Source organism: Aptenodytes patagonicus, chromosome 6 (assembly GCF_965638725.1).
Source record: "Aptenodytes patagonicus chromosome 6, bAptPat1.pri.cur, whole genome shotgun sequence".
Lineage (NCBI taxonomy): Eukaryota > Metazoa > Chordata > Aves > Sphenisciformes > Spheniscidae > Aptenodytes > Aptenodytes patagonicus.
The window spans coordinates 9907849-9962255 of NC_134954.1; the positions used below are offsets into that span (position 1 = coordinate 9907849).

The 54407-nt window shown below is 43.7% G+C and overlaps 1 protein-coding gene across 1 annotated transcript; it reads left to right on the plus strand.

Moving 5' to 3' along the window:
- The first annotated feature begins 606 nt into the window (after nt 1–606).
- Nucleotides 607–43572, plus strand: LOC143161798 (putative cation-transporting ATPase 13A4). The gene is made up of 30 exons (XM_076341076.1): nt 607–713; nt 8610–8783; nt 11312–11449; nt 14284–14354; nt 14447–14527; nt 15406–15475; nt 16305–16439; nt 16858–16930; nt 17581–17712; nt 18931–19101; nt 19539–19696; nt 22971–23159; nt 23473–23534; nt 24371–24521; nt 25937–26023; nt 26724–26877; nt 27436–27547; nt 29407–29531; nt 30529–30692; nt 31748–31870; nt 32519–32598; nt 33951–33993; nt 34900–35009; nt 35824–35920; nt 36652–36724; nt 37975–38149; nt 38619–38833; nt 40323–40411; nt 42505–42585; nt 43045–43572. Exons 1-30 carry the CDS (start codon nt 651–653, stop codon nt 43264–43266), a joined length of 3618 nt encoding a protein of 1205 aa, XP_076197191.1. The 5' UTR covers nt 607–650; the 3' UTR covers nt 43267–43572.
- The last annotated feature ends 10835 nt before the right edge of the window (nt 43573–54407 follow it).

A 54407-nucleotide genomic window follows, 5' to 3' on the forward strand; every position in this document is an offset into this window, starting at 1 on the left:
CAGAAGACATTCTGTGATGATACTCTTAATAATGAATAAAAATACTGGTTACAGATTCTACATGGCTGGATCCTGACACACAATCAGTGCATAAATCCACCTGCACAAACTGGGGCCCCTGTTTGCAATGCCAGAGTTTGAATTTTTCTCCAAGGCATATGTGGGGATCACAGCTGGACACTTAGTTCAGGCTGGTTGCTAAGAGTGTAACAACAGCAATGCCTATTTTCCTTCTCATTGGGACACACTCCTGGTCTCCGGTGATTCCATAATCTCGAAGAAAAATATTCCCCTCTTGCCCTTCCCTGAAAGTTGCATACCAACAGCGCTTGCTTGCACCTATCAGAGTTATGACCCGGAGTCATATTGCGGCAAACACTTGTGAGATCTAACTTTTTCTTTCTTGCAGTGTCTTTGAGTGAATTTTGCATGTACCCTCGCAGTCGCAAAACTCCAACAACAGAATGAAGGGAGGAGGGATGAATGTTACCTGCTAGCCCCACAGAGAGGGAGGAGCTCCGTTCTTCAAACATCAGCAGAGTTATAAGGAAGGTGTGTACTTAGAGCACTTCCTCAATGTGGAAGTTCAAGCACACAACGCTGAAGACCTGTCCTGAGGGTGCTCTAGAAAGTCTCCAGAGGGTCATTTCATGGGGGAAAATCCTGCCAAGAACCATTATGCACAGCTTAACCAGGGAGAAGAGAATGAGATGGTGAGTCGTATCTCTGTCTAGGTCTTTCTCAACTTGAAGCAGCAGATAGCACATGTTCTGCAATAAAATGCTAGTCTGTAATTTAGTTTTGGATGGTGGGGGTGTTCCCACAGCAGAAACATACGGTTAGAAAGGGATATAATTTTTTTTAGCAGAAAGAAAATAAAGTTGTATGTGTCCACTGGATTTAATTGGTTATCTCCTCCAACAGGGGATGGCTCCACAGATTATTGATGTAGCATTATAAATCTAGGTGGAGGTGGTCTTATATGAGCTTGAGGGATGGGCCGGAGCGTTTGGTTCCTAACCATTTGACAGCTGAATCTCTAGGGTCAGATCCAGTTAGATGAGGACTGGGAACCTTGGCTTTCTCTGGAACATAAAACCACATGTGTTATATTTGCATAAATTATTCGCAAATGCAGTCTGTTGAATTGACAACACTATTCCAGCCTGAGCACCTGTATAAAGCTGGATTTCTAAATACAGAACTACCGTATGTCTTTCCAGAGTATCCCAGGGAGGAGTATGTTTACATGCATTCCGTAACATGTGGAAATAAGTCCTGTGTTTACAGGAAATATCCGATCTACTGCATGGCACTTCTCTTAAATAGTAAGCCCATTGCACAATTGTAGTAAATTCTGCGCTTCTTAGCTGCTTTGGCATTACTGCATGTTACGGATCAGCTGTTCGTCACATATGCATTCTGTCCGTCTAACAGATTCTGCTGGAGATGTCAGACCCATGATGCAGCTGTACAGCAACAATTCTCATGCATGTCTGGTAAATGCAGTGCTTCTCAAAATTCCGGTGCTGCAGAGCCACTGTAGCTCTGCTGTGAGTGCGTGTAGGATTTCTGGGCGTAGAACAGCGCCAGCAAAGCTAGTGAAACACGGTCACTTACAAGCTGACATGACTGTTCACTTTCAGAAATCCTGGAGAAATCTTCAAAATCTACTCACTGAGAATTCTATTTTAGTGAAAAAGAGACCATGTCATGGAAAAACGTGGACATTTGTTATCCCTAGATACAACCGTAGATTTTCAGTCAGCTCTCTGCCATCCAGGGAAGGGGAGATGTCATATTCTACGTAGTGCAAACCTGGGTAATTTGGGATGTGCTGGAGAATGCAGTACAGAGTCATCCGGCAGCATGAACTGAGCACCGCAGGAAGCGCAAGGCACTGGCTTTGAGGGTGGGGACTAATTAGCTCGGTGCAAGGCAGAACCCAACTGGCTCGGCTGCTGAGTTACTAAACCTGCTCGCAGCACCCCGCTCCTGGCTCTAGCCCTGGTGCTGATGTGCCACTGCTCCCCAGCTCCAAACGGCTGCTGGTTTGGTGTCTGTCCCCCACCCTTCCCCCATCCTTCTAGGACCATAAACACACTGTCGTTCTCTTCCCACTACTGGCACTGGCACTAGCATGCCAGAATTGAGCCTGAGCTAATTAGATTTAAGTGGACTGTCTGGTGCTGTGTAGAGCCACACTATTGTACCCTGCATGTCCAATTCCAGCTGTGCACTACTGGGACACCCAAGTTGTGCTTGCACAGAGTCAGCTATCGCAGTGATGTTCTTGTTTCTCACCAGTATCATACTGAGCACATGTGCCATGAGTCCAGTGCTCGGGGATCTGCACTGTGAATCTGAGGTTTCCCATGCACAGCTGGTGTGTGTTGAGTCAATCTGCACTGTGAATCCAGGGTGTCTGGCAGTTGCCATGCTCTCTATGCCTGCGATGAGCATAAGCAGTGCTGATTCACTGGGGGTTCCCAAATGAAAATCACAGAAGAAAGATTGATAAAGCAGTTGAGTAGTAGGGGCCATAGCCAGTAGTAAAACCATAGCCAAATTGTGCTAGATTTGGCAGGTATGTATGTGTCTTTGTTACATATGTATAAGGGAGAGAGAAAAAAGTTATGAGAGAGAGGAAGATATCTGTGAGGGTGTCTGCGGTACTGTAAGAGGACGAGAGAAAAAACAACGTGTATAGAAAGAGAGAATAGCTAGTGTGCATATTTGTGTGAAAGAGAAAAAGAAAGTAATATGTAGGTGAGAGAAGTTGTGAAGAAAGAGACGAAGAAGACTGTGTTTAAGCAGAGGAGAGAAGGAGAGTACGTGGTGTAAAAGAGAATTATGTGCAAACATTCTTTGTTAAAATCATATATTTTAAATTATTGGCAGCCACAGCAAGTGGCACTGGCAGATAATGGTCTCAGTGACCCTGCAACATTTTTTAAAATTCTAAGCCATGAAAAATATTTTTCAACATTATTTTTAACAGTCAGTTTAATTCACGTGAACCAAATTATTACAAGCAGTTCTTGACTCCTCAAACAAGATCATATCACTTGGTGTAATAATTTAACAGCTGACATTGTGCAGGTGCCAGTTCTTCCACAGTGAAATAGTTCAAGTAATTTTGAAAGCATGCAAGTAGTTCATTTGGACTCTGGACATCCAATGCTTTCTTGTGTTGAACTAGCAGTCCATTTTGCTGAGGAAAGTTGGGGAGCTCTAATGAGAAGAAATACTTCTAAGTTTTCTTCAGTGTTTCCATTTCTTGGTACAGCTGAGATGCTAGATGGTCCTGTATTTAAGAATAATCACTCTGACTTAAGAAATCTACCCTATATATCCTTGTGCACATCTTTGGGATTACTTTACGTGGCTGGAGCACTTTTGCTTGAACGAGAGTTCACTCTCCTGGTACCCAGCTAAAACTTAGCAATATATATTTGGAGCATGAAATAATCTCTCTCTCTCTTCATAACCATTTGTAGTACTGGAAAGATCTCAGTAGTGTGAGAGCACTCTGGACACAGCAGCTTGCCTCAGGGAGGGCTAATACATATGGTAATAGGAAGGGATTTATTTTAGGAATTAGCTTGCTTTTTTTTTTTCCTTCCCTTCAGAAAGATCTGCTTGAAGGTGTTTTTGAGAAGTAATTGTTGGTGGAATATGAAGAGGGAGGAAAAACACTTTATGCCCTTGGCCAATTTGATGCTCCTTTTTGTACAGCTTGGGACTAATCATGCCCTTTGCACAAACCCTGAAGTACAAAGCGTAAGTCCTGCAGTGCAAAAGATCGTGATAGACTTCGACAGGCTGCTGCTTCAGGAAGGATTTTCCAGAAGCCTGTCTTAAGCACGTGTTCCCCAGTTGCTCATGTCTGAAGGAATGGGACGACTGCAGTCAGTCAGCTGGTGAACCCCAGTTTGCCGCTGCATATTGGCAGCTGTCTGCCTCCTTTGGGATGCCAAAATTCTGAAGGGAACCTGATCCAGGAATTTTATGTACTTTGAGTCTGAAAAATTTAACTCTTAAAATTAAGATAGAATCTGAAAGGCATAACCTTGTTCCTAATGGAACGATAGTCAATGTTGCTACTGGCTTCAGAGGGAAGAGAAACAAACCTCTGATGAAATAGGTTCCAGTTGGTAAGAATGAGTTTCAGTTATTAAATTCCTTGTGGATCTTAACCGGTCTTTCAAGTCTGATCCTATTATCTGTTGTTATAGCAACAGGTTGTTTGTAATAGGGTACCTGGTGATTGGGTTGCCAGAAATATGATAGTTCACAGCCACTGTTTAGGCTCCTTGCTGGTAGCTACAGGCTTGTTTTCACCAAAGAAAAGGGTGCCTGAGCTTGTGTGACTTTTGCATTTAAATTCTGCTGTGCAGATGACCTGCAGTTACAGGCAATTTTTCTTTTAAACATAAGCAACAAAGACTTGCTGGACACTAGAGTGATAAGCCCTTGAGTGCTGGCTTTGTATGATTGTAAAAGCAGCTAAGAACCTTTCTTGGAATAAGCACATTTTCTGCCAACTGAGCAGGTCTGGCAGCTTTTTCTGTCCAATGATCCAGGGCCCCTCCCTAGACCCTTCACTCACAAGTTAAACACCATTTTGTTTTAGTCACTCTTCTGATTTGGGAGTCTCAAGAGAAAGGGAATGTTAACAGATGAGGAAACAAAGTTTTAAAATACACTACAATTTATTAAAAATTATTCTACAGAGGTGAGATGAGCTCTGCATACCAGCCTCTTTTGCAGACAGTGCTACCTCCTGTGAGAATACGAGAAGCCCTTTGGAGTCTTACAGATAGCTAATCTTAGCTTTGTTTTCCACCATCTCTTAGTCTGGTGCCCTCAAGAACCCAGGTTATTTGGCTGTGTAATGTTATATATGCCAAATGCACACACTGAGCCCTAAAAACCTGCTCACACAGTAGAAAAGTTGTCAAGGTGCAAATCTGTATTCATCAGACCCATCTTCAAAAGAAGCATGTCTGCATCAGCACAGCCTCTTTGTGCAGTGAAATACAACCCAGCAAAAGTTATTCTCTTTTCCTTAACAACATAGAACCAACCTGACAGACATGTTCTTACTGGTGACATCAACACCAGGATTTCTGCCAGCCCTGGAAGTATTGTTTGCCATAGTGGACATGCATTTGCTTGGAGATCTTTGTAGTGTAGGCCTAGTGAATCCTGAATAAACTTGAAGTATTTCCAAACCCTAATTACTGTAAGGCATTCACATGGCTAGATAAACCTGCTGAGAAACCTGCATCATGTGTGTGCCTGTTCCCCACTTCTTCATGCACATTGTGGCTACCTGTTTTGAGTCTAATATTCACCTTTTTTTTTGAGAAGATAATGGTTTTGAGAATTCATCTAAAGAATTCCACTGTTGACTTATTTGACAAGTGAGGAGTCTTTGTGCTAATACTGTTTCTGTTTCAACAAGGAGTTATTTACGTACTAAATGTTTTTTTATGAATGCAGCATTCATTGCTATAGTCTTTCCAGCTGAAGGCACAGGGTCAGGAAAAAACACCTCAACCTAACAGAACATTTTATTCTGAAGGTAAGTATTGAAAGGTTCTGGCCCAGGGAACTTTGGCACAAGTTAGGTTTGGAGCTTAGTCTATTTCCCTGCCTAGCTTTACTTCTGAATGATGTGGCTCAGGTAACCTGCTCCAGACATTTCCAAACCATGGGAAATGCTTTGCTTTGGCTTTAGATTCCTACATGGACATCCAGGTACAAAACATCAGTTAACATCTGATGTTTAGTCTTTCCCAGCCTACTCCTTGTAGAGCTCCTGAACACCTATATTCAGAAATGTCACATTCATCAAGACACAAACCAATGAACCTGAACCAACACCTGTGTTCATAGGGCAGAATGTGCACTGCGTCAGAACAGCTCGTGGGTATCTATCTATCTGTCTGTCTGTCTGTCTGTCTGTCTGTCTATCTATCTATCTATCTATCTATCTATCTCAGGAAAGTCCCTTGTGAGAAGCAACAAGATCCAGCAGACAGCATAGTGGATGTCTTAATAGCATGACCTTTTTTTCCCAGCTGAGCTGTTTTCCTTGTCTTCCTCTCTCCTAGTTTTCAAGATGAGGAATACTGATGCATGCTTGGTTTTGGGAAGTGTCTTGAGATCTAAGGGATCAAACCATTTTTTGAGGGGAAACTACTCTTGAAAACAAAGGCCTGGAAACATATGCAGGCATAGGGGGACTCAGATACATATTTTGATATATAGGTGCATGGTTTCCTAGGCAGAGAAAGACACAGTCTGCCCTAGCTCCATGGTTATGTTGTCATATCAGGCTTGGGGAATCATTCAGCATTTCAGTGGAGAACACTGCCAACAGAAGATGATCCCAAATGACTGCCAAGCACATGCCGAATGCCTACCCTCTCCCTTCTTAATTGCATTAACTACAGCCTTACTGACTTTTCAGACTTCGGGTGTAAGGCACAAAAGCTGGAAATTAAAGGAATGATTCACTGGCAGAAGCAAGATGCACATGGCAGCAATCTCATTCTTCCCCACCCTGATATTCATGCCCATCCCAATTTGAAAATATTATTCCAGTTATTCCAGGTCTAGCCATTTGCTGGAGGAAGTCCGAAGGCATGTTCTTTTAACAGTTCTTCCCTTAGGCGTCTCTGTCTCCTTGGGAGTTCCTTTGCCTTGCTGACAAGCTGTAACGTCTGGATCCAAGCAGCTGGATCTTGCTAGTAAGCCACTGCTGTGAACAGTAAGTTCACATCGTTCTGTGTACTATTCTGTATGCTGGTGCTGACACTAATTTTGTAACCTTTTTGTTAAGGATACAACAAGACAGAGGTGAATGGAGAGCCCTTTACCTGTTTGTAGGAGCATGTGAATATTAATAGCACATGACTGCCACACCAACTACCTTCTAGGAACCTTGCCTATCTGCTGTCCTCCGTGAGCTTCCTTCTATCTGCTGCAGGGTTGCCTTATTCTCTTGGGCTGCTCAGAGATTATAGAAGCCTTTGAAAATGCTGAGTGCGTGCATCTCAAGGTGGTATAACCAGGCCCTGTGCAATGCAGGCCACTTCCCTGTGTAGTTTACCATACTTTTTCCCCACAGTTGCCAATATCTTCCCTTTAGAAACCCCATGGAGATTACCTAGGAAGATGGAGTCTGTCTTCTGGAGAATGACATAGAGCAGGTAGGCCAAGGCAGCGTGTGGAACCACTGGGTAGGGCCTACGTTTCACATAACAAGCAAAGACACCAGCACAGAACCAGGAATTATGCATTACTCATCCTTCCAATTACATTGCCTTTTATTCTCACCTTATGAATGGATCTTGCAATATCTGTGGCTGCAGATATCTGATCTTCAGAAGCAGATTGCACAATTGCTGCAGATATACTAGGAAGAAGGAGATTGAGGAATCTTAACCCTTATGTTAGCAAATTCTTCTGATCACCTGATGTAATTGCAGCCATGCAATCTCCCATCTTGGATCAGGGCTGGGTCTCCTCTATAAATTCACTGTATATATTTCATTTCGCCTTTACCAAGTCCCTGTTAGCACTACCGAGAGGGAATCTGGCCATGGTACCAAGACCTGGCAGCTCTTAAACTGTAATTCTAACAGTCATCCCTTTGAAGTTTTGGGCAAGTCACCTTGCCTCACTGTAACAATTTCCCCAGCTTTAAAAATGCAATAATAATACCTACTTATACAGCTACAGTGAGTAGCTTCCTTTGGCCCTCTGAACACGTAAAGCATTCTGAAAGTGTTCATTAGTTGTTCTTACTAACAGTTGTTATTATTATTATTATTATTATTATTATTATTATTATTATTATTATTATTATTTTGGGATGTTAGGACAATGGCACATTGGCAAGGTCCAAAATCCTCATACTGGAGCTATCATGGAAGATGGTAACAGCCCTACAAAGGCTGTGTCTGTGCTGAGTCGTGCAAAGCAGCTCCAGCTGGTGCAGCCACACAGTGTCATTCGGCACTGTGCAGAGACACTAGCTGAGTCTCTAAAGTGTAGGTGCATTAATGCAGACTCACTGCTATGGCAGGACAGCAGGAGTGCTTCTGATTCTGAAGCAGGCACTGTCTCAGCTGCTGCAGTGGGTCTGCACCGCTCTCCATCCACTAGTGCAGATGTACTCAAGTTCTTCAGCTGTCTCACCCAGGGACCTTAAAAAAGCTGACCAGGCAAATCTATGTTCCTGACTTGGGGCCTAAAGGTTAGGGCGTCTATATTTTTATACCATTCCAACTCATGCACACACATAACAGTGTCTCTTGCTGAGTTTCACAACTACATAAAACTATTTTAGAGGTTTGGTCAGACTACAGCAATCCAGATTTTGTGAAGGTGGATGAAAACTTCCGTGGAACATGCAAAATTTTTTTCTAGTCATGTTTAGGACACCTAAAGAAGCCAAATACAAGTTCTATGACCTCTTTTTTCATAGTATCATACCAAACTACCTATGGGAGAGCAGTGGATGATAGGAAAGTGTAGTATTCCAGATGTTTCTTTAAGAGAAATAGGATTTTTTCCTTGTTTTTGCTGTACAGGAGATATTTGGCTACAAAACCCAAGGCTGGCGGAGGGTCTTGTGCATTGCTGGATACATCTTGTCCTGTGGGGCTCTGCTGCTGCTGTTTTACTGGAAGCCAGAGTGGGACGTGTGGGCAAACTGCATCCGCTGCAGCTTGGAAGAAGCGGACATTGTTCTGCTTAGAACAACAGTAGGTGGCTACTTTAGTCTTTAAATTAGTCCCTAGTATGTAGTTAATTGGAAGATTAGTTAGTTGGAAGGAATCCAGTTAGCTGAAATCTCTTACACTGCTGATTTCCTGCAATAATATCTTATGTTTACCATCATTGATCTAAAGAACTCTCAAGTATTCCACAAATTATGTGTAAGATGATGATTGGAATGGAGGGTAACAGCTGATCAGACAACAAGCTGAAAGAAATTGGTGTGAAAAAAACTGTAATATCTGTGGTTTTAAGACTGTGTTATTTGCTCTCAATCCTTCCGCCTCCCTTCCGCCATCCCTGTGCTTTCTACATTGCAGATCTGTGCTCCAGATTCTAAAGCATCTGTTTGATTGGCAGTGTCCAGCAGATCCTTTTTCCCTCACTTGGCTGTCCTGGTGAAGCTGCCCCTCTCTGCCAAAATTTAGCCAGTGGGCCAAACCAAAGATTTGTCTAGCTCTGTCCCCAGCAGTGTCCAACAGTGCGTGATGAGGGATCAGTATAAGGAAGAGGGCAAGCTTAGACTGCTTGTTTTCTTAGCTGTATGTTTACATTTTCCATCAGCCCTTCCCCGTGTCCAATAAACCTTCAATCCTGCAGTTAATGCTTTCAGGGCTGTTATGTTTTGCTAGTAGTTTCCTAATACAGATTTCTATCTGTTGAGGACTGTACTGAAGCACTGCAACGTACACAAATCCTGATTTAATTTCATGCAAGCTACTGCAACACTAAAAGAAGCAAACTGAGACTTGACTCTGAATCCCAGCTGAGCCTGAATACTCCAGGAGCTGGCAGGGTTGGTTTACTTCCAGAAGTTTGATTTGTTCTGCTTCAAAGATTCCTGAACAATGGCATTTGCAAAATGTGCAATTGCAAAATGGATCACTTGCTACCACTGTATTTGAGCTGCCTTCTTAAATGAGCAGAGCAGCGTGCAGTTAAAATCTTGGGTTTTGAAAATCACAGATCTGCCTGTTGAATATTTTATATTGAAACAATCTGCATCCTAATAGGCTGGGGGTATGTATTTTTTTTAAAAAAGAAGCATATTAGGTTTAATCTCCCTTTTTAATCTTCAGTTCAGTTTGCATTTTTAGTTACCTATTCTTGTGTGTCATTTTAAATGGATTTGCCATGCCAAGCACTTTTCAAATAAATGAGTTTTTAAATGATCCTTTATGTAATTAAACAAGAATTGAATCGTATTTTATGTTCTTGTTATCAGGAAGCTCTCTGAAAGTATTCTCTGCGCATTTGACAATTTCAGATTTCCTTCATGGTTGTTTGTATTAAAATGACAGTTTTGTTTTTTTCCCTACATTCTGATTATGTCAGTTCTCAAATGTGATGGCTACTGCTAATGAGGATACAAGTAATCCCATCAGCTTGATCCTTGGAATTCTCTTTTGCTTCACATAAAACCTTCATTCATAATTCATCACCATCTCTGCAATTGCAATATAAGAGCCTATTAACTCACTTTTGTTACTGAATTTTGACTCACTTTAGTTCAAATAATGAGCACGTGTGTTATTCACTGCTTCCCATCTCAATCTGCATCCCAATGTCTACTAATTCTGAAATTTAAATTAAAGATAAATATCAGAAAATAAACGTTATTCTACTCAAAATACCAGTTTAAGAAGAAAAGTGCACAAATAAATAAGATATATAAACATTATTAAAGTTCTTTTTTGAACCCTTAAATTGTTCAAAAGGACTCATATTTGGTACAGAATTTTTTTTTTCTGTTGTCATTTCCAAATGAAGTTTAATAACTGTGCTTTCAGAACCTGGCTGGCTGAGCTTTTTTCATCTGCCAAACTGCTCACACACTGAATATGATATATGTCAGTCTCATAGTTGGCTTTAATGCGTGTGGTTCAGTGTTCAGGACTGAAACTTAACATGAGGGTCCTTATTACAGTAGTTGCTCTAATCTCTAAGACTGTACTACCAACACTAGTTATCAGGCAGTTCCAATGTTGAACTTATTTTATAAAATATAGCAAGATCATGAACTCAGTTTGTGGCAAAAGCTTGTCTAAAGTACCGTAAGGGAGGCATGGTGCTAACACACTTGTTCCAATGAAGTGTTAACACAGGAATGACTGTGAGAAGGTATTGGCACTAGACATCCATTTTGCAGTACAGCGTTGTGTTCCTTTTGATCTTCCCTTTACAGTATGGTCACCGCATCTCAGATTGTCCTTTACTGTTTGCCTGTCCTAGATCATGACCTGGTTGTTCACATTCCATCCTTATCAGCCAAGCACCAGACCTGCGGTCAGTGAATTATGTGCAGTACTCACATTTTGACAGGACCGTGGTTCCACTCCCATTCTGCTGATTTATCTATCAGTCACAGGTGCTGGGAGGCCCCTGTTGGTTAGTTCTGTAAAAAAGCTGGAGTGGTGCTCTCGGAAGGCCTACTGTAATCATTCACTCCAAGCTGACAGTGAGTTTGGTCTGATTTTGAGGGAAATTGTGACACTTCTCTTTTATATTCATTTAGGATGAATTTCAGACTTACTCTCGTAAGACTGTGACACGGATCTCTGTGTCTGCACTTATCAAAAGTAGATCGGATTATCCAGCCACTGCTGAGGAAGACTCAATCTTCAGTAAAACCATAATGAAGCCAAGTTTGCAAGTAAGTCAAGTATTCCCTGCAGCACCTGGGAGATTATAGCAAATCTCAGCCACGCTTTATAGAGTGAAAGTGAGCTGTGAAACATATCCAGCTAAGAAACTTGCAGCTTGATGAACACAGTGAGCTGTGGAAAAACAAGCTAGAGATTTTGGAGAACTGTACTCCCCTCTGTAAAAATCCTCTCTTACTCTGAGGTTGGTTATGAAAAAAGAATTGTCGCTATTCCTGAGAGAAGACCTACATTATAAGTAGGAGAGCTTCAAGACACTGGGGTTTGTAGTGAAGAATCAGAGTTCCAAATCAAAAACTCATTCCTGGCATAGGAATCAAGGAATTTAGGGGTGGCTGTGTGGCTGAAGGGAAACTGTGAGGAACCGAACATCACAGCTCCCACAGTAACATGAAAACAGGGATGAATGCAGCTGACGGGGAATAGAATAGAAAAGTGCCTAGGCAGAGCTGCATCACTAGTTCCAGAAATGTTTCATCAAGGAGGGTCTGACACACATTTTGCTTTTCTTACCTTTGTATGCACCAATTTGTGCTTTAAATTACATTTGCTGGAGTCAGGTCTTGCACTGTTCCTGCAAAAATGTATCCAGTTCCATAGCTTTGAGATCCCAGTGAAGCACTGGGGAGAAGGTAGACGATTAATTGATCCAAGCAGATCACAAGGTCCCTCATGAGTTGAGTAAATATAATTATCCCCCTTTTAGAACAAGTACCGGACAGTTCAGTTATATGTCTTGCTTAGCATTACATGTTAAATTGGTGTAAGCAATAGGAATGCAATGGTACATTTGCTAATATCTGGCTCTTGATTAGAGATACTAGATCACTGCACTGGGCAACCCATAAAAGAGCTATATTTCCTTCCAGGAAATAGATTTCTAACTTGTTAGCATTTATTTTTATCCCTACAGCATTTTTTAGTAGATATTTCCATTATAAACCTAACTTTAGCTGAGCAAAGCTGTTGCTGTTACTGCTGTTTTGTGTGGGCATATATTAATGTACATAAGAAATTTTAGTGCCAGCTAGTTTAATCAACTGGCACAGTATGAAAGTGAAGGCTGGTTTGTAACATTTTTCAGAGGATCGAATTAATAACATAAAAAAGCCCAATATAGCCCTCAAATAATATGCCCTTTGAACAACATTTTCATATCAATCAAAACATCTAGACAGATGTCCTGGTTTCGGCAGGGATAGAGTTAATTTCCTTCCCAGCAGCTGGTACAGTGCTGTGTTTTGGATTTAGGGTGAGAACAATGTTGATTGATAATGCACCAATGTTTTAGTTATTGCTAGGTAATGCTTACACTTGTCAAGGACTTTCTAGTTTCCCATGCTCTACCAACTGAGAAGGCTGGAGGTGCACAAGAAGCTGGGAGGGGGCACAGCCAAACTGGCCCAAGGGACATTCCATACCATGGGACGTCATGCTCAGTACATAAACTGGGGAAAGCTGGCCGGGGGGGGGCCGCTGCTCGGGGACTGGCTGGGCATCGGTTGGCGGGTGGTGAGCAATTGCACTGTGCATCACTTGCTTTGTGTATTATTATTATTATTATTATTATTATTATTATTACATTATTATTATTCTTTTATTTCAATTATTAAACTGTTTTTATCTCAACCCACGAGTTTTCTCACTTCTACTCTTCCAGTTCTCTCCCCCATCCCACGGGGGGGTGGGGGTGGGAGTGAGCGAGCAGCTATGTAGTACTCAGTTGCCAACTGAGGTTAAACCATGACAATAGAAAAGAACAGATTTCAAAGCAGCAAAGAGCAAACAGTTTAATCCTTCACTAGCAATTCAAAAGCCCCTACTTATACGTCAGTTATAAAACCTGTTTGCCGTTTAAGCTACCTAAGTCCACAGAGTAATGTGTAGTGCCCAAGAGCTGTCCAAGGACCTGTTCCGGCAGCGAGTTGAGTCCCTCATTTCCCACTCCAGTTTTTAGCATTGCAAATATTGCAGCTCCTATTGCACAAAATCCTAACTACAGACCTCTTGTTAGGTTAATGACCATGGTTATAGCTCCATTTTCAGTTGGTGTATGAGTTGAGTATAGATTTCATTGGCCAATAATAATGCTTATTGCACTGGGTAGGGAGAGTCTCCTAGAGTGGATTTCTTTATTAGTTATGTGTATAGGTGTGTAGCCTTGCCTTCTTCCAGCTGATATGAAGTGCTATTATCTCTAATAGACTTTGTTATTGTTGCGCAGGACAGGACAGACTCCTTTTGCAACTTATAAATGGCAGCATGTGTTCTTAATGGGTTACTGCTCTGCAAGGGCTTAGCATTAGCAGTGATTCAGGAAGTATCCTGGGATGGCCTTTCTTGTCAGTTGGCGTATCTGTTCAGCTGAAGGACTCAGCACCATGCCTGCAAACTGCCCAAGGCCCCCTGCTTTCCTCAAAGCCGGACAGAAGATAAGGGAGTTGTTGACTGGAGACGGGCTTTGACAACTGCCTGCGTACCCGCCACTGCATCAGTGATCTCTTCCCTTTGTTCTTGGAAATGAGAGTGAGGACTGTATTCCTTGCTTCACAAAATGGGGAGAGAAGAATGCTGCTTTGTATTTCCTTGACCTAAAGATCTGTAAAGCTTACTGGAACCTGCACTGAGTTGGGGATCCCACTCTATAACATAACTAGGGAGTTAGTATATGCAATCCTGTCTTCTCTCTCTCCCTGCCCCCCATATAATTTGCTTTATTTGTGCTTGACCCCAGTGAGGATGCCTAGCTGAGGTCTGTGAGCAGACCTGGGAGTGTTTTTGTTTGCCGTATTGCATATATTGTTGTCCCTGTTTTGTTTCGCAGGTGAAAAGTATCCAAGTACAAAAAATCTGCTATGTCTGGAATATCTATGCAAAACAGTTCCAGAAAGTTGGGTGAGTTCAATGCCCTGGTTACACAGATCTCTGAGGGAGTCAAACTTCTTTGTGAGTAATGTCCTAAGGAAAACACTCCCTTTATATTTCAGAGCCCTAGAAGACCACCACACTTGCTCAGCTATACATGCCAAATTTGGTTCTGGTCTCACCTGCAATGAACAGAATGTCAGGTACACATTTTAAAACACAAGTACTCAACATATGGATTGTAAAAAAAAGAGATGTAAATTCACTGCTGTTGGTGCACATTCCTTGAGTTTCTTGTGTATCCATTAATATGCACGTAATTTTAGATGAAATGGCCATGCATGAAAAAATGAAAAGGGCTGGAGAATGTTGTGTATTCTTTGTCAAAGTTTTTGAAATGTCTCAGTATTCATCACTGTTATTGTTCTCAATCAGGAAATAACTATGTCCTGTAACTAACTCTAAGCAGTTCTTATTTGGAGTAAGAGAAAATCTCCATGAGACGGTGCAGATAGGTTGTGTGTGTGCTTCTTCAGTGGGGCTCCATGTAATTGTATTGACCTTCTAAATCGGTTAGTTCTGGTCATTGAATTTATTCTCACAAACTACTCTATCATTAGACAATTTACAGAATAGGTATTCCTGAAACTGCTGAATAAAGAAATGATCTTCAGTTGCTTGAATACTGAAAATCCAGCTCCTGACCTTAGCTCATGTTGAATTTTACATTCGAATCACCCTTAACTTTATGCAAAATTATTTGGTTTTAGATAATTTAGTTTTAGGTGCAGAATTCCTTTGTTTACAGTGCTTCAAAGGAATTTTTACGTGATGGAAACATTTGCCTAAAAGGCTGTGTTACACCTCTTGTCTGTTTAAGTAGATTTCACTGGTACAGTCATCTTTTCTGACATAAGCACTGTAGGGGCATTTAATTTTTTATCTTTTTCTTGGAGAAAGATCTTCACAGCCTTTAAACTGGGATCGATACAAGTTCTCAGGACTATTGAAAGCTATAGCTTTTGAGTGAGCTACATTGTCACTATTTTACATGTAAGTGATGTATATTTATCCCATACAGGAGAGTTATATGTGGGCCAAACACTATTGATGTTCCAGTGATCCCTGTTTGGAAACTACTCATCAAAGAGGTTAAGCATTTCTGTTGCTTTTATTCTAGGCTGCTTGGGGAGGCCTATGTGTGCATATAGAATATAATGGAGTCTATGTCTGAATTAGCTTCCCAGTACTCACTCATCAAGCATGCTCCTTTTTCAAATCCTGTTTAAAATTGTTCCATGAAATCACCATAAATTCATTTATTCTCCATTGTTCCTTATCCTCCATCCCCATGCCTGTATGGCTGCTTGGTATTTGTATGTATCTGTGCCCTGGCAGCTCATTCTGTTGGCCTTACAATGGTCAGTGAATGTTTACAAGCTGCACGGGAAATCAAACTTTTGAGGCAAAGGCTGTCTCTTAATCACCAGAGATTAAGTGAACAGCAGTAGCTGGTATATGCCTATGGCTGCAGAGAGATCCAATGGGCTCATGACTCTGGGCACAGCACCATGTAAAGCACCAGTATCTTTTTCAGACAGGAACTGGCTGTATGTGGCCTAAACAGAGTGTTTGTGGAGATGTGCCTATGGTATGTGAGCTCCATCCTCATGACACAACCTGCTCTTCTCTCAACTTTGTTACATTTCTTGTAAAGAAGCAAGCAAAACAAGGCTTGGGCTGAGCCATTCACATCCCAAATAACATCCTATAGGTCCAGATTATTTGGCCCTTCTGTCAGATGAAGATGGTCCAATCTGATTAGACTGAAGCCACTGCTAACAAAATTAGAAAGGGTGTTGGGAGACACAACACTTAATAGCTTTTATTCCAGCCCATTTCTAACAGGATGGACTGGCTGGGTATACTGGAGCCATTTAAATGTGGCCAGCTCTTGAGTATTGTTCTCTCTCCAAACAGGTCTTAAATCCATTTTACGTGTTCCAGCTGTTCAGTGTGTGTCTGTGGTTTGCTGAAGATTACATGGAGTATGCCACTGCCATCATAATCATGTCTCTCCTCTCGATTTTTTTGACTGTATATGATCTTAGACAGGTGAGACACCTCACCTTTTTCTACAAGGAGGATTTATTTCTAATGTCTGGGAAAGGCCAGGATGTTACAACATGCACATGTACAGTGCTATGAGAGTTACTCAGAAGTTTAGTCTCGTGACATTGTGTAGTAGCAGGTGCAACGGCCTGGCCTCCTAGTCATCGTAATCTCTGTGTGATTCTTTACCCACATCCTCCCCTCCCCATTCCAGTGCTTCGCTTTGTAACCTTTTGTTACACCTTCTCCATAATTAAGGTGGGGAATTTCTTTCTCTGTATGATTGTATAGTTCCTGGCAGGGCCAGACCACAGTTTATGAGGGCTGTCATAACCACAAATAACAAAAAGGAATAATTGTTAGTGGATGAATTGCATCATGTAAGATGTAACACTTTTGTGTGTTCTCCTTTAATTTATAGCAATCGGTTAAACTGCACAGACTGGTTGAGTCTCATAACAACATCATGGTCACTGTCTGCAGAAATAAGGAAGGTGACTCCTGTACACTTCTTTCTTCAATGTGTTTCATTTCTGTAGCAATTTATATCAAACCCAAGAATGTATAGTATCAAATTCCTTCTAGAGCAGTTTCCTCTTCTGTCTCTCAGCTCGATTAACTAGCTTCTGCAGATTGGGTTAATTTGACCTAGAAGTATGTTGTAGCACATCAATCATATTCATAACTGTTTCAGTGCAGCCTTAGCAAAAAATTATCAGGAAAACTATGTCATTTTTCTTAAAGCAGTGCTGACAAAGCCAACCACATAGCCATTAAATGGCTGTGAGTCCACCTAATTGCTCCAGGCAAAGTCTGTTCATTGCTATGGTGTTTAGAGCACAATCCAAAAAGACAGAGTCAAACTAAGAAATGTAGATCCAAGCTTCTTCAGTTAGGTCAGCGCATTGGAACAATAACCTTTGGTTGGGCTCCTGGGGAGATAAGAAGAAATTCTGCAGTTCAGACTAATGACTAGGCTTTTCTAAATATTGGAGGTTGTATTCTTAGGTCCTACTTGTGGTCCTTTGTTTATCAGCCATTACAAACAAGTAATAATCTATTCAGCAGGTAGTTCCTTGTATTTTTTCCTCTTACCACAGCGAAATATATGAAGCACAAAGTTTGCATTACATGTCACCTACAGGTTTCCAAGAGCTGGAATCACACCATCTTGTTCCTGGAGATACGCTGGTTTTGAAAGAGGGCAAAACCCTTTTGCCTTGTGATGCCATCCTGATCAGTGGGCAGTGCATTGTAAATGAAAGCATGCTGACAGGTACAGCTCATCCCTCCCAGGTTTACCATCAAAACATCATCATAGCCCTATGGCTTCAGTCCGGTGACACAGGACATACAGTGTTATCATGTATCACCCTTATTATGAGATAGTCCATCGCTAGCCTAGAAGGGGATTCTTTTGGCTGTTTGCTGTAATAAAGTAGTTAGCCCCAGCTTATCTAAATAGACAAGAGGGACTTTAGGAAGGGCAGTTCATCCTTTTTTTCCTTTCTGGGGTGCAGAATTTAGGAAGGGTTCCTCTGATTAGAAAGGAAAGAGTGGACAGTGAAGAGGAGTGAGCAGGACAGGAGAAGAAACAGTAGATACGGAGCAAAGCTGTTCCCACACAGGGCCCACAGTCCGCTCAGGCTGTAGGGGCTTCTCTTGGTCACTCCGAATGTCTCGTCACTGATCGCTGCAACATCTCCAACCTTCCGGAGTGTCTGTCTAGCCCTCCAGACACTTAGTCCCATGTTCATGGGACAGCAGTGGAGGACACGCCAGGTGGGAGAGTTCACTGCAAAGCAGGATTTTTGGTGCAGGAGATGTTCATTGTTCTGTTTCGTGTCTTTAAATTTGGTCTTGGTCTGAATTGAACTGAAACCCACTGTTCTGAAATTTCATGTAAATGAGAAATTCCAGAAACACCTTTCATTTAGAAAGCTTCAGCTGGCAGAAAATATTTCTTCTGCTTCACCTTAGTGTATCTACTCTGACATAAATAGGATATTTGTCAGCTGTCAAGCATTGAGCTAAAGGCTCTCCTTTTTACTAGGAAGGGGAAATGGGGAATGTCATGTTTAATCTGCCTAAGGGAATAGTGTAGTGACCTGCACATGAGGTTCAAACTAGGTAAACAACTTGGGGCCATCAAGTGGAGTCATGCAACACCAGTTCAGTTGTCTTTTCAAGTCTGTATATCTACAGCCAGGGTTCGAAGTCCTCGGAGTGCTTTCAGTTCTCAGACTTACGCGAAGCTGTTGTACTGGTGCAAAGGAGAGCTTTTCTCTGGCAGAGTCGGTTTGCTTGCTAGGCTTCAAACTCTTATTCACTCTGAAGATGTCACAATATAACAGTAACATTTCTCAATACTGGTTTCTCTAGTAAATACCTTTAACTTACCATCTAGATGTCTAGATAATGTACTTACTTGAAAGTCAGCAGGCTGGTTTTAAGGTGTACTGCAGTTTTCCTCATCTGAGCTCATCTTCCCTAGGGGAAAGTACTCCAGTAACAAAGATCCACTTACCCCAAGCTGATAACTTCAAGCCCTGGAGAATGCACTGTGCAGAGGATTACAAAAAACATGTCCTCTTCTGTGGAACAGAGGTCATACAGACCAAGGCAGATGACAGAGGATTAGTGAAAGCTGTGGTGCTGCAGACTGGTCAGTCAATACTTCAGTTTGCTTTTCCTCTCATGCTTTTTCTTACTGGAACAGTCTGACTTAATGTGCCTAGTCACATTAAGGTAAAAGCGTTAATCCAAAGTCACAACAGTCAGATGGAGGATCAATATCCTCGGCTGGGCTAAGCTATTATGCATTGTTTCCTTTTGCTTGGCATAAGTTTTACAAAAACCACTAGCATATGATTACAAAGAAGAATTTTGCTTTGCTTCTGAGACATTGAAAAAATCCGCCTCCTTAAGACAAAAATAACTTTTTTCTATATTCTGCAGAGTAGGTCACATATATGAAAATGAAAGATCTGGGCCTTCTTTCTTAAGTTACAGAAATTATGAGTCATTTTAAAGCTCTCCATTCTTTGTAGAGAACTGTTGAAAATGTTTTCCCCTTGAAATGATTTTAGTTTGTCTTTCCAGGTTTCAATACAGCCAAAGGGGATCTGGTGAGGTCCATTCTCTACCCTAAACCCATGAACTTCAAGCTGTACAGGGATGCTCTCCGGTTCCTAATGTGCCTCATAGCATTTGCAGCCATTGGAATGATCTACGCAGTGTGTGTATTTGCACTTAATGGGGTGAGTTACTAAATGTAGGAGAAATGGTCACACCCAGTTTCAAGAGAGTTGAAACTTGAGTGGCTTCATATACATTTATATATAAAAATATGGTCCTTGTCACTCTCCTTTTTGCCTTAGTATATGAGACCATTTTACAATGTAATTGAATTTGTGGCAGTGCACAAGCTCTCATACATTCAATTGCAAGGTGCCAAAACCCACTGTTTCCCAATAGTCATTTCTTCTGAGGTCTTAGCAAATCCTCTGCAAGCACTGCATGTCTTATCAGCAGCCTTCTGTACGCCGACTGCCTCTGTCTGTGTGTTGCCTGCCCTGTGCTTGCTGATACATGTAATTATCAATGCATCTAATTAGCATAATGCTTTCTAGAGCTCTGAAAACGGGAGATCCCAAGAGCTTAGCACTCTGCAAGTAGCTTTTACAGAGTTTTTGTGGCACTTTTTGTACATTCCTAGAAAAATCACAAGTGAGTCATGGGTTAAATGGGACACAGACTGATGTGTCATTGTGAAAAGGCAGCTTTCCAAAAACTTCAGTTTAGATCAAAGACCTATCCCTGTCCACTGTCTCTGAGAGTAACTGGTATCAAATGCTTATGGAAGCTGGTTAGGAAGTAGGGCAAATATAGAACAATTCTTCCCTGGTTTAGTCTTCTAACTTCTTGAAGAGAAAGGTTTAACAGTTCAGTAAGCTGTCGTTTGTGTCTAGATCATCTAGCTGTAATAGCCATTGAAAATCTCCCAGAGCGTGATTTAATATATTTCTGAATTCATTTATGCCTTGGACTTGGTAACACCTGTGGCAATGATTCCCACAGTTCCATTATGTACTGCGTAAAAATGTTTTTAAAGCTGCTAAATCACTGAAGGCACTGTAGATTTTTATTTTAGAGAAGTAGCAAATAGCTGCTTTCTATTTGATGTTTCCTGTACCATTCATGATTTAGAGATCATTGGCCACCCCTTCAGCCACCTTTCTTCCATGTTACAGAGCCCTGAACAGCACAGGTGTAAACACAGATCCCTGAAGTTTACTGATGTTGCAAAGAACTCCCTGCTTTCTTCTACCTTTTTTTTCATATCTTTGTATAGTCATTTGGGGGGGGGGCAGGTGTGGAGGGGAGAAAACCTTCACTTAGTTATCACTCAGCTTAATATCCTTGAGAGCTTTTGGAAAATAACTTTTGCAAAGCCAACTATCTTGCATCAGTTGAGTCACCCACATCTCCACTGATTTTTTCCAGAGTTCTCCAGGAGATTTATGGAGTATTAATTCCCTCTGTGAAGACCACGTTAGCTCTTCTCTAATGTGCTATATACACCAATGGTCCAGTTAATTCTGTATTATAATTTTAATCAAGTTTCTCAATGTAGAACTAAGACTTACTGTGTCAGGAAGCAGCAAGGGCCAGCTATTCCCTAGGGGAAGGCAAGCCAGGAGCCGAGGGTGACCAGAGCACAGGTAGTGCCCTCACCGACCAGGGCACAGTCACACAGTATCTGAACATGGTGAGGAGAGCTGGGTGTTGGTAACTGCCCATCAATAGTCCCAGGCAAGGCAAAGTGGTAAATAATCCAGGCAGACCAGTCAGAAGCAGAAGGAGATGAGGACAAGAGACAAGGCTGCAACAATGTCTAAAGGTATCCATCCAGGAGACAGTGCTAGAGACAGGTACACCTACAACATGGCTCAGACAGGGACTGAAGGCCTAGGCCTGAGCTTAAATGGAGCTCCTGAACCCATGAACAGAGGGTGTGGGTGGAGGTGAGGCTAATGAAGGTAATTAAGGCCTACTAGTGCACCTAGGGCCCTGCCATATTGGTCTCTCAAACTCTGGAGGGTTCGCCTGAAACCCTTTTAAAAACAGTTCACTCATTCTCATGCACCGACGTCAATGTAAGAAATAGTTGTACACTGTAAACAGTAGTTCTGCAATTTTTAAAGCCTAATTGTTTTAGAACTTCTTCAAAAACTTTCAAGAAATCATTTCATGCCTTGATAATTATCTGCCAATGTGAAGTCCAAGTCCTGAGTTGCAAGGTTGATTCTGCAATTCAGCTTTTGAATCATTTTTCTCCTTTGGAATAACCTACAATCAGTTGGTTCAGAAGATTAATTCCCCTCAGGATATCAAAGCAAGTGTGTTTAAGAACATATCCTGGTGTCTGCTTTGCAGTTTTTCCTTTTTTTTTGTTTAACTTCTCCCTTGTAATATGTAAAATACATGCTGATGATACCACAGCAGCTGAAACTGTCTTGTCAGACTGCTGTTAAGATTCAGTCACATGATACACTAAATTCTTTCTCTTCTGTGAACGTGTTTATCTGAAGGTGGTAAGTGCTTCATTCTAACATAAAATGGATACAAAATATCAAAGTGGTGCCTTTGGTGGTCTGAAACAGTATCAGTGAAGGGACAATGAGAACATGATGGAAATTTAGCACATCAAATGCAACATGATTTATGGTCAAAGTCCCAAGCTCAGAAGCAGTAATAATAGAACTCTATGATGATTTGCAGATCCTTCTGAACTGCAGATTTGCTTTAGTTTGCAGTGTCTCAGTTCTGGGACCCCAATTTGAAATGCATTCGCTCCTTTAGCAGTGGTATCAACTGCCAGGAATAACAGTGCCGACATTCAGCATACTGGCAGTCGGTTTTACACCGACCTCTAAGCTCCCAAATTAGAGATTGCTTTTAGAAATGTAACTTTTACTTCCTTGTCTCTTCCTGCAGGTAAAAGCAATTTCCTTTCACAACTCCTAGAACATAAGGTCAGAAGAAATCATTAGCTCATGCATTCTGCCCTCCTTTTCAGCACCATCCTATATGTCTCACCTGTCACCCTAACATGGAGTCCAGAGCTATCCCTGTAGGCAGTTGGATGAATGCCCATATAAATGACAGATTCTTGTGTGCTGTATCATGGGAAACTGGGCTTGACTGAGGGTGCAATAACCTAGCTGACATGTTTGAACTCATGTGCTTTGGAGGAGACTGTGAGCTCTACCTGGCAGGTTTGCTGGCATGGAGAATGAAGTAAGGCCTGGAGGCTGCCCTTTAGCAGTGGTGTAGCCTTAAAGCCTTTGGTTAAATCAAAGCAATTAATTTCTTAGGGAGATGAATTCATGATGGACCATGGGCAGAAAACAGCACAGCCTGAAGCACCTGCAGTGGAGGGAAGGAGGGATGAAGAGGGCTACACTCAGACAATCCAAGCAGCACTCCTTGCCACCCTCTTGCTGATAACTGCCTTTGGTTTTACGTCAGGAGGAGGCAGGAGAAGTGGTGAAGAAGGCTTTGGATGTTGTCACTATTGCTGTCCCCCCAGCTCTGCCAGCTGCCTTGACAACAGGGATCATTTATACCCAGCGGAGGCTGAAGAAAAAGGGCATCTTCTGCATCAGCCCACAGAGGATCAACATGTGTGGACAGCTGAACCTCATCTGCTTTGACAAAGTAACTGCTATGTGGTGGTTACTCTCTTACTAGCAATGGGAGCCATGCTGGGGTGGGAGAGTATGGGTTTTGATCAAGCATTTCCATTGTATTTTAGAAATACACTGACCAATCTTGTATACTTAAGTTTGTGTTGTCTGAACAGGCACTGTTGCGGATTGTTTTTCTTGGAATCTAGGAATTGGCTGGTAGCGCTTTTGCTCTGCACTGTGTTGGCATTTTCTGGACAGTAACTTCTTAAAATAAGTCTTGCTTTTTATTCGTCTTGGAGCTCTTATGTGGGAAGTTAATTTAAATGTACATTTTAACTTAGACTGGCACCTTAACAGAAGATGGCCTGGATCTTTGGGGCTTGCTGCCCTCTGAAAGAAACTGGTAAGGCTCCTTGACACACCAATGGCATTTAAATTTGGTGGGATAGTGACTGGATTCTCCTCCTAGACATATGAACAGAGATACATGTTCAGAGAATTTTCTGAATTTTTATTCAGATTATTATATTTGAATATATACAAATATATACAAAACACAAATATTCTCTCTCTTCTCAGAACAGAGAACTGAAAGACAATTAATGTCAAACAGCAGTTTGAAGTTCCCCTCGTTTAGATTTCCAATATTATTTCCATAGCCTCTGGAAAATGAGTTTGTTGCCTCATCCCAGGGGTCCTGCTCCACATGAAAAGATGCAGCCACTGTCATCCGCGTTTGGCACCGCATGCCCAGGCAGGGTAGTCTGCAGTAGACATGCTAGGTTAGATCTCAAAGGTGCAGCGGTGCCCCAACCCTTTATGACAGTAAGTCACTGTTACCCACGAGATTGCCAGTCAGTTCCTTCAGTGCCCATGTTTTTGGCCATTTACATTTCCAGAAATGTGCATGCACAAAAATGTTCAAACTTGTATCAGCCTCACAGCTCAAGGGTCATTACACAAGCCGCAAGGAAGATATTTTATAATAACCTGTTTCTCTGTCCATCCCAATGGACTCCTTAACTATGCAGAATACACCTGTTCTGAGCATGTGTATCCCAGCCTTTAACAGGTGCATGAGAAATAGCTCATGGGGGAAGACAAGTCCCCAGAAACATGCTAGTGGTCTGACCACAGGATAGGACTTTAACAGCCCCTTGACTTAGGATTTTTTTTTCTGTTAGTCATATGTTGTTTGGTGTTCTGTGATGATAATTTTTATGTTCACTTTTGTGTTAGCTTCCAGGACATTCACAGTTTCCCCGCGGACCACAGCCTGCCTTGGGGCCCAGTGTTCACAGCAATGGCGGTTTGTCATTCACTAATTGTTTGGGAGGGCAAGATCCAAGGAGACCCACTGGATGTGAAAATGTTTGAGGCCACTAACTGGGTAAAGCTGTGCTTTGTTGTTATGCTAATAGTGGTGGGGAGTTTTGGTGTTCTCGCAAAGGAGAAATGTCCCAAGCCCTCCCACGCAAATAGCCACTTCCCACACGGAAGTAAAACAGCTAAAACCCAGAAGAGGTACTACATGCTCAGGCTTTTGGAGAAATGTTGCTTGTTTCTGCCTAGAGCTTTCACCTAGGGGTACTTTGAGTACTTAGCTCATTTGACTGGAAGTGGTGGATATCATGCAAACCCCACTGGGGTATCAACTCTGACTGTGGCTGCTGCCAGATAACAGGAAGTCCCAGATGTGACTTATATGCAGATTAAGACTGCTTTTACAGAGCATGTAACAGACTTCTGCGAACTTTGAACTAGAGGCAAGATTTTGACCTTTGTTAGAGCTCTGTCAATGTGGAGATATTTCTATGAAATCCCATGCCGCTATGAAAGCACTCTTTCCGTCTCTGTCCCATTACCTACAAACAGCCATCAGTGTTGTCACTTACTCTCTGATCAGTTGCGGGGTCGGGGGGTGTGTGTGGGGGGGGGGTGGGGTGGGGGGGGGTGGGGGTGGGTGGGGGACATGAGCATTTATGAAAACTAAAAAGCTGCGAATCTGAGATGGATAAGAGGAAAACAGCCCATAATTACATGGTGGAAGATATAGCCACAAGCTATTGCTGATGCAAGATTAGAGACTCAGGGCAGGATTAGCTAGTTAAGTGGGTGACAACATCCATACTTAACACCTGTCTGTTTTGTATCTGCAAAATAGGTAAAACAGCCAAGTTTGAAGGAATAAACTATCCAGTAATGACAGGAGTTAGAGGGTGTTTTTCCCCAGGGGCATCACCTTGCCATCGCAGCCTTAGGCAGACACCCATCAAAGTTATAAATTAAACAGGAATAATCCTATCAAATAATTCCTGTGAAACATGGATAATTGTGTGCCCTTTGACACCATAAAACATTTTTGTTCCTCGCAGTCATGTTGTGATGATTAAAAAACCCAGCTGATTTGTGGAGTACTTCAAGAGGAGAGGATGGTGCTTTCTACATTAATACAAACTCTTTATTATTTTCCCATTGGGTTTATGTCATATCTAAAGATTTTTGCATATTTAAGTGGGTTGTAATGAATAAAGGATTTATTGTCAGTGAGAGGACTTGATCTGTTTGCTGTGCAAGAGTACAGCAGTATCTTAGTGAAGCTGGTGAAGCTCTGGATTTGATTGCCAAGGGACGCAGTTGGTTTTCCATTACTGGAGCTTTTTAGTGTGAGATCAGACAAACCCCTCTCAGGAATTAATAAGATACCTTGTTTTGAGGGAAGGAAAAGCTCTAAATGATTCCTTGAGGCTCCTTTCAGCTCTACTGGTGCTGTGATCTGAAAGATTTTTGTCTTTCCATACACAGGTGATAGATGATTCCAGTGGACACCAGACTGAAGGTCAAGGATCCACACATGCCACAGTTGTTAGACCTGGGCCTAAAGCCAGCAGTGTAAGCTATTTGCAAGATTCACATTCATGATCAAGTTAAACTGTCAGTATAAGAGTTACCTTTCAGTAGAGAAACACTTGGTTGTCCTAGTCCAAGACAGCTCTTCCACACTTCGTCTTTCTTGTAGTGCCTGCAGAGAGATTGCCTTGCACCCTCTGGTTACAAAGAGTTGCCTGGGGGAGCTTGCTGCTAGTGCCCGAAGCAGGGGGATGCTGGATGACAGATTGTCCAGCTCAGGAATTTGCGTGTCCTGGTGGCTCGAGACTCAATCCAAACTCAGATGAGTGGTGAAGATCTCTAAAAGCACTTGGGACTGCAGTGGAGTCTGGTAGCTGATGTCAGACTGGTTCCTGTGACATACACCAAGGGGGGTGCTTTCAGACATCCATTTTCCCTTTGCAAGACCAGTGTAAGACCTAGCAGAGTCTTGTTAAAGAAAGAGGACTAGTGAGTTCCTTTCAGTAGATTACATCTAATAGTCTGCTAAAACTGTCAGTGAGCTTTTCCTACTGCTTAAGCTAAATATTTCTGTACAAATTTCACCTCCTCTTTATATACCAGTCCTTTCTGTCCCTCTGTGACAGATCAGCCCGTTATACATGGTTAGCTTCTTACCATGGCCCAAAGGAGAGACCTAAAATCCTTTGGCCTGAGTTTAAAATCCTTGCTGCAGTATCTAATCCACTTGCTTTTCTCCTAGGCCCCAGTGGAAGGAGTTACCATTTTACATCAGTTTCCATTTTCTTCAGCCTTGCAGAGAATGTCTGTCATTGCTCAGGAAATTGGTGGGGAACAACAGGTCTTCACAAAAGGGGCTCCAGAAATGGTAGCCATGTTATGTAGAGCAGAAACAGGTAACTAATATTTATAAATGCTTCCTAGAAACACACATGTATAAGTGACTTTTGATGGTACAATGAAGTGGAAGGTCCAAATGAGATTTCTGGGTCTAAGACTTTAGAGTCTCTCTGTTGTGCTCCAAGTCTAAGGCTAAGCTCTCATACAGCCCTTCTCAGCAAAGGACTGCTAAGAAATAAAAGCAAGTACCAACTCTTGTACAAGGTGTACAGTCTCTGCCAGAATAGATATTTGAAAAAGTTGTCTACTGGTCCAGTATACACCAAAAAAAGTTTTCTTTTTTCTCCAAGCCTTGGGAGGGCAGCTAGAAGAGCACAGCTCCTTCATGACACACTGGAAGAAAGTAAGTCTTTGCAGAATAGTTTAGGATCCTAAATGCAAAGTGACAGAGGAGAGACAATTATTTTCTTATTGAGCAAAGTTCTTTTCAGCAGCTTTCCTTGATGTCCTTGGCCTATTGGTAGACTCTAGGTGTACCTGCCCTGCTCCAGGGCTTCCTTTTATTAGAAAGCAGTCAAATGCCCTGATGAACTGTCTTTTCCTCTTTTGCACAGTCCCATCGAACTTTGAAAGCAAGCTTCTGCTCTACACAGCGCAGGGCTTTAGGGTCATTGGACTGGCATGTAAATCTCTACAGACAGGGAAGCAATCTACTGATCTAACAAGGTAAGCCATAGACTGCTGCTTATCAGCCACATTCAGCCATGGGCTAGTGGTTCCTCACATAGTACCATTACCACAACACCCCTGCCAAGAGCAGGGCTGTAGTACAGAGTTTTGTTAGATTTAGGCCAGAGGGAATCTGATATAAATCTGGATATAGGTCTGTCTGAGAATGGGTAGAGGGCACTTCACTACCCCATGCTTATAGCACATGCCCAGAATCCTTACACATTTCTTAACAGTGGATCAACATAGGAAGTATAACTCTAGTACACTCTGAAGTCTAGTACACCCCTCCCTTAGTCCATCATTTCTACCAGTCGTCTTGCAGATTTATCCAGGCTTTCAGCTGAAGAGAAGTCTCTTTTTTTTTTTTTTTTATCCTGGCTCCTTGATTAAGCAAAGGCAGCAGATGACCCCCATTACACCACCTGTTCTCTAGCCCAGTTACAGTCAACAGACTATCTTCTGCTGCTGTCTTGGTCCAATCCGTTAGCTTTCTAGCTTTAGCTTTTTTTAGTTTCTAGAGAAGCCAGCAAACTCTACTGCTATGCCTATGGCATTAGTTTTCCACAAGCCTCACACAAGAACACCTACACATGAATCCATATGCTTTTACCCAAATCCCTCTAGCTTTTGCCTGTGATACTCCAGACACATCACTTCTGAAACATTTGCGGTTACTTAGCATCTGCTGTCCTCTCTGTTTGCTAGCTGCAGGTCCTAATCCAGATGGGGCTTACTTGCTCTTTCACAGGGCTTTTTGCTTTGCTGAAAAGGCCAATGACACTGAGGCAAAGTGCAAGTGTCTTGTTTAATTCTTGTGACAGGTGTCATAACAGACCTATCCAACCCAATGAGCAAATGTGTGTGATATGGCCCAGATTTTGCAGTTGTGTGTGCAGTTATAGCATGTGTGATGTATATACTGCCAGGAGAAAAAAAGAGAACTGGAGGTCAAACACAAGATCTGCTGTGAAAGCAATGACTATTCAGGCACCGCCTGACTCAGCTACTCTGACTGCCATGCAAGTGTTTGGCATCACCTCCTCCTTACTACAGTGGCTAAAATAAGTGTTTGAAAGCTTTTATTTTTTTCAGACTCTTCAGAGTCAACCTGTCTCCCTGAGAGACCTCTAGTTATGACTCAGGGATGGGATTGTTTACCAAATTCTGTTCTCAACTGCATGTGTTCAACTGTAAAACAGGCAATAGCACAGGTGTAAAGAAAAGAGTAGGAGGGAACAGAATTGGGGTTCCCACATGCTGTTTGCTCAGGTCCTACTGTCAAGAGTAGCAGATACGTTTACTAAGGTGTGTTTCTTTGTTGTACAGTCCTCAAATGAGAAGGACTAGTGTGCATGAACTTTCCAAATCAGACCACCACAGTTTGGGAATCCAGCAGGAAATTCAGGGTGCTTTTTCATGCTGGCTAAGGATGGTACATGAATTGAAAACAGTCCAACTTATCCATCAGGCTTCATGTTGGTATGTGGAGCACGTAGGTCAAAATTGGCTCTTTTTTGATTTGGTAATTAAGCAAGCATGAGCTGGAAGCTGGCTATATACTGAACTTATTCTTCAGAACAAGGGAAGAAGAGAATGGAAGGATAAAAAATGAAGTGAAGTTCCTCCATACACAACCAGCACCACTTGCTGCCAGTGGGAAGTAAGCCCTGCTGGTGTTGAAATAGCACCACAAAAGACAGGCAGCCTGGGGCTGCTGAAAACTAACAAGTTATTTTAATTCTTTTGAGTTAGGTGGTATGGTTAACAGTTATAACTGGCTATCAGCTTATTCAATGCAAAAACAGGCCAGAGGCAAAAAGAATTAAATCTGTCTGTCTGTTCTTCACTCTTAGGGAGGAGGTAGAATCTGATCTGACATTCCTGGGTTTGCTGATAATGGAGAATCGATTAAAGAGGGAGACAAAGCCTGTCCTGGAAGAGCTCAGTGCTGCCCGTATCAGAAGTGTTATGGTCACAGGTATCTAAAAGGGGTGGATTATTTATGTGGCCACTGGCCCAGACAGGGAGTTCAATGACATCTGAGTGAACAGTCTGCTGCTTTGTCACCACCACTGGTAGGAAGGCACAGACATTTGTATCTTTCAGACAATTACAGTCCAAGAAGCATCTGTGTTGTAATAATGGCGTGAGCTGAACCATCCAGGCTTATATCCTTGACAACTTCACCAGGCTGTGTCAGATACCTAACTCTGAATCTGTCCCACTTTCACCACAGATCAGAGCCTTCCTGTTCCTCTAATGCTTTCCAGTGAGTCCATTTGTTCTCCCTGGTAAGGTTATCAGATGCACAAAGACATGTCATGCAAGATCCTGTCTTTATAGGGCCTCATGAAATCCTGTTGTCATAAATGAGCAGAGATGGAGCATGAATGCCAGGACAAATCACTGAACCTTATGACATCTGGTAACTCATTCTACCAGTCCTTATTTATCCCATTTTTTTCTTGAAGGGCTGGTTTAGATTTGGATAGGATAACCCCCAGTTTTTCCATGGTCCAAAGACATTTTTCCAGGAGTCACACAGATCTTGCCTTCTTGGGCTTCACCCCTTTCAGCACACATCCTACACCAAAGCCATCTAAGGGTGATTGATGAGAATCAGTGATACTAGCAGCAACTTAGCAGTGAATCCCTTATTGGTTTTTGTCTAAAACATATTATCTAGGAGCATGTTCCCCATCTGGATTTCTTCAAGCTGAAGATGAAAGTATTTCACCTCCAGATGAAAATGAAAATATTTCATTTCCAGATGAAAATACATTTAATTATTGAGACAGACCTCATCTGCAAAGTTTTGATCTTTATCAAAAACTTCCTTAGGCAAGGCACTGAAATCTTACTGATTCTTGTGGATATATTGGAAAACTAGGAATTCAAGAAAAGGCTAGTGTTCCCTCCATAAACAATTCCTCATTGCAGAAATTTTTAGGTAATACTCCCCTTGATTTTTCTAGGTGACAACATTCAGACAGCTGTAACCGTTGCCAAAAATGCTGGGATGATTTCTTCAACAGACAGAGTGATTCTTGTGGAAGCAAACAAAATACCTGGATCTTTTTCAGCATCTATAACCTGGAAACCACTGGAAGAAAACAAAACTGAAGATTACGGAAGCCTGGTGAGCGTATGAGAAGCAGGTGTTGTGCAGCAGGAAAACAAACTAGGCTGGAATGCTTTAAATAATGCAGTGGGATTATGCTAGTGTAACAGACCAGTCATTCACCATCATGTCCATGTCAGAATGTTATGTGCTAGAGAAGTGTTTAAAAAGAAGGGATCTTTATAAAAATGTACTCCCCTAGGGCTTCCTTCCTAGCATATTATCTTGTGAACACATTTTTGCTAACTGTCTAGCTAGGTTTGAGAACAGCTTTGCAGAAGCCCAAGGAAGATTTCTCTCTAGCCCTCATGCTTAGTTGATACCAGTTTAATGCATGTTTCCTTTTACTGCAAGGTAAATTTGATAGCATAGATGTGGACCTAAAATATATGGAACTGCACTGAATGAACCAGCCCTGTTCAAGCACGTAGAGTTAGCAGTTCCCCATACCTGCAGAATTAAAACACAGATTAACTGCTGAGAAATTGCATATGCACAGTGAAATATAGGCTTCCTATGCTAAGAAATTATATTTTATCAAGCATCTCCACAAAGAAAGTGGAACAAAGACCAGTTACTCTTTCCCTGAAGAGTATGTCTGAAGGTGCTGACCCTTCTCTGAGAAGTATTAGAGTCAGGCAGATGGTAGGGAATCTCTGCAGAGGCTGTTGAGGGGCTCCTTTCTACCAAAGCTCAGCCTGAGCAGCATCTTCACTATATTTCACTTCAAAATGGCATGCCTAGCTATGGTGCCCATATGCTCTCGCTAGCCCCGCTCACAGTGCAGCCCACCAGATTGGCACTGTTGCATAAATTCTACCAAATGTGGCAACGCTGAGGGCCAGCTTTTAAGACATATGAAGCACCCAATTCACACTGAAAATAATGGCATTATATGCCTAAATCCCTTTACAAATCCAGGCAAAGGCAATGGGCCTTGAACCCAGGTGTCCCAGAGCCTTCACAAGTGCCCTTCCCATGATATGCCCTTTTCTTTGTAGTGGTGCTTGTGTAAATGCACATAGTAGCTTGTGAGCGCCTGGGAGCAGTGCTCATTCTGTCTTGTTTTATAGGAGGATGACAGTCAGACTGAACGAAGAATCAGGCTGGCATTGGGATCAGGCCAGTATCATTTTGCCATGAGTGGAAAATCTTACCAAATTGTAGCACAGCATTTCAGGCACTTACTTCCAAAGGTAAGATCTGGATTATTTAACTGGAGTAGGCTGGCCATTCAGCAGATTTGGATTGTCCTGATATAATTAGCTGAAGAGATCTGTACCAGGACATCTTTTGGGAACAATTCTAACCCTGAAATACTTATGGGCTGGATGAATCTCTGATATTAACGTATGGGGAAGGATCTGAAAATCCCTAGATTTTTCCTGCACGTGAGAGGAGCAGACCTGCCTCATGGTGTGAGGACATGACTTAAAACATTTGTGCCCATATGCCTGGCCCTTGCACTGCACTGATTCTCTCATGTTTTGGAGAATAGGAGGAAACATGGTATTACACAGCATGCAATTCAGCATAAGTTGTCTGTTTTATGGAAAGGATAGTCTCATGAATTCTTTTCTAGTAAATCCCTGCCTGGTAATCTGTGTTCATCAGGTAACTCAAATGACACATCAGGCCTCTTGTCCTTATTGTGATTGTTATTTTTTCAAAATATTAATTAAGATACCTTTTATCTTTGAACATCAGCCTTTCCTGCTTTGGAGTCTAGCATCAGTTGTTTGGAAATGTGAATTTTTGGTGGTTTCTATTCCAGATTATCACTGAAATCACTGTGACTCTTGCCTCAAGTGCTTAAAAAATCACTTCCTTTTTTCTCCTTACAGCTCCTGCTGAACGGAACAGTTTTTGCTAGAATGTCTCCTGGTCAGAAATCCAGCCTTGTAGAAGAGTTTCAAAAGCTGGAGTAAGTTCATAATGAGCACTAAGAGTTAGGAAGCATTTGATGAATTTCCAGGCTTGAAAAGAGTCTAGTAAGAGCTAGCTTTTATCTAACATAGTGTTTCCTGGAAGTGCACAAAACTGAAAGTTCCACAGACATACAGCTTGGCAATTAGATTCCAAAAGCCTGTTAAAGAAGAGACACTGAAGTCCATGTTGGTTTGGCAACCCATCAAAGACCTAACACTCCCATGATTCTGGGTTTCGTTTGTTCACATCATCCTTCATTCTTACTTCTCTTTCTGGACCTGAAGGAGGGGCACTTGTCTACCCAAGATTTTTAGGAGTATCTCCCAGCACTGCAGCTTCTCTGATGCTAGCAGTCTTTTTACTGCACTATTGCTGACTCAGTGTGATGGGTTAGAAAACATGGCAGGGCAGTCTGGATTGGTATGCCCTGTGCTACTCACAGTGGTGTATATATGTTCCTGAGTCCCAAGTGTCTTGTTGCCTGTCATTCAGCTGTTTCACAAGTCTTTTGAAGACCTCCACCCTCACCTCAACTAGCTAGCCCCTGGCCTTGCCCTAGAGCAGGGTTTTCAATTTAGGCCATTTCAGATTATCAGCCTGGTGTGAGCAGTTGTGAGCACCCCAACCACTGTCTGGCCTCCTTGGAACACCATCAATACCTCCCAGTGAGAACTTCCCCTGCACTGAAATCCAGGCCTCAGCAGTAAAAGACACGAGTCAGCTCCTGAAGCACTAGGCTGATTTTACTTGGATGCTGCACATACAAGGATTTACTTTTAGGGCTCATCATTTCACAAGGTTGTTTCAGCCTCAGGGTGGGGAGCTGTCTCCAGATATACTGTGAAGCCCATGTTCTCGTTCTCTCTCTACTCCAGCTGCCTCTATCACTCTCTGTCTGCCCTAGGAGATTCTGGCAGGACTGGACCCCAAAGCAGAGTCCCCATTCATGTCTATTCCCAGTGAACATGAGGTACCAGTGCCTGCAATCCTTCCTTTCTGAGCAGGGCTGTCACCATTAGCCCTTTCCTCTGTTATGATTGACCTTAAACCCAGTGAGGGTGGGAGACGGAGTCCGTTGTAGTGAACATAAAACTTCATACTAATGTATTCTTTAGTCCATCACAGCAGAAACTCTTTACTGTAGACACGTCTGAGGTGCAGGGCCAAGGCTTGTGCACAGTCCAGAGTCCTGGGCTTGTATTTCAGTCTTTCAGCTTTCCAGAAGGACTTTTAAGAAAAAGCTTGCATGACTTGCATAAATGACTCGCATGGAGGAGGCTCTGATTGCCTCCTGTTTATAGGTCACACTTTCCCCAGGACTGAACTATTGGTCACTTTATTTTTTAGTTACTTTGTGGGCATGTGTGGAGATGGAGCCAATGACTGCGGGGTAAGTGAAAATTCTTTACAATATATTTATTTAAAAAATGAAAAATGAATGCAATGCCAGTAGAATATCCCAAACTGAGCACATGCTGGAGATGGGAGTGCTCTGCTTATTCACAGAGCAGCTGTACTCGCACCAGTACTGATTCAGGCCTGATCCCAGAGTGTGGTCCTTACCCGCAAGAGCTGTCCTAGGCAGAGATTGTTGCAGTTTGTGGTCTCAAGGACTGATTAATTTCCTTCGCAAAAACCACCAGAGGATTCTCCAAATCCTCCACTGGGGTTTCTGTCAACATCTTCAGTGTCTGGGGGTGGAGAAGACTAGTATGAGGAGGAGTTTCCATGGGGAACAGCTGTAGCCCTACAAGGTTTTTGTAAATGCACATTTTAGAAGTGCAAGAAAGTTGTTTTTTCCAAAAGGAAGGGTCCGTGTTCAGGAGGGACCCATAACTCCCTTCTGGGCAGGTTCAGTTCACTCCATGACTTCACACATCCTTGTGGCAGTGAGAGCAATGCCACCTAGGCAGTGAAGCACTCACTTGCCCTAACACAAAGTCCCAAGGATTCTCCTGGGGGAAGCAAGCAGAGAACCTAGACTGTCTACATAAGGTGTGACTGCAAATAAGTGCTGACAAAGGAGGCAGAGCCAAACCTGTCTTCTGCGGCTGGTAGTGGATGGCTTTGGGGTCTGTGGAAAATGGACTTTCCCATGCTGTCATCCCCATTCTTCTGGACCCGATGCCTCAACCACATCCCACTGGAGGAACCTTTCGGGTGGAGCACACCCAGGGAGTGAAGAGGGACTGCTGTTCACAGAACGCATCCTGTAATAAGGGGTCACTTCTTGGCTGATGTGTCAGTTGCTGTGTCTTCCTGGTTTGTGAATGCTGAAGAAGAATGTGACTTTCAGGCTTTGAAAGTGGCGCATGCAGGGATATCACTGTCGGAGCAGGAGGCGTCTGTGGCTTCACCTTTCACATCCCGAACCCCCAGCATAGCATGTGTGCCAGAGCTAATCAGGTAAGCGTGGATTTTTGTTTCCTATTTCATAAAGTAGACAATTCCCACTCCTTTCAAATATTAGTGTTGGGTGTTCCCACCAGGCCAGAATGTACATATCTAGAGAAAAATAAATGTCTTTGACCTTGAAATTGCCATTTGCCTAGTTCCCATATGAAATTCCTTTAAGATATATTAATTCCCTCAAAACTACAGGAGGAGGGCATCTGCAGCTGAGCTTTATGTCATTAGCAGTATTTTAAATGCAAAAGAAATAGTAAAATGATCAATGCTCCATAAAGCTGAATCCAATGTCCACAAATCAACCTGTACACTACTGTTAGGCCCTGCCTCTGATACCCTATGCAAGCAAAACATTAGCATCTGTTATGCCAGCGTCCTGATTTTGCTTACTGGGGCAGATGAATAACCAGGGAGCGTGTGTTACCCTCGTTGGATACTATATGTTCACTGCAGGAGGAGAGGACTTGTTAGTTTGAACTCACTGATCAGCTGCTTGGCTTTGTATGTTTTTCCTCATATGGAGTTGTTACCTGCACTATTAATGTCAGCAGGAAAACTCGCTGGGGTAAATTGTAATCTTGGGAACATAGATGACTGGAATCAAGCCCTTTTGCTTGCAGCAAGATTTCTGCAAGTGAAGATTTTACTTTCATTCAGGCCAGATTTTATTTATTTCACCTTCCAGCAAGAAACTGGCAGAGACTTCTCTACTTGTGACACATGCCTTGTTTTTCAACAGCGTTTTGAGAGGACTGGCAACAGGAGCAGACCCATCACCTAATTGCTGTCCTTTATTAATGTCTTCACACAGGGAAGGCCGTGCTGCCCTCGTCACTTCCTTCTGCATGTTCAAGTACATGGCACTGTACAGCACCATTCAGTACCTTGGTGTTCTCCTACTGTACTGGGTATGTCTTGGGAACATGTTGGCTAGAACTGGAAGAGCTACTACTCCCTTGTAGGAGAAACATGGCATAAAAACCAGAATAAGACTAGGGTATGGAGCTTTACCTTTATCTGAGCTGCAAACTTCTGTGGCGTGATCATATGGTCCTCCTGTACCCTCAGCTGAAAACTGGAAAGATTCTTCCCATTAACTTCAGCCGGTGGGCTCAAGATCCAAGCTGGGCAAAAAGAAGGCTGAGATACTGAACAGTGTTTTGGATGAGGGCATAGGTCTGTGAAAAGGGAGAATCTGATGTAAGCATATGCTGTTGCAATTTATTCAGCATTTAAAGCATGAATTAACTTGACAGTAAGCAAAATCCCCTGGAGAGCCTTAAACCACTTTTGCATGGCTTCTTCCCAAATAGAGAGGAGGGCTTTGCACTCAGAAGTCACCCAGCATTGAGAAAGCACATCTCTTCAAATAGCCTTCTTTTTTATTGCATTGAGTGAGCTGGAAGCGTCGTTAGTCCGAACAATGCACAAAATGAGAGTATTCACTGCAGCCCCAATGATGACCGATCTATTGGCAGGGTGGTGGATTGTGTGGTCCCCTTATCTGCTGAGTAGCGTTTCAGAACAAACAGCAGAACATTAGCTCCATGAAAATAATACGCCTTTCTGGAGATGATATAAACAAGCCAATAGCAAATGTCTGATTTGTAATTTTTTTTCTTTGTGTTCCTCTTTTCAGCAACTAAACTCCTTTGGGAATTACCAATTTTTGTTCCAAGATCTGGCTATTACCACTGTAATTGGTGTGACAAGTAAGCAAGCCCCTTAGTCATCCTATGTATTAATGAGAGAATGATCTCAAATATTTTTCACCTCCTTGGAAATGCATAATTCTATGTACAGAAAGGAAGAAAAGAGAGACTACATAGAGTACAGGATGTTTAGATTAGTGGAGGAGGCATCTTGTTTGAGAAAAGCTCTGAAATAAGATGGGTAATTCTTAGTGGTGCATTTGCTGAGCATGTAGGTTGTTGATAACTGGGATTTTACCTCTAGAAGGAGTAAAAACAGACTTAATGCAGTGGAAAGTCTATTCAGGCTTTTTCCTGTTGACTTAGGAAGGCAAATTAAGATGATACCTAAGGATCCATGCCCAAATGAAAAAGTATAGGAATCAACTGTTTGGAGTCCAATTCATATTTGAAGCTGTGTAGGCAGGAAGCACGAGAGGAAAGAGAGATGAACATGGAGAAGAAAGCAATGACAGACACTACAGTCAGACGGTACAGAGCAGGAAGTTGTAAGCCAAGAATAAGAGAGGAAACCAGTGCTGGAGGGGAAAGAGAAAGACGGGGTTGTTGAGATAGAGTAAATGCAGGGAGAGGTTGAGAAGCAGGAATGGCAAGGGCAGGGGCATGAAAAGCATATAGCAAAAACACATAGCTGTCTTCCATCCTTGCTGGAACACAGACAACTGGAAAAGGCCTTGATTAAATTAAGCCTAAAAGGGTCAGCCACAATACTGGGTGCCAAAAGCTACCTTGGTGTAAGTAGCCCGTTTGGAACACTGCATCAAGGCTTTCTATATAGATCTTTAACTCAAAGTCTGGATAACTTTGTTAAACCTAAGAACAGAGGAGAACCTGTTGGGTCAGCTAATGCAGTCCTCCACCAGCTCAAATAACTGGGCACTAGGTGCTTAATCCAGGCGGATGCACAGAACACAGGCAACAGAAAATCCCAAGCCACAGTTGACAAGTGACGGAAAGAGAACAGGAGAGCTTGAGCATATCCTTATATTCTTGGGCCTGACAGTAGCCAAACAAAATAAAAATCCAACATTTTATTTTCCAAAAATGCTTCATGATAGTCAGATGCCATTAATTAACCTCTTCTGTGGCCAATAAGATTTTGTAAGAAAACAACTCTGTATTTTGTACTTGATATAGTATTTGTATGTATTATAAAAAATATTATAGACTATAAAAGCGCTGGTCAGTAATACACAGCAGCACTGCTTGTATTTTGGACACACTACTAAACATGTCTGTGCATGTTTCAGTGAGTTTCACAGGTGCCTATCCAAAGCTGGCTCCCTACAGGCCTCCTAGCCAACTCATTTCGCCCCCGTTGCTGCTCTCTGTTGTACTTAACATCCTCTTCAGCCTCAGCATGCAGCTTTTCGGGTTTGTGGTGGTCCAGGAGCAGCGTTGGTATTCCAAGACCAATATACACAGGTAGGTCCCCTTCTTGGGACTCTGGGTGACACAGGACAGACCTGGTGGGACAGGTCTGCATGATACTATTGATAAGCTTAACTATAGGCCTGATCAGCAGCTGCAGGCAGACCCTGTGCTTCCCTGCAGGGTGCAAACACATTAACCAGTGTTGCCTGCAGGTCCCTAAGCTCTCCAGCAAGTCTGCTGTGCAGCACAGCGCATGTGGTGAGAATGCTTCTGTTAAGCACAAAGAGTATTTGATTGCAGGGAAGACCAAGGTATCCAAGTAGGTTTGAGCTCAGGCTCTGCCAAATTCAACAAGCTCAACCCAGTGGGTAAGATTGAGGACATTGCCAATAACCTACATGCTTGGGGTAGCAGGAGCAAATCGTGGCTGTGAGGGAGGATTCCTGATAGTGGTAGTGGAAGCTGGGGGAAATAACCAGGACAGTGATCATTCACTGACCAGTGTGACACTCTTTTACAGTGCCTGCCTTTCAGTGAACGACCACGTAGAGAATTCTTCCTCTGTTTCCAGCCTGGGGCTCCATGGGATGAGAGATGGAGCCCATGGGCAAACGGACAATGGCTACAAGAGCTATGAAAACACCACAGTGTGGCTGCTAAGTACCATCAACTGCCTCATCGTAGCACTAGTGTTTTCCAAGGGAAAGCCTTTCAGGCAACCCATCTACACAAACTGTAAGTATGGGGAGAGAGGGAGGGATCTGTGCGTAAGTCAACTCAGGAGGTCAATTCACTAGGGAAAAATTAAAACTTGACCAAAGTGATGCCAGCCAAAAAAGCAGGACCCCAATATTAGATTTCTAAATGACTAAAGGCCACCTTTTCAGAAGTTTTAGTGCCAGTGGCATCCTGTAACCAGCAGCTCTCTCAGCTGGGCCCACACTTTGTGCTTCTGTACTGCTAAAAACTTGGCCCTGGCATTTGGATTTCTGAAACAGACAAATGGAGTTTGATAAAAACTTTTAAGGAGTAGCAGGAAGGTGGTGTTGGCTGGCAGGAGCATCATGTGACTTAAGGCAGCCTGAATGAGACATCTCAAGAAGAGCCAGAATTAGGTGGTCTCACTTTGCTTTAGTCTTTAGAATAACTCTGGAAGAGCCCTATGCCTGTCTCCCCAGAGCATGCTGGTTGAGCGGTATTTGAGAGAACTCATGTTCAGAGCATTCTTTTGGGCCTATCTCAGAAGAAAACATACAATGAAATCTGCACATTTGCAGAGGCCCTGTTTCCTATTCCAGAACCAGAGACGTTTAGCATTTGCTAACTCTGTGACCGTAACTTCTTTAAAGAGGAAACATCGAAAGAGGCAATAACTTGAAGGGGTGAAGTCTAGTAGGTCTGTTCTGCCTCTGAAAGACTGTCACGTGAAGGGAAGATGAGCACATATGATTGTGGCAGTTCTGGAAGTTGCAGTGAGGCATAGGAGAGCTGTTCTTTTTCTCTGTGGGACAAATCCTGCAGCTGTCTCTCGGGCAAAGCTCTGTTTAGTTCTTTTTTGGCTGAAGAGTTAAATTAATGCTGCAGATTTCATGGCTTTGCTGTTTTGGTGTAGTAATAGTGAGGAGGGGCCATTCCTCCCAGATAGCAGCATCAGTCTTCCAGAACGAGGCAAAATCAGAGTGAGTGGCTGGGGGATGAAGTTTGGTGCACGCCAGCTGAAGAGAAAATGAATTTACTCATCACTGGAACATTTGCCTACGGATAGGGAGGGCAATAGATTCTCCATTACTTAGACTCTTTAGATCCTGATAGAGAGCAAAGTCTTGATATCACTGAAATTGAGGGCAGAGTTCCTAATCTTATCAACAAGAGCAAGACTACATCTTGGATAGTTTTCTGAATGACAGAAGGCACTGAGTGAGACTCACTGGAAGGCTCGAAGGCTTCTCAGACATGAGAGGTCAGATTGAATGTCCAAAATACTCTTTTGGCGTTTTAAATCTGTGGCTACAAGGCTTGTCCCAGCCTCACATATATCTGCTTGACTGAGTAAAGCTGGAGTTTTACTCTGTTCATTTTTCTTTTGCTGGAAGTTCCTTCCTATCTCATGGATTTTTTTTTTTTTGTTTGACACAGAAAATGATTACAATCTTCTGTAGTAAAGGCAAGCAGCTGAGATTGCTCATAAACCTGTAGTTTTATTTGCTTGTTCTTGTCCCTTCAGATGTGTTTGTACTGGTGCTCATAGGGCAGCTGGGCATTTGCCTGTTCTTGGTGTTTGCTGATATTGATGATCTCTACTCTAAGATGGATGTAAGTATTGTTCCAAGGTGGGTTTTCTTCCTACTGCCAGTCCCATTATAAGTGCACTGGGATTCTTTTTAACAAAAGGCACAGACTTTTGCAGGGATACATGGCACCTCTAAAGACAAATCAAATTTAAAGAGATGGATTTTAGATTATGTGATTGAAGAACCTTCTGGAGATACGGTAGCTCCAAACTAAGATCTGTGCATTCTGACACCTGGACAGCTACACATGTACATTTGATTGTTTCAGCGCATGTTCCACGCAACAGAAGATGACATCACTAAGCTTACCATGCTTGGTATGTTGGTGGCTTGACAGTTGTGAAGCCAGGAGAAGAAAGGGGCTAGGCCCTGCCAATTTAAACTAAAGCACCATGCACTTGTGTTTCTCAGGCTGTGCTACTCTGCACACAGACCCTTTTGTGAAGATCTTCCAGTCAGCACTCACAGCAGCTCTCAGTTCTCAGTCCCCAATATTTTCAGGTTCCCTGTTTAAATTTCAGACAGCCCACAGTTTCCTAAAGCAGCATTTGGGTTTAGAACACTTCTAGAGAAAGACTAGTGGGGCTGTCATGGCAATAGAGGATCTATCTTGATCCTTGATTAATAAATACCAATAGGGCTTGGCTTATTTAGTCTGGCAGAATGCAAGCTGGGAGTTGCCTTGTGCAAATCCATCCTAGGGGAAATGCAAGGGAAGGATAAGATCTACATCAGCCGTAGGACAGGGTTGTCAGTGGACCTGGCAATTAGTACGTTGAGGCTGGGAGATGTTAACCTCCTCCACTGTAACACTCTCACAGCCTTCTGGTAGGAGTCACAGGAACAAAACTACAAAAGCAACACCCAGCTGTTTTTTCAGTACATTTGTAATCAGAACAATGAAGCGTGGTGGCGTTGAATAACAAGTACTGAACATGATGCTGCTTCCAGTCCTGTATCTTTGTGTGACAGTTAGCAAGTGGATTTAGAAATGGAAATAAACATGGAAAGAGAAACATAGACAAGGGAAATGGACCTGGATTTTGAATGCCAAAATCCAGGATTTTGACTAGCTAAAGCTGCCTCGTGGTGTAACTGTTTCTAGAGCAGCGGCTCAGCGGGCAGACCCAGTTAAAGAATCTTCCACGAGATGGCACTTTAAAGCAAGTCTTAATCCTGTTGTGGACTGTGGTGACACAGGACTTTGTCAGCACTGCAGCTGTGAGGGGCTAAGATGCCTTTGGGGAGAACTGCAAAACTCCCAGGCTGTCTGGAGGGAATACACTGGATTTGCTGAGAAGAGAAAAGGAGGGAGTGGCAATAAGAAACTCTGCAATAGCCTAGCCCTGGAGAAACTGCTGATCCCAATTTTGGATCTGAGCTGCATCTTGAAAATAAGTTGAGCTGCAGCCAGAAAGCCAGTGCTGCCAGCTGTGGGAAGCTGGAGCTGGATTTGGAGCTGAAATACTCAGACTTCAAACTATTTCCTATATTAGAAAGAAAGGAAGCATTTAGATTTCCTGTTGCAGTTCTGGAGTACGGTTTTCTCTGCTGCATCATAAGTTTAAAAGCATGTTTATCAATAATTCCTCAAGACAAGTAGCACTATTGGCTCATCAGCAGTGTACAACCAGTGTGGGATCCTGGCTTCTGATGACACAAAGCTGGTGAAGGGTCTAGAGCACAAGCCTTATGAGGAGCAGCTGAGGGAACTGGGGTGGTTTAGCCTTGAGAAAAGGAGGCTGAGGGGAGACCTTATTGCTCTCTACAACTACCTGAAAGGAGGTTGTAGCAAGGTGAGTGTCGGTCTCTTTTCCCAGGTAACGAGTGATAGGACGAGAGAAAGTGGCCTCAAGATGTGCCGGGGAGGTTTAGATTGGATGTGAGGAAAAATTTCTTCACTGAAAGGGTTATCAAGCACTGGAACAGGCTGCCCAGGGAAGAGGTTGAGTGTAGATGACATGGTTTAGTGGTGGAGTTGGCAGTGTTAGGTTTACGGTTTGACTTGGTGATCTTAAGGGTCTTTTCCAACCTAAATGATTCTATAACACAAGCTCCCACCAGTGTCTAGTGTGCACACATGTTCTTGAACAGCTTCTCCTGCTTTTTTCCCAGCTCGTTTGCACCCCTACCATGTGGCGGATCTCCATGGTGATAATGCTTGCAGTCACACTTGCTGTGTCCTTCCTTGTCGAGGTGGGCATGCTTCATTGAATGTACCTGTCAGCACTAATTGGAGAGACGAAAGGATCAGGTCTCACTCTTTCTCCCTCCTCCTCAGTCCAGCTTGGGAATATCTAGTAAAACAAGCCATTGCTGCTACCTCACCCTTACTCTCTTTCCTCAAAGCCCCATATCTGAATAATCAGATACAAGGGAATGCAAGGCCCAACCACCTTTTCTTTCCTCTGGTGAGTGGGATGTATCAGGCCCTGCCCCAGGCTAGAGAAATATGGGCAGTCTTTGGTGTTTTCTGCTCAGATCCTGAAGACTGTCAGGAGGAGCTGGTCCCAGTTCTCTGCTGGAGAGCTCTGGTGGAGCTGATATGAGAAGTGGTCAGTAAAAGGATATTTAAGGGATGTGGATGAGCAGGATGAAGAGGGAAAACTGCTGTCCAGGTCCTCCAGAATCTTCCTTTTGCTCTTGCTTTTACAGGAAGCTGTCATCGAGAACAGACCCTTATGGCTGCTGCTGAAAAAGACCTTCCGGTACCACTCCAAGAGCCATTACAAGAGGCTGCAGCGAGTGTTAGAACAGGACTCAGCTTGGCCACCTCTGAATGAAACCTTCTTCTCAGATTCTGTGGCAATATTAGTAGAGGGAAATATGGGAGGCCATAGCAATCCAACATTTGACAGCAGTGAGGATGCACTCTGAAGGAAACTGCAGAGGACACGTGTCCAGGACAGTTCCAGTTGGCTGTAGAAGGGCTATCTGAAGAGATGTAAGAAAAGAGGAAGGACCGACCCATCGCTGCCCCCCCATTCTGAGACTAACCAGCTCTGGCTTATTTTTAAATTAACTGGAAGCAGAAAAGCTGACTGCAGTAGCATAAAGCCACAACACTGTTTCTCCTGTCCCCTTGCCCATGTATGAATGGCTGCCAGCTGTAAATGGAACAACTTGCTGAATATTGGCAAGATATTCATGGTTGAAACACCCCATTGCTGCATCCCTCTCTTGAACTGCATTATGCAGTCCATAAAGGTGGGGGCTCCTCCAGATGAGAAGTAGCTAATTCAGATACCAGTACTCCTCTGGGGAGATCCCCTTCGAGAAAACAAGTAGAACATACTCCTGATAGAGGCTGCTGAACATAGGCAGGTCCTGGGATTCCTACAGCTCTTGGAGTTTCAGATACTGCTACCCAGTGTCTGGCATTTGTTGGGTTTTTTTCCCCTTCTGGCAATCCTTGGTGTTCTGGAGCTGGAAGGAGCTGCAGATAGACAAAACCTTCTAGAAGCATCCACTCCCAGCACCATTATGCTCTTCCCATGATGGGAACAATGCAGAGCTCTATTGCTAGCTCACTGCTACCAGGCAACCTGTTTGCCCTCTTCTCAGTTTAAAACATGTGGTGCTTGCATTTTCTGGGTGAAGAATCTATTGACCTACAGAGCAGAATGATTTCATTGTTTTACAATTCTTTTTTGAGGGAGGTATTTGTTTGGGATATCCATTTTTAAAAAGTAGAATGAAACACATGATAATTGCAAATTATGATCTCATCCTGTGGGTCTACAAGGACATGCTGTCCTTTGTAGTGTGAGCTTGCTCTACTAGAGCTGATGCTGCACAGCTGGGCTGCCGCCTGGCATCAGCTCCCGGCTTACCAGTGCCAAAAGAAGCAGACATTGAAGGGGTTACTACCCCCAAGGGCCTAAGGCCTGAATTAAAAGACAGGGAGCCACCTAGGTCTCAGAATAATTTAATTAAATTCCGTGGCATGCTCTTAAGTTGAACCATCTGAGGTATTGGCTCTGGTTTCCAACCATAATTGCACATGCTACACACCGTGTGTCATTCATCAACTCCTATCCCTCACCTGTTAACCTTTGATGGTGACTCTTACTCACTCTGCTGTGCTGCTTCTGCCGTGCATAAATGCAATAGCGCTGCACATTTCTGCAGGTTTTACCCACTCAAAAAAGCAGCTTCTACCCGCGCATATTCTTAGCCCTTTGATGCTAGGCTGACTTGTGCTCACTGTATTTTGCAATCTCGGCCCCCAGCTGGGTAAAACAACAAGATCTCAGTCAGGGAGGCTTCCGACCACGAGGAACACTTCCTTCTTTGGATAAGGTGTGCAGGGGAGTTGTCCCCTCCGAACCGACTGCACAATTTGTTTTTCACAGCTGGAGCTTGCCCATGCTTTTCCTGGGTGGGGCTGAGGAGCACTTTGGGAGCACTTCAACACTGGGCACTGTATGTTCCCACCATTCGATGCTAAAGCACTCTTGCATTGCCACAGAAATCCAGAGAATCAGGCAGGTTGGGAGTCATGGTAAAGATTCCTTTGGTCTTTTAGAGTAAAAAGTAGCTCTGGAAAACCAAGAGCAAATAAGAAGGGATTATGGATTGTTTTGATCCAACATGTCTGTATCAGAACAGTGTTTGAAAAGAATTTAGCTTGAGTCAAAAAATAACTAATACTATTTTTCCAAAAAGAAAAAAAAAACCCAAACCAAAAATGTTTCAACTTGAATAAAACATTTATTTGACTCAAAGAAATTTTTTCCCCATTTTAGACAGGTTTGACATAAGCGAACGGAGTAAATACCTTCCTACTGCAGTTTACCTAACGGTAAATGCCTGCCACAAAGCCACACAACTTGACACAAAGCAGAAATGGTTCACATTTATTCATAAAAGTGCCTCCAAAGTTAGGATGAGTTCCCAGCTTGCAGCAAAATACATTGGAAAGTGAAGGCTAGATGCTCTATGCACTCCTTGCAGCTTAAGGAGACACCAAAGAGCAGGTTAGTGGAGATATTCCTGCCTTCCTCTGTTTGAGATGCAGTAACGTTTTCCTTGGAGACAAAATTCACTGTCCTATTTATGAACTCCCGCACAGAAGGAATATGTTGCTGCATGTGATAAACTGGCAGCTGCAGTAGCATTACAGACTAGGCATGTAATTTATGTTTATGTCACAATTGACAGTATAAAAGTATCAACTCGTGGCAAACCTGTGGCGCTTGTAGGGTCGACAAGATAAAGACCTGCTTGCCTGCTGCTGAAATACAGCCTTGTCTGCAAGAGAACAGAATTCAGATGGTAGGTGATATTTAACCTCCGCCACTCTTTAAGATGTCAGTCTTGTGTTCCATCTTCCTATGCAAGTCCAATGTCTCCAGCCATACCGGGGCATATTTTACCATCTTCCCTCAGTGGCGTCAGCCACAGTTCAATCAGCAGAGCTATGCAGTGTGTCCCAGCTGCGTTGAACTGCTTATATAGCAAAACTCTGGCCATCGGGAGACGAGCCACGTGTTATGCTCATCCTTGCTTCAGAAACCAGCTCGTACGCACACATCAAAGCCCCTGTGTTCTGCTCCCTCACCTCTGGTGGAACATCAGAAGTCCCGGTCCACACCCCAGTGCTGGGCTGGTCCCCTCAAACTTGGACTGAGAATGTATTTAGGGTCGGAATGAGGAATAAGCAAAAATAAAAGCTTCAAGTGTGTTTAGGATTCACGTCTGCATTTTGCATTTCGAGCGTCTCTCTAATTTGAAAGGATCTAATACTTCTGGAAATCAGGATGGCAACAAGCAGCTTCCTGCCTGCACAGTCTGTCTGCCAGGCACCTGCCACGCTCCTTTTGCCCGTCTTCACTTGTGCAGGCAAGATACAGGTACAATGTAGGCGCTCAGTTCTGTCTGAGTGGTTGAACTTGCTGCTTGGCACTCCCAGTGTGTAACACTGACAGAATAGTAGAGAAACAGAAATAAAACTTAGCCACTTAATGAAAAGAGTTGTTTTGTAGGGGTATTATAGGGGTGTTTCGCAAATTCTGTGGCTGCATAAGGGAAGAGGCAGTTTGACAGTCCTGGATGGGGCTTCCACAGTCCCTGTTTGCAGTCCAAGCTGTCCAAACAGCTGAAGAATCCCCTAGAGGGCTGAAGCTCCAGGCTCGCTTGCTCCTTTTATGACTGGCAGTGGACACTGGTTGGAAAGACCCCCAGTGATCTTTGCCAGCAGACACTGTCTGTCCTGGTTAGCTTTCTACAACTAAATCAAAGGGGCAGACTCCCTGGAGCACAGCCAATCCACCGAGCCATGCAGCCACTCTGAACAGCTAATTTCAAAATTTGATTTTCCTTGTGAAATGCACTTGTCCTAGTTAATGAAAAAAGAAAACCACTTTTATTTTTGTCCTTCCCATTTGTTTATTACTTGTTTATCTTGATACAGTCATCACAGTTTTTGTCTACTCATCAGCACCCCAGAGCTCAGCCTACTTGGCAGCACACACAACAAAAGGAGGAAAAAATGCAGACCCTCACCAATAATAGCTGTAGGTGTACAATAATATTAACAAGCCAGAACCTTTTACAAGACATACCAGCTTTCGACTCACATAGCACCTTTTGGTGCTAAGGAACTTGATGCACAACACAGCTCTTCAGGAGAATTACAGAGGAGGCTGCGGGGACAAAGTACCTGCCAAGGATCAACCAGGAAAGGAAAGCACAAATAGCTGGTACCTGGACCACCCACATATTGCAGGTGTCTGGTGCCAACAGCTGAATTTAGAGGACTCATTACTCGCTCTTATGGCCTCTAAAGTCTTCATGTTGGAAAAACAGTCCTGGAGCATTCTGCACTAATATCTGCCACCAGACAGTGCTTAACCCCTCCACAGCTTTGTCTAGTTTGTGGGCAGATGGCATGCAGCCCCTGAGCTGGGAGGGTCATGCTGTGCTGCATGATGGTTCAGTGCACCATAGGCTAATTGCCAAATGCATTCAAGGAACGGCAACACTCAAACATGCCGTCAGCCAAGCCAGGCTGTGTAAATTTTCTTCCTGGTTGGCTATCAACAGTGGGGACACGATTCCTATTCTAAGAAAGTAACCAAATATCCCGTGTGTCTGAAATACAAAGCATATTTGTCCCTGCTCCGGAGTGCCCTGTTTTCACAGTGTCGCTTGTGGCTGGTGACCACTGGAGGTGCTTGTCACTGACACAGCTTTGATTACTCGGTATAGGTCACTGTAGGTAAAAGGGAGTCAAGAAACATCCATTTGTATGTTTTTTTTAAATCTAATTAATGAAGCTCTTTGGTACTTCCCAGATGATTAGCAGACAGGGTTAGAATACAAACTTCCCACTTTACTGTGTAATTGCCCCAGCCTTTCACCTAGGCCACATGATAGATCGCTCCAGGTAAAAAGAGCATCCTATTTCAAGAAGAGAGTGAGGCTGGAGAGAGAAAGAGGACATCAAGAGATCACAACAGGCTCTTTCTCCTGAACCTACAGATTACTTGGGAGGCGCTGGAAGAAGTGCTTTTGGACCTGGGAAGTGGTTCAAGAGAAGAGGCACATTTCATTTATGTCTTACTCCCTTCTCGCACCCCACCCAAGGCCAGGTAAATCTTGATTCAATAGCTCCAAGCCATGAAAATCAGCAATGCTCCCTCAGCCATTTTTCAATGAACAAAGTTTTACTGCTGCATGCAATCACCACGCACGTGCCAGCCAGCGTCTAACAGCTACTCTGAGCAGAACTGCCTGTTGCTGTAAAGCAGCAGAGCTCTGCAGAGGTCACAAGAACTGCACCCCTGGGCACTGCCAGCTGCCTTCTGTTCCTTGCACTGAACCTCCAGCCTGCCACTCCGTTCCTCCTTGTGATCACCCTTACACAGAGCTTACTGCCCACTCACTGCTGACTTACATGAGAGCCTCAAGCTGCCTCTCGCGATGTTCTGTTACTGCTCCTGTTAAATCTTTACAGCCTTTCAGAGCACAGGTCATACAGGAGCATCCCATCCTTTCGCTATAGACTGTAGAGCAGGAATGTGGACATGCCAGCCTAAGGCTTGAGTCCAAGGCTCTAAGCAAGACAGGCATTCGTCAACCGGACCAGGCTTTCTGCCCCAGTGACTGTGTTGCTGTGAGGTTAGGCAAGCATATGATTCAGGGAAGAACATGAGGACATGTGTAACTACCCATGCAAGGCTTGGTGGCCATGTCCTGGTGACAGGGGATACCTCTGGAGGACTGAAGGCACCATGGTACTGTCTTTAAAGTTTGGGCGTGTTGGTATAGCACATGCCATGGGCTGATGATTGTCTTCCTCTGCCTGGAAGTTGCACCACAGGGAAAGGGCCCTGGACACTGACAGGATCCTCAAGAGAAATGGAGAACATCTCCAGGAACAGAAGAGAAATGAGGGATGTCACATATGCACCCTATGCCCTGGAGGGCAGCTGGGATGAGTGGCTGATGAGCAGCCCATGGTCCGTGGTGTGGGCTGGGAACACTGGAGAACATGTTGTGTTGTTACATACCAGAGATACTAAATGCTTATTGTAGCTGCCTTTTAAACTTCTAGGGATAGGAGATTGCTCATTTGTGTGGACCATGTTGTGCCTGATTAACCGTATACATTACACTGAATACAGCCTGACTTATTTGCTGAAATAAATATAAATTCTATTATAAATCGCTTTTGCTTCTTTGGGGACAGAGGGTGCCATTTTACTGCTTTCTGTATATTACCTGCTGGTTTCTTTATACTTCAGAAGAACCTTTTGGCATGGCTACAGCTTCACATTTCCTTACAACTGAATGGACACCTGATACTTGAGCAAAAATAGAACTTTATTAAGTGCACAAAGAAGGAAAAGGACCTGAAGAGCAGTAAGATGGGACATGCTGTGCACCAATAAGGAGGAGAGTTCAAATAGGGAAAAGTGAGAGGATGAAAAAGGCAGGCAGCCCCAGCATGTCCCTCTCCTGTCTCTGTGCCTCCTCCCACCATGGCTCCGGGCAGGGAGCTCTTTGCCCTCTGGATTTGCCCCACTCAGAATCTGGCAAGATCCCCCGTTCTTGACTAAGCAGCTGAAGAGGGACAGGAGCCGTGTGTCGCCAGCAGCTATTCAGAGCTGGAGTTGAACGGAGGAGGTTTGGATTGCCCTCCGGAAGGGTTTCCTCTCCATAGCGGTCCAGCGAAGCTGGGCACACAGCCTTCTGGTTTGACTTGTCAGCTAGGAAGGCTGCAAATGCCTCTTGGCATAACCCCCTGTGCAAAATCAGGGGCCTTGCCTGGCATCTCAGGGAAATGGTGACAAAGGCAGAGATCTGAACAAGCTCTCCAGGGCTCTCACCTTAGCCTCGCTGCCCTTCTCTTGCTCTCTGAAATATTTGACTCTGCTATGCATCTTCAGTGCCTGCAAAAGCCAAGGCAGAGATCCAATAGACCCAGGCTGCCTTCCCCACACTACACTGCAGCCTCTCTCCTCCACGTAAGTCAGTGAGGTAGCTGGGTGACGTATGTAGATAAGATAACTAAGAGAAATATACAGCTAAGGTACCTGGGCAAGGCAGCATGTGTTTTGGCTCCAGCTGCGGGAATCGCACACAAAATGCCCAGATCTCCTTGAGGAGACCCTCAGTGATGCTGCCTTGGATGTGTCCTACCACGTGCATAACACACAGCCCTGCGGGTGCACGCTGATGCTGAGGGCTTCACCTGGACTGAGCTCTGCAGCACTACCCGCCAGCCCTCTTCCCCCAGCCAGCATCGCCCCTGCAGCAGCTCAGGCTCCTTTGTTCTTTTGGAGCGTGGCAACAGGATCTTCCTGGAAAGCAAGTCTCCCCATCACCGCCCTGGGCAGTGCTATGGAAAGGGGAAGAGAAAGGCTTTCAGGCAGGCTGAGATTCAGGTTTCTCTTTATTGTTCTCTTGTGGAGAGTGCCAAAACGGTCTGTACTGGTAAGCTGAGAGGCTCGGAGCAGCAGGTGCTTGTGCCAGGTGAACAGACCTGGGGGAAGGGACCAGGAGCCAGCAGCGATTCTGAGATGCCTTTATCCATCCATTTTCCCCAAGACAAAGCACCATGTGATGCCCCCTGTCAACTTTCAGCCCATCTGCATGCAGGTCTTAATGTTTTGTTTGCTTTGCTGGCGGGTGGCATGTTTTAGAGCAATTCCCCAGCTCTTTCTTCCCCATGTGTGAACAGCTGAAAGGGGTACTGCACAGAGCAGCATGCTCCTCCACCGCACAGAGCAGCACGCTTCCCCTGAACTCGCCAGGGATGAGTTAGCCCAGTGCTGGAGGCGCCTGGCCCTGTAAGAGCAGTGTCCTACGTGGGCTGACCCACTGTCCTCTCCAGGATGCTGGATTAGTGCACAGGGGATGTTGCGGTGGTACAGCTACAACAACTCTGATGATACCTGAACCATGCACAGTGCCCGTAGATACCCAGCAAGTGTTTGAATCATTTCGGCTGTTACTGGAAAGTTCACTGTGCTTACCAACAGCATGTCTCATCCGTGCTTCTCAAGAGGTCAGGACAAACCTGGATGACTTTTAAGTAAACTTGCCTTCTTGGCTCCACCACCTGCAGCTGAAGTGAAGAATGCAGTTGTTAAGCCTGTGGTCTGTTTACATGCTGTAAAAATATCAATCTCAGACTTCTGGTAGGACTGCACTCAGATAACCCAACCTGTAAGATGGCTGGGGCACGGCAGGTAGAGGTAGAGCAAGGGCATTCGGGGTAAGAGGTCCAGGTGGTAACTGCTAGCAGTTGTACACTGGGAGAAAGGGTTTAAAATCAAAGCATGGCTTTGCTTTTCAATAGCTTTGTTCAGCTGTTCAATACAGATAAGTTTTTTTAATAACCTGGTATCAGACACTCACCAGCGCTAGGAATAAACCTGATCAGAGCCCAGAGAAGGAGAGAGAGGAGGGCAGGTGGGAACATCAGGAGAAATACAAAACCAGCAGAAAATACGCAAGAAAAAATACAGGTGGGACTGAAGAAATGTAAGTCCTGACAGCCACTGCTGTGCAGGTGTCTCATTGCAGACTGGTTGGTCCCAGGAATAAATGGAATGGTCCTGTTAAATACGGTTACCTGGATCTGAATTCACAGAGAGCCATTGCCCCACTGCAATTAAGGTCTGGGCTGTGCTTTACTGAGCTTGGACAGGGGTTCCTGCAGAAATCACAGGAGCATGAAGCTGGTGGGGACCCAGTGTGGTTATTTGGTCCATCTCCCTACTCTGAGGCAAGATCTACCTATCCTTAGATCGTCCTTGGCAAATTATGTCCTGATTTCCCTTAAAAACTTCTATTGCACAAGATTTACCCCTGTGCTAGGTAGCCTGTTTGAGTATTTTACTATCCTCTAAGTTAGAAAATCTTCCTGAATATCTAAACTAACTCTGAAAATCTAATTGTTTAATCTAACAAGAAATTCGTCTGATTTCTCCTTGTCTCTAATAAGAATAGGAGAAAAAAAATAGTTGACCGTCTTCTTTTGTGTATTATAAGAGTTATTATGTTTCCCTTCAGCCTTGTCTTTTCTGGTTTAAACAAACTCACTTATTCAACTTTTCTTCATGGGTCTTGTTTTCCAAACTTCTCATCTCGTTGTCATTTGGACGGTTGCCATTTAGGTCGCACCTTCCTAGAGCCTGAACTCCAGCCAAGGACTTGCTAACAGTGAGGTGAGTGGAATAATTTCCTCTCATCTTACAGATCCCACCAGCCTTCTGCTACTGTGGCTCAGAATGACAGTCACATTTTTGGCAAGCGGAAACTCAACCTGCCGTTAGCTACATCTCCTTCTCTGTTGTACACCTGCTTGGCCACTACCTCCTCATTTTGTACTTGTTTCCTCCAGCTACTAAGTGCAGCATTTTACTGAATTTCATATGGTCATTTCAGACTATTTGGCCAGCATCCCAAAATCATGCTGCATTGTTTCTTTTCCTCTAAAGCATTTCCATCAGCTCAGTGTCATGAACACCTTTCAGTTGTCCTCTCCGTCCTGTTATCCAACCTGCTAACAAAAACATGAATATTTTGGGTCCCCTGGGATGGACGGCGAACCACTGACACCTACTTAGGGTTCAACCCTTCAGCCCATCATAAAAGAGTCCTATTTCTCAGTGTCTTCGTATCTCAAGGGGCAAAAGCCTAAATATGCCACATTAGCTGCTTCTCTTTTGTTCCCTGGAGCATCTCCCTGTCAGGGATGAAATGAGATTGGTTTGATAGGATCTTCCTGTGACAGATCCATGTTAGTTGCTCCTTATCACTTTATTATCCCCTGGTACTTACAAACTGACTGCTTAAGAGTTTTCTCTCACATCCGTCTGTGTATTCAAGTTAGGTTGACTGGCCTGTAATTCCCTCAGTCCTTCTTTTTTGCCTTTTCAGGTGCCGGCTCCACAGCTTGGTGGACTGGGGCTGGAGGTGTCCCACACAGCTTGGGGAGCACTTTGCAAGCACAGGCTGCGGTGGTAGTGGTGGGCATCCTGCTGCCCCACGCAGGGAAACTGCTGAGACTCCGGTCCAGAGACTGGAGGTCATATTCCTGTAAATGAAATGCACCTCAACCTGGATGATCAAAATAGAGAGAACTAGTAACACCACCCAGCTAATGATACCTCTCTTGAGTTTCCTTCCCCTGGAGAGTTATGGGAGGTGTTGGCTGGTAGTAGGCAATCACCTACTTACAGTGGGTTGCACTTTATCTCTTTGTGTACAAGCATTTTGCCACAAGAATGTCCACAAAGGACACAGACGGACTTCGTGTAAGGGCCAGGTACAAGACCCTTAGAAATGGGCACTGCTTCTGAAAACCAGGGAGTGGAATGACTGCAAGCGTATCACGTCCAGGGAGCTGCATGACAGTGGCTGATGTGCAGAACAGTGTGGTGGATGAGTTTACCGATGCCCTCTCAGAGGAGAGGTAGAGACAAAGGGGGACTGTTTACTTATGTTGAAATCTGATTCAATTCAGGCTTTAGTTCAAAATGACAATGCTTACAAAAAAAAGAAAAATATGTATTTTTCCACCACTACCCCCCCCCCCCCCCCCGCCCCAATTTTTCAGGATTCTTCAGTGTTTGGTCCATCTTTGCTGTTTCATGGACACAACTGCAGCTGGCAGAATCCCCCAAAGATGGATCTGGTTGGACTATGCAGAGCCAGCCCCAGGTAGATTCAGGGTGCAGCAAAGTGACAATTGCTCTTTGGTCATCCTAGGGCCAGACAGCCTGGCCTCTCCTTGCTCTGTTTCAAAGAGAAGAAACATGGATAAATGCTTTTATTTCCTTAGTAGTCTGCCCAGTGAAAGGTGCTTCTCTCAGCTGTTGGAGATCTTTCCAGGATGGAGCTGCAGACTGAGGGAGACAGAGGACTCTAGACATGCTGTACTGCAGTCCCTGGTCATCGTTCTCTCTCCCACCTGGAGGAAGGAGAATTTGGAAGAATTCCTGACTTGCCATGACTGGAAAATACACTGTGTGCAAAGACTGTGTCTCTTCATGGAGTTTAAATCCCCTGGTCTCATCAGTGGTAGAGAATTGCTTCCCTGTGGCTGAGCCAAAAAGGGTCTGAGCAAACTCAGAGCCATTGTCTCTATTCACACAAACATGTACTTTATTCCAGGACAATAACGCAGCACATTTTTCCTGCCTGGAATAAATGGTTGTTTTCAGACTTTGTGACAGAAGGAAAATGGGGGGAGACAGAGCAATTTCAGGTTAATGCCTGAAAAATGTCTCTGACAACACTGAGAGCTGGGACACGAGAGACTGGAAGATGCGCAGTGGGGCTCCCAAGCCTGCCTGCCGCTGCTGTCCCTGCCAGGGGGACTGGTTGGAGCCCCCATCTCTCCCTGCCTCACAGGGGTTCACGCTGCACGCTGTTCAAGGGTCCTGTGTTACCCAGCTGGGCTTCTCCAAAGGAGTCATCCAGCCCCGTTGCTCTTTCCATGTAACTCAGGCAGAATTTGAACCAAAGCTCATGTTTGAGGCGATGCCCAGAGCTAGTGG

Bases quoted from the DNA above. Each gene is read 5' to 3' on its own strand.
- LOC143161798 (XM_076341076.1), top strand. From the start codon at position 651: ATGGGGGAAAATCCTGCCAAGAACCATTATGCACAGCTTAACCAGGGA. The intron at 8,784-11,311 runs GTAGGTGGCTAC...ATATTCATTTAG, and splicing joins TTGTTCTGCTTAGAACAACA to GATGAATTTCAGACTTACTC. The intron at 17,713-18,930 runs GTACAGCTCATC...CATCTTCCCTAG, and splicing joins AAATGAAAGCATGCTGACAG to GGGAAAGTACTCCAGTAACA.